Here is a 72,089-nt window from a genome sequence, read left to right as displayed (position 1 = left end):
CAAAACTTTACCCTCCATTAGCAATTTCATTGTATGGACTGCAAGAACGATTGGACACTTATGTAGAGAGCCTTCATATTTACATAATTGGGAGTTATTCAAATTTGTCAAATTGGTTAATAAACTTCATAAGGATGCTTCCACAATTTATATAAAAACCATATGATGTTTATTTAAATACATCATGTTGTCAAATGTAAATTCCAATTGAGACATTTTGTCAAACATCTTGATGGTATCTTAGAAAATCAAAGGGAAAGAGTGTCATTCTAGAGCTAATCCAAAATATAATGCAATTTTTTTAATGCTTTAAACACAAACTTTATTATAAAAAAATTGATTAAACTTTTGAGATGCAAAGATTGCCAAACTTTTTAATTAGTTTCTGTAACTTATTGTTGTCATTGTTGAATATGAGACAAAATAGTTTGCAGATACCATGAATGTCATTGTTTGCTTAAATTTGAAGGCCCCCTTTGAAAATCAGTGATAACTTTCCATAAGATCAACAAGGGTAATCTTTCGACAGTTGCCAGTATCCAACCGATCAAAGTATTTACTAATATGTAAGATTTTTTTCTCCGAAACAATACCCATCTCAATGAGCTTTTAAATAACATAGTTTGACTTACTGCCATGTACCCAGTTGAAGGAAAACCAAATCAAAAAAGACAAAAAGCAAAATTTAATGCAATTCTTTTGAAGAAATTACAATATATTCATCATCTCAACAAATTCATAATACATTTGAGGTTTTACTCTATCAGAACATTTGAGTCGAAGTCTGAGATGGAGTCGGATTAAAGGTTTTTCGAAAGTTATGTGATTCAGCAATTTTTCCTTCTGATTTGGATTTTGGTGTAGGTGTTAAGGTTATGAACATAATTAATACGGTAATAGTAGTTTTGATTAGTTTTAAGGTATTAATCAAATACTTAGTTTTTTTGGGGTATTGTACCTAATTTTCCCAACATTGAATAACTACTATTTCACAATGGGCCGAAGGCCAAAATGGCTAGTGATAAAAATGGATTATTCCATTTTCACAAGTTTTTGAATTGGCTAGTTGGGAAAGAGGTAAAAAAGATATGGCGATGATATGGCTTGAGGTAGTGCTGCCTCTGGGAATCATAGCTGGTGTTACATCTCGCCACTGAGGCTCCAATTGAAGACCATGTTACAGACTACATGGAGCGTAAAGCCAACAATCAGTCAGAAAATACGTCAAAAGAAGAGCTGATGCTCTCTGCTCCGAAGTTCATCACACTGTCGACGGAAGCTCTCTCTGAATTTGTCGAAGCTGTCCCTATATCCGAAGCTCCCTTGAGTTGAAGCCCTTATTGTTTTTTAAATTATATGTGGGCAGTATTTTAGAATGATTGATGTAACATTTGTAATAATAAACGTCAGAACTATTAGCCTAGGACATAGGACAGCTGACCCGTTGCCAATTTATTAAATGCGTAGCAGACTGAGTGATGTGCCTTCGACGTGGGAGATGTCGCCATGTGGTTCCAATCCAATGGCAACCACTTCGGCTGGAACCCTATAAATGAGAAATTCTTGTAATATTTGTTTTTAACACAACTCTTGACATTAAAAGCTATCATTTATCTTTTATCCTGCTTATTTCACACTCTTGTTTGTTAGAGTTTAGATTATCTTGCTTTAGTTGAGTTGTTAGTGATTGATTACTGTTATACAATCTCTCTAAATATATTGTTTGTTGTCTTAACATTTTGTTATAGGGCATCTTCCACATCCATATGTGGTAACCTCATCCAACCAAGTCTTCGGTCAAACGTGTTGAAATTTCCTTGTGTGGACACCATGGACGCGAGTGGACCCTACATCTATCTTCCACGTAATCATCACGGAAAACAAGTTCAACAGATTGACGCATGGGAAAGCCCTTGAAAAAAGCTGACAAGAAAAGTTCATTTTGGGAGCCTGTCAAATTTGAAGAAGAGAGATTTTTCTTGAAAAACGTATCGTCAAATATCCCAAGAAGAGCTACTTGCTAGATTCCTATATATTCTTTGAACAAAGGAAAAACTTGATTGCTCTGGAAGAAAATGCTACCATAAGTTCTGACAATAAAGAGTCAGCACCTCGGAGAGCTAGGGAATACCTTGAAGAAGGGGAATCTTCTCACGCTACTCCAGTGATATGGTACTGATTCCATTAGTAGCATTGATGCGATGCATTAAGAGATAGGTCCAGAATAGTCGCTAGACTCACAAAGGAGGTGGCTACCATGGCCACAAACATGAGGAACATCACCCTACAAAATATTGCCATACATGAACTACTAAGGAATATGCAAAATCATGGAGGATATCCAGTCCTCCATATGCAGCCCAGGGAAGTACTTTCTTTCATGACCCCTCCACAAGTGAACTATCATCATGGGAAAAATGAGGTTCAACGCCATATGGCTAGTTACCAACATTACACAAGGGAAGAAGCTTCTCATGAGTGGAAAGTTGAGGTTGATACTTCATCACTAACCGACCCAATAAAGTCCCATTCAACTTCCCTCCAAATTGTAAACCAAAAAAGCTTGCCTTAGATGTCCGTGAGTGTCTTCATAGGTTGAGCCCAAGGTAGCCTACAAATGGGCAGGCTCAACCTTTCCTTACACCTAGAAATAGGCAGCAGCGATCACCTCATATCGATAGACAAAATGAAGTTGAGTTATAATCCTCCACTTTGGAATAGGTAGCCGAGGAGGGCAGAACAAGCTAGGAATCAAGCGGGGCCATCTCAACCACCTCTAGAAACCCAAGTCGGGAAAGATAAAGATTTTGACGAACCACAGAGGACTTGTGACCTTGATGAAGATGATGACAACTTGTTATTCTTCCAGGGGATTAGAGATGTTCTAGTCCCAAGTCATTTCATGCTTCCAAAAATTTCTAAGTATGATGGAAGAGGTGGTCGTACGAAGCACCTTAGCAGCTTAATCCTAATGGATTCTGCTCTAGCTGTGAAATGCAGAGCTTAAGGGGTTTCGCTCTAGTTGTGAAATGTAGAGCCTTTAAATTAACCCTAAGTAGGGGTGGTTGAAGTATTGTGTACTAGACTCTCAAAGACAGCATCAAAAGTTGGCCAGATTTCAAGAAGGCTTTCCTCAAGCACTTTGCGACTACCAATGAGGGTGAATGGTCGATACAACACCTCTAGTACATGAGTTAACAATAAAAAAAAATCGTTGAAAAGTTTCTTATCCCATTTTACCGATGAGATGACCTATTACATGTAATTCATCGATGAAGAACTGCTATCAGTCCTAAAGGGTTGGCTTGCCCCTAAACAAGGACAGGCCCCAGAATAAGGGAAAGATGTCAAGATAGTGAACACTTCTAAAGAAGAGATAGTCTATGAAGTAACGAAAGTCCCTGAAGAAGAAAGAACCGCTGAAGACGTGGCAAACTTTGATTAACCAAATCCTCACATTATTGATTGCAAACCTCAAACAAGCCCAGTAGAAGAGTTAGAAAGTTTTCTAATGGAACCTCAGGACCCCTCCAAATCCTTGCAAGTTAGGAAAGATATGTCAAATGAGGCTAAGGAAAAGTTCAAAAGCTTTTTGAGCAAAAATTCAGATTTCTTTACTTTGAGGCACGAGGACATGATTGGCATTGACTCGAGTGTTAGTTTCCATTACTTGAAGATTGATCCTAAAGCTACACCTCGTGGCTTTCAACCCAAACAATTATGAGGCCCTGAGAGATGAAGTGAAAAAGTTTATTGAAAATTGCTTCATTCGGGAATCAACTTATCCGAAGTGGTTGTCCAATCCTGTCCTGGTTAAGAAGCACAATGGAAAATTGAGAGTATTCATAGATTTTATTCAACCTTAACCAAGCATGTCCTGAGGATAGCTTTCCACTTCCATGAGTAGATCAGCCTGTTGTTCTGCTGCTGGGCACGAAGTACTGAGTTTCTTGGACGCTTATTCAAAATTAATCAGATCCCAATGTATCTGGCTGATGAAGAGCATACGTCCTTCATAACGGACAAAGGTCCCTATTACCATAAGTTGATGCTTTTTGGATTGAAAATGCAAGGGACACATATTAGAGACTGGTCAATAGGATGTTTGCAGATCTCATTGGAAAGACAATGAAAGTGTACGTAGATGATATGTAGGTGAAGAGTTTGAAAGAAAAAGATCACATAAAGCACCTCGACGAAGCCTTTCGAATAATATGAAAGTACAGGTTGAGGCTGAACCAATCAAATGTGCATTCGAAGTTATCTCAGGAAAATTCTTGGGTTACATGGCTAACCAAAGGGGATATAAAGGCCAATCCTGAGAAAATCAAAGTCTTGATCGAAATAAGGTCACCCCAGAAGTCTAAAGGGGTATAAAACTTCATTGGACGTATAGGCCCTTGAGTCGCTTTGTCTCAAAGGCAACAAATAAATGCTTTGATTTTTTCAGAATCTCAAAGGAAGGAAAGAAGTTTCAGAGAATAGAGGAGTGTAAAGAGGCCTTGTGAGAGTTGAAGAAAGCACTTAGGACAGGCTTCCTTCCTCTCCAAGCCAAAAAATGGCAAACTCTACAACTGTACTTGGTAGTCACAAAAGATGTTATAATTTCGGTACTTGTAAGGATGGAAGGTAATCACCAACTACCAATCTACTAGGTGAGTGAAGCACTTTTAGTAGTAGAAACCTGCTATCCAAACATGGAGAACCTGGCCTTATCTTTGGTTACTACCTCCCCAAAATTGAGGCTGTACTTTCAGGCCCATACCATACAAGTGTTAACCAATTTTCTACTCGACAAGTGTTCCAGAAACCTAAAGCTTCAGGAGGAATGATAAAGTGGGCCGTCGAGCTTAGTAAGTTCAACATGGTGTTTAAAACAAGAACTACTGTTAAAGGCCAAGCTTTGATAGATTTTGTAGTAGTGTTCGTCCATATTCCAGAAATAGAAAAGGAGATAGAACCTATCAAACCTCCTACCTGGAACCTTTTTGTTGATGGTTCCACTGGAAAAAGAGGTTCTAGGGCAGTAGTGGTCTTATCAGACCAAAAGTACGTATGCTTAATTGTGCTATGAGTTTTGAATTCAAAGCTACCAAAAATGAGCAAAGTATGAAGCCCTTTTAGCTGCCCTCAGATTGGCTAAGGAGATGCAAGTGAAGAGGCTAATTATCAATAGTGATTCATAGTTGGTAGTAAGCCAGGTTTATAGCAATTTCTCAGCTAAAGACTAAAGTATGGCTGAGTATTTAAAGTTGGTAACGGAATTTATCCCATCCTTTAAAAAGTTTGAAATAGCACAGGTCCTATGTATCGAAAATGCCCATGTAGACGCTTTCTCAAACTTAGCAAGCAACAAGGATTCTGAATTACTTATTGTTGTACATATAGAGCACCTCCCTCGACCCTCCACCTTTAAGGGTAAAGATGTAATGTGGATCGAAGACACTCTCCTATGGATGCAGCCTATCATAGTATTTCTCAAAGATAATTTATTATTCTAAAAAATAGGAGGCCTAAAAGCTTAGAAGATGACCTGAACATCTTGCTTTTTAGGATGATGTGCTATATAAACAATGTTTCTCCCTATCCCTCCTCCAATGCATAGGTTGAAAGCAAGTCACCTATATGCTCCAAGAAATTCATGAAGGGATTTGTGGGAATCATAAAGGAGGATAAGCTTTGGCACAAAAGGTGCTGAGGCAAGGACACTATTGGCCTACATTGAAAAAAGGATGCATAAAGTTTGCAAGAAGGTGTGATAAATGTCAGAAGTTTCGCAACAATACAAAGATAACTTTCCTGGGAACCAAGTATTGTCTCCAGCACTTGGCCTTTTGCCAAGTGGAGAATTGATCTTGTAAGGCCTCTACCTAAAGGAATGAGCAGTGCTAGCTTTGCTATTGTCGCCATTGATTATTTTACCAATTGGGTGGAAGTCGAACCCATGGCCAAAATTACAGAAGCTAACACTTCCAAATTTTTATGGAATAACATTATCCGTAGGTTTGGAATTCCCCATTCAATCGTTTTCGATAATGGACGACAGTTTGATAACGAAAAGATCAGGGAATTATGTAAAGAAGTAGGAATCAAGAAGGATTTCTTTACCTATACCATCATAAGCCAATGGACAAGTGGAAGTAGTCAATAAGACCATCAAGTACACCCTCAAACGGAATCTAGATGCTTCCAAAGGGGCTTAGGTGAACGAGTTACTTCAACTCGTATGGGCTATATGAACCACTAGCAGGACAACCACAAGAGAAATTCATTTCTCTATGGCTTATGGATCAAAGGCTACGAGCTAGGTCAAAATGGGTCTACTAGCCTACCAGCAAAAGATGATCCGGTACTACAATTCTAAGATCAAGAAAAAATCCTTTTCGTATCAATAACCTTGTATTACGAAGAGTATTCCTGTCTTCTAAAGAATCAGGGATAGGAATTCTTGGTCCCAACTGGGAAGGTCTCTATTGCATTAGAGAAGAGATTAGGCTTGGAACCTATATGATCGAAAATTTAGATGGTAAGGCACAGCTACATCCTTAGAATGCAGAACACTTGAAGAGGTAGTACTAGTGAAAAATTTTGAAAATATAATAAAGTTTGTTTAACCCAATGAAAATGGCCTAGTGAGTCATTCACTAATTAGCGAAGTGTAGGCATTTCAATGAAGAGCTGGATCCTAAAAAGGACCACCTCTACTTCCCCCGAAGTGGATAGTACATGCTCCCCATTGACAAAAATTGTGGAAAAAGCCTCTACATAGACAAACCATTCAAACCCATGCTGAGGATAGACAAAGTTAAAACATGGGTAAAATCCTAACACTTAGAGAAACTTCAATCATCTAAATTAAAAATTAAAAATGCATAGGAATCATTTATATGAAAGCAATAATAGTAAACAAAAATCAATAAAAATACATAAATATAAGAAAAGAATTTGCCATTCATTAGACAACTCATATTTACACTAGAGGAGAAGATGGAGGGAGAGAAGCACCAATGAAATGAATAATGGCTTGGGGACCAATTGCTTCAAAAGTTAAATTGTTGTCCCCTGCTTCATCATCTTTGAGCTCAATTATATGTGTTACGCCCTGACTGAACCACTTCGAAAAGTCCACCACCACATCAGGCGAAGTGTGGAATGCTCATCTGAAGTGGTTACCCTCAGTGGTTCCGATGTGACTTCACCAATGGAGATGATCTGCTATTACACTACGAGGCATAGGTAATTCTGCAGGGCTGATCGAAGCGCCCTAGCCCCTTGAAATTCGAGGCAAAATGAACCCCGTGGACCTCTGCCTGAGGATCCGCTGTCGATTTCAGAATGACATCTTTGTCAAGATCTTTTCTGCCCCTAAGGTTTAAAGTGATTTGACGTCTCCATGAGGTTAGTTGATGTGATCTATCAACTTTATGTCAACTCAACTCGGGAGAAGTAACTACCCATCCACTCTACAGATGCGGCTAATTGACGCCTATGAGCAGACGTCTCATACCGTTCAGATGTATACACGTGTCTCACATCCGATGGCTCTCCTCACCTATAAATACCCAAGGCCTGCCAAGAAGCAAAGGTAATGAAACTCTTCCTATGTAGCACTCCATAACAAGCAAATATATATTCTCTTTCCCACTATTTTGCACAACCTTGGCACTACTCCGATCACCTGAGCCTAACTTGACCGTCGGAGTGTATACGGCTGTCGCCACTCCCGTTGGTCCCGATCGTGTGCATTTGACTGTACGTTGATTGTGCGCAGGGAGGAATGTGTGGAGTGGCTATCGGTTGGCCACGTGGAGGGTCTAATTTACGAAGTCAACAGATTGGTGCCGTCTGTGGAAGATTTTCCCGCCTAAAGTTCTACATTCTCCACCGGATAAAACACCGGAAAACTAGCGACTTACCCTGAAAATGGTACGCTCTTGAAAAATAACAAAGTCGAGTTATATCCCAAATTCTCATCATCCTTGAAAAAGGAGATAGAATGAGTTCCAGCCATGAAGACGACAACCCCATGAGAGAGGCCTCTGAAGAAGAGGTGCTTCATAACAATGTCACTCACCAGAGACCCATCACCGGAGTCGCTGAGGTGCAAGAACAGCCATGCTCACTGAAGGAATGGCTCAAATAGCGGTGAGCATGAGAGATATTGCAGCTCAGAATATGGCAATGCATGAACTTCTCATGCAAGCCCAACGTCAGCAAGGCTATCAAATGCCCTCAATGATCTTACCCAGTGTAGGAAGCCCCTGTATCTCGTTCCCAAGGCCATATGAGCTGGTACAGAGAATGTCCCTTCGAAAGAGAAGTGGGTGCGGAAGCCACATCCTATGCACAAGGAAGCTAGCCAGCAGGACCACAGCTAGGGGACAATTTTCCTCAAGAATATCAGGAACAAAGGTCAGTAAGTGTCTTTGACCGAATAGGGCAGGACCCTAGTAATAGGGCACGCTCAGTGCAAAGATCAATTCGGAAAGATCAGGAACAAGAACAGGAACCTCCTCCTAGAAATAGGAGGGATAGAAGGAACTTAGTCGATTGGGGAAGTCGAGGAGAAGTACCTCCACCTTCCCAGGATATACAAGATGATGAAGGGTCAGATGGGCCCTGTTAATCTTATGAGATAGATGACAATGATGATAGCCACAATTTTTCAAGAGAGATCCGAAGCTTTTCGATGCTGACGAACTTCATGACTCCTAAGATCCCCAAGTATGAAAGAAAGGGGGACCCGGAGAAGCACCTCACCAAGTACATGACACAGATGAGCCTCAGGGGAGCCTCGCCTGCTTTGAAATGCAGAGCCTTCTACATGACCCTGGGCAGAGCTGATGAAGTGTGGTATAACAGACTTCCTCCCCGGAGCATTAGGAGTTGGCGAGATTTGAAGAAGGCATTCTTAAACCAATACCTCTCACGTAGGGAATGAGAGGTCCCAGTGCAACACCTGCAAGATATGAGGTAGGCCCCTGGAAAGACGCTGAAAAGCTATCTCGCCCGATTTACAGACGAAATCACATACTGCGAATAGGTTACTGACAGGGAAGCCCTTTCAGCTGTGAAAAGCAGCCTCAACATAAACACTTTGTTCTGGAGAGATGTGCGTAGCAAAAATCCTGCCACCTATGACAAACTGGTGGAAATGATGAGAGTGGAAATCGTTAGTGAGGAAATGATTGATTATCGAAATCGTGTCGTGCAGGGACTCCTTCCGCCTTAGAGGCAGGTACGTCGAGGACCCGCAGCGCACCTCGTCACTCAGCAGTGGACTCTAGCAGGTCATACAGTAGCTCCTACCTCCAGACAGGCATTGGCTTCCGCAACATTGAATGCAGTGCCGGTATTGGCATACGAGAATGCTCCTGGCGAAGTAGGGCCACCCGAAAGAGCTGATAGTAAGAAAAAAAAAGAAGAAACAGTCAAACAGGCCCTTGGAAGGGGCAAGGTTTTGCACTTTCCACCAACTCTATGGGCATGACACTAGTGAATGACGAGACGCTAATCGACGCCCTGATCAAAGCAACCCACATCCTTCCAGTAGGAGCGAATATCCTCGTAGATCCACCTTCCCAAACAGGGGAGAGAGAGGGCATAGAGAACAATCACCTCGGAGAAGAGAATTAAGGGACCGAGGTCAGTCCAGACAGAGAGATCAGGCCCCATTCTCTGGGAGCCAAGTCATCAGGGAGATCGACACAATCATTGGGGGACCTCACATCGGTGGCAACACCAGGAACGCCCAAAGGAATTACACAAGGGAAGAAAAGGACCCACCAATGATTACCTATATTGTCAACGAGTCACAAGCGGCCGATAAGATGACCCCAATCACCTTCTCCTAGGAAGATGCAAATGGAGTTCACCACCCCCATTGTAACGCATTGGTTGTAAGAGCCGTAGTGGCTAGAAACGGACTCAAACGCATGCTCGTTGACAATGGAAGTTCGGTAAACATACTGTTCGGCTCCACCTTCGACAAAATGCAAATTGAACATGGGTTGATCCCCATGACCGACCCACTATTCGAATTTACTGGAGACAGCATCATCCTACGAGGGCAGATCACTTTACCCGTCGAGATGGGTTCAACACCCCTAATGGCCCAACACTTCATGAAGTTGTTAGTGGTAGACCATAGATCGGCTTATCATGGAGTGTTGGGCAAACCTGCTTTGAAAGATCTTTGGGCCGTCACTTCCATCCACTACTTGTGTATGAAATTCCCAACTGAGCATGGGATTGCTACGATCCGAGGCAACCAGATGGGCTCCAGGGCATGTTACTTGAACTTTATGAGAAAGTTGGAGCCCCGAACTATTAACGTGATCATAACTGAAGTTGCCAATGAAGCCAGTATAGACGTGGAAATGCTCGACACCCCTGAACAAAGACATACCTCCGAACAGGAGGAAGAAGTCAACATGGAAGAGGCCTCTGTACAAGGGCACCCTCTTGATGAGTTAGATCCTCAGATAATTGACTCTGAACCAAATGCAACCCCAATGGAAGAACTAGAGACTTTCTCCGCCAACCCAGAGGACCCTAGTCAGGTCTTGCGAATAGGGAAGGCACTGCCCCCTGAAACGAAAGAGGAGATGGTAAGCTTCCTGAAAAGGAACTTAGATGTCTTCGCTTGAAAGCACGAGGACCTGGTGGGGATAGATCCAATGATTAGCTGCAACCGTCTTAACATCAACTCCTCCTGTGCCCCTCATCGGCAGAAAAGACATGCCCTCAACCTGAAAAGGTACGAGGCTCTCAAAGACAAAGTAGGCAAGCTTAGCCACAATGGTTTCATAAGGGAAGTCATTTACCCGAAGTGGATATCCAACCCGGTCTTGGTGAAAAAGCCCAGCGAAAAGTGGAGGGTGTGCATAGACTTCACCAACTTGAATAAGGCATGCCCTAAAAACAGCTTCCCACTTCCAAGAATAGACCAACTTGTGGATTCCACTGCTGGACATGGACTGTTGAGCTTCATGGATGCATATTCGGGATACAATCAGATACCCATGTTCTGACCTGACGAGGAAGCTACGTCATTCATCACAGACAGAGGACTCTACAGCTACAAAGTCATGCCCTTTGGATTGAAAAATGTTGGAGCCACATATCAGAGACTGGTCAACATGATGTTTGCCAAACTCATTGGCGGAACCATGGAGGTCTACGTGGACGACATGCTAGTCAAAAGCCTCTAGGCAAGTGAACATGTAAGTCACCTCGATCAAACCTTCCAGATACTTAGAAAATATAAGATGAAGTTGAATCCCCTCAAGTGCACCTTTGGGGTGGCTTCGAGTCAGTTCTTGAGGTATATTGTTAACCAAAGAGGAATTGAAGTCAATCCAGTAAAGATAACGGCCTTACTGGAAATGAGATCACCTTAGAAATCGAAGGAGGTCCAAAGCCTCAATGGTCGAATAGCCGCACTCAGTCGCTTCATCTTCAGGGCCACTGACAATAGCTTACTCTTCTTCAAGGTGCTTAAGTAAGGAAAGAAATTCCAATGGACTTCTGAGTGCGAAGAAGCCTTCTAGGCGCTAAAAAAGCACCTCGGAGAGGTGTCCCCTTTTGTCGAAACCTCAACCAGAGGAGTCTCTGCTGCTGTATTTGGCAGTATCGGACGTGGCAGTCAGCGCTGTTCTAGTTAGAGAAGAAAATGAACGATAGTTGCTAGTATACTATGTCAGCAAAGCACTCCTCCCAGCTGAAACACGGTACCCAGACATGGAGAAATTTGCACTTGCCCTCATCACAGCCTCAAGGAAACTGAGGTCATACTTCCAGGCCCACTCGATCGATGTTCTTACCAGCTTTCCATCGAAGTAGGTGTTGTAGAGAACAGATGCATCAGGACGCCTACTAAAATGGGCAATCGAGCTCAGGGAGTTCGACATATTGTTCCGACCTCGACATGCCATAAAGGGCCAAACCCTTGCAGATTTTGTGGTTGAGTTTGCCTAAGCCTCGAAAATGGAGGCAATAATGGAACCAGCCGAACCCCCAACCTGGAAACTGTTCGTAGATGGATCCTCAGGAGAGGTAAGCTCCAAGGCAGGAATAGTCTTGGAAAGCCTAGAGGGTCACAAGCTAAATTGCGCAGTAAGGTTCGGCTTCAAAGCCTCGAACCATGCTGCTGAATATGAAGCCCTTCTAATGGGCCTTAGACTAGCAAGAGAAATGCAGGTCAGAAGGCTCGTGGTCAGCAGTAATTCTCAGCTGATAGTGAATCAGGTCAGTGGAAGCTATGCGGCCAAAGACAACAGCATGGTCGAATACTTGAAATTGGTTCTGGACCTAGTCCCCCAGTTTGAAAGGTTCGAACTGATTCAAGTCCCACGCCTAGAGAATACACATGCAGATGCCCTCTCAAAATTGGCCAGCAGCAAGGATTCTGAGTTATTAAAAGTTGTCCCTATTGAACACTTGGCGAAGCCCTCCATTTCCGGAGGAGAAGAGGTACTTTGGATAGAAGACACCCCATTATGGATGCAGCCTATCATCGCCTATCTAAAGGATCAGACACTACCTGCTAACAGAAGCGAGGGAGGAAGTTGAGGAGAAGGGCTGCGCACTTCGTCCTGAAAGAGGATATGCTCTAAAAAAGAGGCTTCGCCTCACCACTTCTCAGATGTGTGGGAGGCGAAGAGGCCACATATATACTTAGGAAAATCCATGAGAGAATTTGCGAAAATCACTCTGGAGGAGTGGCCCTGGCACACAAGGTTCTCCATCAAGGCTACTTCTGGCCGACTTTGAAAAGGGATGCTTGCCAGTTTGTCCAGAAATGTGACAAGTGCCAGCGCTTCTCGAATATTCAAAGGCAGCCTTCTCAGAACCTCTCTGTGGTAACCAGCCCCTGGCCATTTGCCAAGTGGGGCATCGACTTCATTGGTCCACTCTTTAAATGATGAGGAAGCTCGACCTTCGTCGTTGTCGCCATTGACTACTTTACCAAGTGGGTCGAGGCTGAACCTCTTGCGAAGATTATCGAGGCAAATACTACAAAATTCATCTGGAAGAATATCATTTGCAGGTTCGGTATTCCTCATTGCTTAGTGTTCGACAATAGAAAAATGTGAGAATTGTGCGACGAACTGGGGATAAAAAAAGGATTTCTCAACGCCCCATCACCTGCAAGCAAATGGAAAAGTTGAGGTAGTAAATAAAACCATCAAGCATACCCTGAAAATGATGCTTGACACATCAAAAGGGGCTTGCGTCGATGAACTTCCCCACGTCCTCTGGGCAATCCGAACCACAAGCCGAACTGCAACTGGGGAAACACCATTCTAAATGACCTACGTGGCCGAGGCCAGAGCCTAGTCGAGGTCGGGGTCCTATCACACCACCGAATACACTTCAACGAGAACATTAATGACGAGGCTCGGGTGAACGAACTCCACCTCCTTGAAGAAAGGAGGGATACCTTCCAGGTGAATTTGGCAAAGTATCATAGGAAGATGACCCGCCATTATAACTCCAAGGTCAGGAACCGAACTCTTCGCCTGGGAGACCTCGTCCTCAGGAGGGTCTTCGAATCATCAAAGCCAACCAGGTCAGGAGTGTTTGGACCGAACTGGAAAGGTCCTTACCGCATCTGCAGGGAATCTCGACCTGGCACTTTCGAAATTGAAGACATGGTAGGGAAAACACTACCTCATCAATGGAATATTGAACACTTAAGGAAATATTATCAGTGATGAGTTTTTGTTTCGATCCGATCTCGATGTTGTCTCATAAGTGTGTGTCCCGATCTGACCTCATTTGTAATTTTCCTATCTTATTGGGCACTGAAAATGCCTTGGTAATGGATAATGTAACTTTTTAAAGTATTGGTACTTCAGTTCTTTGTCACATTGGTTATCAAATTGTTACCTCAGTCCCTCAGTATTATAACATAAGTTATCCGATCTGATTATTGTTAAGAGATGCTTGATGATTACTTAAGTGATCCGATCTTCTGATTGTTAAGAGGCGCTTAGTCTTAAATAGTTTGTCATTCATATATGCGTAAACAGATCAATACGATAAGAAAGTAGAAGCAATAACACTTGGTAAATTTTTTTTTCATTTCATTCACTTCAAATTTACAAGAGGCCGAAGCCGTTACAAAATAAGCTTTACTCTATGGGAGGCTCCTCCCTCCAGCCTCTACCTCTTCAGCCTCGGGAGCTGTTGGACCGTCCTCTGCCAGTCTATCAAGCTTGTCTCCAGTAGGTCCCCCGAACTCTACCTCTAAAGAGGAGATGTCCAAAGTAGGGCGGGCCTCTTTCAGCCTACCCAATATGCCTTGAGCACTCCAGGAGGCCTAGAAATTAGCAAAGTTATTGTACAGGGGATGTTCCTCGAAGTGGTCAATGAAATTCTGAACAGCCACTTTCCCTGCCGACTTCAACTCCTCCTTCAAGGAGGCAATTTCCTCAGACTGGGCCTCCGTCCTCTGCCTCAGCTCAGCTTTCTCTTTATTGGAGGCCTCCAGAGCCTCCGTGGTGAGCCGGTGGTGCTCGTTGGCATGATCCACTCTTCGAGTCATGGTAGCCACCTGACACTCCATTTCATAGAGCTCCTTCTTCAGCCGCTCTATTTCTCCAGCAGGAGCCGCCAGCTGGGCCTCAGCCTCCGTCCTCCTTTTCTCTTCCACCGCAGCCTTGGCTCGGGCCTTCCTCACCTTATCCCCATATTGCATCGCCTCCTTGAGATGCTTGGTGAGGTCCTCCCTCTTGGCGTTGAGGTCCTTCACCAAGCCCTCGAGCTAGATGCTGGTGCTCAGAGCCCGGGCCACACATGTACTATTGGCCACCACCAGGTCCTTGACTGTTCAAGAGGCGGTGTGGTCCCTCCATTCTTCAATCCAATACTTATCATAGACCATCGCCACTGAAGCCGTTTCTGGGAGGAGAGCCTCCAGTACTTCTTTAACGGGCTCCTCGGAGTTTGAGCCCAGGAAGTCCACCTCCTTTGAGGGACAGGCTCTTTTCTTCTTAGGCTGCCACGGCACCTAGGTGAGAGGGACGGCAGCAACTGGCACCTTGGCCGGGACAGGTAAAGCCTCTAATGGTGCGGATGTTCTCTCCGAAATGGCCCCCGGATAGGAATTATGGTTTACCTCAAAATGGGGGGTGGCCTCGCCACCATTGGCCGCTTGGAAAGGGCAGCAAGTTTTTTACCCTTTCGAAGCAGATTCGCCTTTGGATCCTTAGGCACCTCCTTCTCCATCGGAGGCGGGAGCCTCTTGCTGGCATCCACTAAGTCCTTCATCTGCTTCTTGTAAGAAGAGGAGGAGGTCTTCAAGGCCCTCGCCTCGGCCACCATCTTCTGTATTGTTTTGAAGTCGAGCCGGAGAGGTATCTTCTTATTGAAGTTATCTGCAAGAAATAAGTAAATTAGTACAAGTGTAAACGACTCGGAAATGTTCAAAGGTATTCGCTTCGAGATATTATCTTGTGAGGCCATCAGGTCATGCGTCACAAAATGGAGGTTCTTTCTGATCAGCCGATGGAACGACCTCTTCTTTGGAGATAGCTGATAGATCACATAGATGATCTCGAAATCGTCGGAGGACAGCTCGCACCGAGGGAGAGTGCCTTCAAAAAATGAATACGAGTGTTAGTTATAATACGAATCGAAGGGAAATAAAAAAGAAATACAGCTACAATACTCACTAAGTGTCGAGTACTTCGTGGGGATAGTAAGAGGTGCCAGGGGATCCCCTTCCATCGTGTCCCATCTCCCGACAGCCCAGCACCACGAGCTCTTCCACTCCTTGATGAAGCTCAGCAGATCAAGCACGAATGGAGTGTGGAAATCCCAAGAGGTCAGGTAATACCAGCCCCTGGTCTTATCCCCCTCGGCCTTTACTTTTGGAATATAGAGGGTTTGAAAAACTGAGAAAGACATCTCCACTCCTAGCGACGCCTCTTTCGATAACATCCAGGAGCCCACCATCTGGCTCCAGGAGTTCAAATTCAGTCGGGTCGGTGCTAAGCCGTAAGACCTAAGCACCATATGGAAAAATGGGTGAATTGGAAGCCTAAGGCCAACCTTAAGGATCGCCTCGCTTATCGCCACACACCCTGGTCTCGTCAGGCTCGGATAAGATCAGGTCTATGCTATTAGGTACCCTATATTCGGTCTTAAGTCTCTTCAGGTCGGCCTCCTTTAGCTTGGAGGGGTAATCTGACGCCCCCAATGCACAGAGGTGTCTACTGGGCTATCCGGCCTCTTCCAAATATTCTCCTCCCAAGTATCGCCTCGGCTACTTCAGAGGAGGTCGCCACAATGGGCTCGTCCATCCATACTAACTCTAGCCCCCTCCCCGAACTAGCACTACCTTCTGAGGCCATTTTTAGAAAGGAAAAATCTCAAAATAGTTACTAAAACTTACGAGTTTGAGCGTTCCCCAGCTGAAAATGGTCAAAAAGGGGTGTGTGGTCGTCGAAAAATCAAAGTTTTCGTCGAAAATGCTTGAAGAACGCTGGAAATCACAAAGAGATTTGAGAGCAATGGAGTTTTTTGTTTACTCAAGAGTAAAAAACTCCAAAAGTGCTCAAGTCTGCTTTTTATAGAGCTCCCCAACTAATCTCCACCGTCAAATTCAAATGCAATCAATCTAGGCCGTCCGTTGCACTATCAATCTAGGCCGTTGAAATGAAACGTCAGATTTGATCTACGCCTAAGACCTACCTGTGATCCTCACGCTCGCATATAACACGTCACCTCGATCACCATCAGCCGTTAACAATAAGTAGCCGTAGTAGCCTTTTAGGGGAATGGGCGTTGCATCCAACTATCACCTAGGAAATACGCAGCAGCTATCAAATCATTTAACGTTAGAAACTCCCGCCTCGGATCTCCTTACTCAACTTTACAAAGTTTAGGCGCACTTGACGCGGAGTCCCCTGTGGATCATCTCCTCGGTCACTGTGTTCCCTCCTAAGCTTTACAAAGTTTTAGCCATCTCCCAACACGTCGTCCCCTGTGGGTCAGCGCACCGGTGGCAGATGAGCTCCTCACTTTACAAAGCGTAGGCACACCTAACGTGGAGTCCCCTGTGGGTCATCGCCTCGGTCACTGCATTCTCTCCTAAGCTTTACAAAGTTTTAGCCATCTCCCAACGCGTCGTCCCCTGTGGGTCAGCACATCGGTGGCAGATGAACTCCTCACTCAACTTTACAAAGCTTAGGCACACCTGACGCAAAGTCCCCTGTGGGTCATTGCCTCAATCGTTGCGCTCCTTCCTAGGCTTTACAAAGTTTTAGCCATCTCCCAACGCGTCATCCCCTGTAGGTCAGTACACCGGTGGCAAATGAGCTCCTCACTCAACTTTACAAAGCTTAGGCGCACTTGACACGGAGTCCCCTGTCGGTCATCGCCTCGGTTGATGCGTTCCCTCATAAGCTTTACAAAGTTTTAGCCATCTCCCAATGCGTCGTACCCTGTGGGTTAGCGCACCAGTGGCAGATAAGCTCCTCGCTCAACTTTACAAAGCTTAGGTGCACCTGACGCAGAGTCCCTTGTTGGTCATTGCCTCGATCGCTGCGTTGACCATCTCCCCACATATCGTCCAGCTCGTTAGCTCCTCGACCTCACGTAAATTCTCCCTCACAGTGGTGAAGATTTAGCACATCTACCTATAATCAACGCTTCGATGAACATAGAAAATCGACCCTCAAGTTCTCACAAATCACAGTTCCCATCCCGAGGTGCACATACCCGATCGGGAAGACAAGTTCACCCATGATAAATATTCATATGTAGACATGGGGGACCACTATTATGCCCTGACTTAACCACTTCGGAAAGTCCACCACCACATTAGGCGAAGTGTGGAATGCTCATCTGAAGTGGCTACCCTAAGTGGTTTCGATGTGACTTCACCAATGGAGACGATTTGCTATCACACTACGAGGCATAGGTAATTCTACAGGGCTGACCGAAGTACCCTAGCCCCCTGAAATCTGAGGCGAAATGAACTCCTTGGACCTCGGCCTGAGGATCCACCGTCGATTTCAGAATGAGATCTTTGTCAAGATCTTTTCTGCCCCTAAGGTTTAAAGTGATTTGACGTCTCCATGAGGCTAGTTGATGTGACCTATCAACTTTATGTCAACTCAACTCGGAAGAAGTAACTACCCGCCCACTCTACAGACGTGGCTGATTGACGCCTATGAGCAGATGCCTCATACCGTTCAGATGTATACACGTGTCTCACATCCGACGACTCTCCTCACCTATAAATACCCAAGGCCTGGTAAGAGGCAAAGGTAATGAAACTCTTCCTATGTAGAAATCCATAACAAGCAAATATATATTCTCCTCCCCACTATTTTGCACAACCTTGGCACTATTCCGATCACCTGAGCCTAACTTGACCATCGGAGTGTATACGGCTGTCGCCACCCCCGCTGGTCCCGACCGTGTGCATCTGACCGTGCATTGATTGTGCGCAGGGAAGAATACGTGGAGTGGCTGTCGGTTGGCCACATGGAGGGTCCAATTTACGAGTTCAACAATATGGTTGTTCCTCGTCGAAGACTCAGGTTATACTTGCTCCCTTTCTCTAGAAATTTTTATCTTAGCTCGATGGTGTCAAAAGTTGAGTGTACCACAATCCATTTCACCACCTCAATGTATGCAAACTTTCTCCAACTCTTGGAGAAATGTTGATACTCCTCGGTTAAGTGGAAGTTTGCTATTTATTACTTCACAGTATCACTGTCAGCAGATCGGGCTTCCCCGAACACACTAGACCTCTTCAGTGAGGCCAATAACCCTGGAGTCGAGCTCTTTCACTTACTACTTCAACATCGTGTTTTCTTTATTCAACCTGTCCAAGGCCTCAGTAGCCATTTGGTGAGCATTCAAAGTCTCCACTCACTTAGCCGGGAAAGCCACTTTACTCTGAGATAAGTGGACTTCCTTCCTTAGATTTTCAATCTCTAATAAGGCAGAATTGAGCTTCATGAACTCCTCAGTCTACTATTTCCTTCCAGCATCAGTATTGGCCTTAGCCTTTTTTACTACTTCCTCGGCCTGAGGTCCTACTCGACAACTCCATATTTTTATTTCGAAGCTTTTTAGAGAGGACTTCAGCCTCTATGGCAATCTAAAGGCTCTCCCAGACAGACTCATCATGGTGGTAAATTGCTACTGGTTACTATTCTCCACAAGGGTCTACCACCTATCCGTCCAATACATGTGAAATATAGAAGTTACAGTCTAAACATCTGGAGAAAGCATGGGCAGAACCTCCAGAACCAGTTTATTGTTCCCTTCGGAATGTAGAGCTTGAGATCAGGAGCTACGTCAAAATCAGTTGACTCGCTTGAACTCCTCACCTTCTTCGATGGTTTCTGCCTTGGGGACTCCACGATAGTTGACCTCTTCTTCCCCCTTGGCTCCAACAATAGAAACTACCATAAGTTTTTCCCTGCTGGGGCTTCAGATCAAGGCGGTGGGCCGGCCATCGACCCCTTTCTCCGGTAGAAGAGAACTTGTATATAAGTGTAACATAAGGGGGAAGGACACAATTAGAAGCTTATGTCGTGAAGGGAGATTTTTGAAATTTAAGAGGGAATTGTCTCATAACCTCGAGAGTTTCTGAAATTTGCTCAAAATAAAATATACTTCTATAGTTAAAGCAGAAGACAGTCTGAGAAATAATCTATTTTGTTGGCAACTAAAGAGGTGATAGACCGAAAAGAAATTAGATTCCCTTAAGTTATCTATTTCTCTCCATATATAGGGGTGAATCCAGCACGTACTTTCAGCTAGGGCGGAGGTTGACTTTGACTGTTGACCGTCGACAATCAACGATCGTAAAAGTTCGATCCCGCTATGGCCGATCATTTATTGATTCAATGAAAATGATTTATTCAACCATATGTCAACAGTTTTATTCAATAACAACCAAATGAAAAAACCAACAAAGAGTTTTATGCGACATAAGAACAAAATTAAAATATAAACACGAACCTAAAATAATAGTATTAAATGGAACATTAAATATTCAGATTAGAAAATACAATAGAAACAGTGAGATAATCCAAAATTAGCATCATCCATTGGAGTTGGTATTTGTGGGGTCAATAAAAAAAAAACTTTGCAGAATTTCAAAACCAATTTGCTGGCACAAATTGCGAAAACCCAAAAAATGCTTGCGTGAAGCCAAGGATAAGACCAAAATCAAGATTCAAGATTGAAACTTCATGCATTTAATCACTGTGTCCATTGGTCTGTTGATAGGTCCCAGTCAGAACAAAGATAAAATGGTAGAAGATAGTTCTTTCTTCGGGTGAAAGAAAACCACAAACAATTCTCTTCGGGTGAGAATCGAACCACAATTAGAACCTTTTTTGGATAAAATATTTCACTGCCTTTCTCCTTCATTTTGTGCCATTTAAATAGGCAAAGTTACAACCCACTAATCAAGTGAAATATACAGAAACTTCCGTGACTGGTGCTACAATATAGGAGGAAGAAACAAACGTGCCAAAACAAACTAACGGAAATGCAAACACTACTCGGTCTAACAGATTCCTATAAACAAATGAAAAAAACAAATCCTAATGCATGGACTTGGTCATGGGCTTCCATGTGTGGTTTGGAATTGGACTCACTTCCACGTAGATGCTGCATCTATGCCCATTATTCTCTACTTGATCTCCAGCCATGCACGTATCATCTGTGTATGCAAATTTCAAACAAAAGTCAAAGCCTAGCTACTATTGATCTTTACCAAACACGCCACGGCCTCATCTTTCTCTTCATCTTCTCTGTGTAAATTCTCTCTTACACAGTCACATAGTGAATTGGCTTTCCTGGGCGATCACTTGCAGGTAAAAAAAAAATTAAAATCCACATGGATGATCCTCTCTTCTTTCTTCCCATGCTTCTTTGTTTCTCTTTCTCTGGCGGCTCCAGAGAATCCAGCTAGGGCAGCTCCTCTTCTTCTTTCTTCCCATGCGTCTCTATCTCTCTTCCTCCGGCGGCTCTGGCGAATCCAGCTAGGGCGGCCGCCCTAGCTGGCGGACCCCTGGATCCGCCCCTGTCCATATATGTTAGCCCAGTCTGGTTGCGCTTTCATTTTTTTAATTTTATGCATGCACGTGTACGAGAAAATAAGAGGTGCATTTGTTTGTCCCTTCCCATACTACATTATCTGAAAACAGAAACATGAACAATGCATTTTGATTTTTTGTTTCTTTTATATCCATAGTTTTCAGAAAAGGGCAAACGCGATTTCCATCTGCTTTTGATCATATCGACGTAAGGGCGACGAATGTTCAAAACAATCTCTAATAATTTTGCTTTAAACATAGTTCGGATCCATCTTTAAAACACTTCAAAATTTTGGACTTTCTTGCAACCATGTGCGTTTAATTAGTCCTCCTTGTGGTTTCAGAAATGGAAAAGGTAAAAAAAAATAAAAATAGTGGTCATACATTCATTTCGCCTATGAATTGAAAAATAGTGAATGGCAATAGCTTGTAGACTTTCATAAATTTTTTTTTTTTTTTTAACGAGGTGTCCCAGCTTGTGCCAGACTATATCCTCGTCCCTGAACCTCCGGCCCCTCAGCTGCTCAGGGAGGTAAATCGCAGGATGTGCCCTTGTTGGTTCCCAGGTTCCCACGTGGCTTTTACTCCTTCCCCAAAGAGAGCCTCCTCCATGGTGATTAATCCACCAATAATTCCTCCTTTATTGGATCAAAGGTTCCCACCAGGAATCGAACTCCCCACACTTGGTTTCAGAGCCCCCCAATGTGATTGTTCCGCCAACTTGAATGTGCCCTGGGGGGCAAATTTTCTTTTATTTGGTCAGCATTGTGATCCTCGTAATACCAGTTTACATTTATGTCAAATTGTGAAGTTGTTCTTGAATAAAAATTCAATGGGCTTTGCAGTTGATTGGTTCCGGGTTAAGAAGATGTCGACTTCCATGTTGCTTTAGAAATCATAAGGCGCCTGTTTAGTTTTGAATTTTGAGTTCATTTTCAGTTTTTCGACCTGAGGATTTGTTTTAAGATTGTTAAAAGAATGTTTGGTTTGTTATTTAGAAAATTATTTCCCAAAACAGAAATCTTGAAAACACTTTTAATTTGAAATTTTTTAAAAATTGTCATATGATATTTTATTTCATTAAATTTGAATATTCATTAAAATTGAAGAATTTTATATTAATATACTATTAAGTGATATATACATTCGAAGTTAGTGAATCTTATAACAATAAAGATAAAACTCAATGATGTCGACTGAGATCGTTTTTATACATGTTCTTTTCAAATTTTTTTTTCAGAATTTTATATAAATAATCATTGAGAATTTTATTTATTTTTGTTTTTCTATAATTTATTTTTTCAAAATTTTTTTATTCTTTAGTTTTTAGATTTTTATTTTTATTTTTTGAATTTTAGATTCTATATATATTTTTTTAAATTTAGTTTTTTTTTTTTGGAATTTAGAATTTAGAATTTAGAATTTTTTTTTTTGAATTTTTTTGAGATTTTTATTAAAATAAAATTTTGTTTAAAGGCTTGTTTTCTATGTTTTGAGCATTTTCGGAATTTTAACTTAAACAACTCAAAACTTCAAAAATATTTTTTGAGTTTTATGTTATAAGGTTAACCTTATTTTCAAAAATGCATTTTTAGAAATCTAAGATCAAACCAGTTTCAGATATTTTACAAAACTGAAAATAGCAAACCAAATGCACCCTTATTTTTTGTTTTCTTATTTATTTTTCAAGCTTCATTAGTTTTTGTGTACATTCCCACAAAATCAAATATTTCCTCAATATCAAATATTTGAGAAGATGCTCTATATCACCCTCCTATCTTTTAATTTTCCCATTTTCGTTTCTCGCATAAATTTCACTCTAAATATGCCTATTATTTATTTCTTGATTTTATACTTGAGTCTCCATTTTTAACATAAATTTCTATTATAATCTGCTTTTTCTTGTGCTGATGCAGGAAAATATATTTTAGGGCTTCTTAAAATGAAATGATCACATTGGTTTCCAGTTAGTGGACTCACATTGGTTTCCAGTTAGTGGACTTCTGTATGAACTCCTAATTTTTTTTAAATTTTTTTCCGCGTGTGTAACTGTGTATGATTTGCACAAACTCTTGAATATTGTTGTGGATATTTTAGTTATTAATGTTGAAGGGTAAAATTAAGGATTGGAAAATGAGTCCCTCGGCTCAGGGGGCCTATGGCTGAATCCCAAAAAAGTTTGAGTTGGCTCAGTTCGAGGCTCTGTAGAATTGAGCCGAGGTTGGGCGGAGCCCAAATTTTGAGACAAGGCTTGAGCTTGGGCTGATGAGCCACATGGGCTGGCTAGTGCAAAAATCTCATGTAACAGGCTCGGCCAAACTCGTTGACAACTTTCAATTTTTTTTGTTTTATTAATATTTAATTTAAGATTTAAAATCAACAAAGTATAATTTATATATAAATATGCTTACATAATTAATATTCATAATTATGCTATAACTATCTATTTAAATTTATTATCGTATTAATTAACGTTCTCATTATGTTTTATTGAGATAAATTTTATTGTATGGGAGTTAATATAATATTATTTGTTATCTTGTGGTGTTGAAGCTTAAAAAGACATTTTTCTATTCCAATATTTTTAATTCTACAAGTGAATATAAATATATTTATACACTTGAAAATTGTATTCTACATCATATATTCTCGTATCTATATGAATGTTTTTTTTATTGTATTTTAGTAGAGAAGAACTTGTTCGATTTCTTTATATGAATGGTTCCTGAATATAAAAATAAAAAATAAAAAAGAAAAAAAAACTTAAAAAATTTGTGAGCCAACTTAGCTCGGCCCAGCTCGACTCAAGCTTCAAAATTTTGGTCGGGCTTTGACCTAGCCACTCATGAGCCGTGAGCTTCGGATCGGAAGCTGGCTTGATCCGACTCGTTTACCACCCTTGGTAAAATTAGTCTTATGTATTCAAGAATTTCTCCATTATGTCATGGCTCCAGAATTTAACGTTTTCTTTATTGATCTATTAAGAAATGTGCCGTTAAAAATTGTTCTCGTGGATTAGGTGAACAAGCGACATTGCTAAGCGAAATTAGTTATAATGCCAAGATATAAAAGAAATATAAGGTTTAAAAAAATGAGGTTTGTCCAAAGAAGTGAAAGAAGAGACTACAGGTAATTTTATAATATAATAGGTTTGGGTAATGAAATGGGGTTACTGCGAAAAAAATTGTGCATAGATATTAAATGATGAATGGAAGAATCCACATTTTTTCTCGAGAATTCCATTCATTTTTGAGGTCTCAATGTTCTACCTGTCCCATTGTGTTTCTATTTACGTGAAACGTTAATCATTTTGGCATTAGTAATGTAACAATTAGCTCCATTTTGCGTAAACAAAAGTTTTAAAGAATGTGTGATTAAAAATGAAGTAAAAATATTTAGTTTACGTGTAAAATTATTTTATTGAAATAATGTGCGGAATACACGAACTAAGAGTTCATGTGAAAATTATACAAGACACATTTTATCAAAAGTCTACCATTTTTACCTTTTAACTTTCATATTCTACAATTACATAAAAAAAATTATAAATGATAAATCATTTATCCTCTCTCTCCAACACCGGCCTCTTATATAATTAATAAAAACACAACACTCATGCATAAAATCACACAATCTTGTCCCCAAATCTCTTTTCCTCTTTCAAATCCTGAAATATGTATCGTTTCCATAATGTCTCCATTCAAGTTCATAATTACACCTCCATATCATACAATCTCACACAAATTCTTCTTTTCAAAATTGTAGTGTCTCAGAAACGAAGACGAAAAAAGAGATATGAGATACCATGACAAAATTGTATGATGTCAAGTTACTTCACATTAAAATTTTCTTAGAGATGAGACTACACACTTCAAATGGCAGAATCGGCATTTGTGACGGATCCCACCACCACCCTTAATACCTTGTTTTTTCAACTTTTGAAATCGAGGACGTTGAACGTGTTGAGGTCCTACTTCAAGGTTTGTCTGAATCGTATGATCAACTCATTATAAATTTTATAATATAATAGGTTTGGGTAATGAAATGGGGTTACTGAGAAAAAAAAATTGTGGATAGATATTAAATGATGAATGGGAGAATCCATATTTTTTCTCGAGAATTTGATCCATTTTTGAGGTCTTAATGTTGTACCTGTCCCATTGTGTTTCTATTTACGTGAAACGTTAATTATTTATATATATATATATATATGTATATGTATGTATGTACACACACGCATACATACATACATACATACATATACAGAGTTTTGTAATAATGTTTTTTTAAGAATGTATGATTAAAAATCAAGTAATGCTATGAAAAGAGAGAAAATAGAAAAAAAAAATCAATAGACTTGTGTGTATTTTATTAAGAACAAAAGCCCTATATTTATGGAACAGAATCAGGGATATAACAGTAATAATTTCTAGGGATGCAGGGATACAATTGTCATTCACTAATAAACCTTAATGAACTTATTATTTACAGCACTCCCCTTAAATGACACATTACAAAATATCTGTTTCTTTAAAATCCTGTTTGATAAAAATCCAATGGGATAAAAAAATCAAACGAAGGAACAGGAGTACAGTTAATTTGGAGTATTAGAAATAAATCTTGCTTCATTAAAACCATGTTAGGAAAACCCAGTGGGATAAAACCTAAGCGAAGGAAAAATAGTACAGCTATTTCCCTGAATGTTGATCACTGAAAATCTTTGAGACGACGCATTTCAATCTCATGAACTAATTTCTTAATTGTAAATATTGACAGTGCTTTTATGAATAGATCGGCCATATTGTCACTTGAGAGAATTTGTTGGACATCGATATCGTGATTTTTCTGAAACTCATGTGTACGAAATTTTTTTGGAGAAATATGTTTCATTGTGCCACCTTTGATAAAAACTCATTTGAGTTGTGCAATACAAACTGTATTGTCTTTATACAAAACTGTTAAACTATTTTTTATTGAAGTTAACTTGCATGATACTTGGATATGATGAGTCATATTCCTCAACCATACATATTCTCAGTCTGTTTCATGGATTGCAATAATTTCAAAATGATTTGACGATGTTGCTATCAAGGATTGTTTTACAAATTTCCATGAATAGCTATTCCTCCACTTGTAAACACATACGCTTTTTTTTATATAACTTTATATGGGTCAGAGAGAACCTGTATCTGCATATCCCATTAAAACGAATCCCGACTTTTGAGAATAAAATAATCTCAAATCAATAGTATCATTTAGGTAACGAAAAATATGTTTAACACCATTCCAATATTTTTGAATTTTTGTAGAGCTATATCTTGCAATAAAATTTAGAGAAAAAAATATGTTAGGTCGAATGCAATTTGCAAGATAGTTTAATGCTTCAATTGCATTAAAATATGATATTTCAGGATCAAGAACCTTTTCTCCATTTTCAAGTGGACGAAATGGATTTTTTTTTTTATTTTTTTATTGTTGCATTAAGTGATCAAACAACCATAGGTAATGTTAATGAATGTGCATTATCCATATAAAAACGTTTTAAAACTTTTTTGTATATATAAATTGATGAACAAATAGTCCTTCTGGGAAATGTTTAATCTGCAATCCAACACAAATTTTTTTTCCAAATCTTTCATCTCAAATTCCTTTTTAAAAAAAAAAAAATAATATGCAGTTTTGTTAAGCTCTTCAAGAGTTTCAATTAAATTTAAATCATTAACATAAACCATCAAAATTACAAATTCAATATTTGTTTTCTTTATGAAAACACGTTGGCAGACATTGTTATTTTTTAACTCTATTTCAACAAATATTCCGTGAGGTGATTATACTACATGCATCCGAATTGTTTCAATCCATATAATGATATTTACAATTTAATTAAGAACATAGTTCTCGAGCATATATCATTTCAGCTATGATTCAGGTATATTAAATCTTCCAGAGATAACATTATAGTCATGCTAAATGAGTTGACTATCACGTATTTAAAATTTCATGTATCAAGATAACATGATATAGGCTCGTGATATCATCCACGACGATCCTTGCAAAATTCAGTACGTTGAGAGTCGTGCATTACACATTATGACTTCATTTTTCTCATTTCATTTTCGCATAATTAAATATACCTTTAGATTTTCGGACTACAAGTGTAAAACTTTCATGTTTTTCTAGTAAATTTAACTTAAGATTGCGTCCCTTTTATTTGGCCAAACATTATTTTGATCGATATATTTTGATGCATTTATTTCAATTCCTCGCGATTCACATATGATATTGTACATCATATACAAAATTGTTGTCGACAACTTTTTCTTTTTTCAATTCTATTTCTTACTCCTTACCAACATAATTTATTTAGATATCTCAATTTTCAACATATCATATACCGAAACCTATTCTGGAGTTTTATAATTTGTTATTTCTAAATATTCATCAAGAGTATATGTCTCCTTAATGAGACTATTTTTACTAATTGCTCATTTTTGTTTGAAGATTTTTTGTATTAGAACCGAACATCATCATGCTTCGGGCGTGTCGTAGATATATCAAATATAGTGCTAACAAATTATCCTAACAAGACATTAATTCGCATTAGAGCATTTAAAATTGGTTAGTGAGATATTGTTTATCTCTTTGATCTATAAATGGATCTAAATAAATTATCGTTTAAACTTCTGACTCAAATGATATTTTACGAGGATTTACATGACGATTCATTTATACATTATTGTCAACTTTTTAATTCATCCCTTTAATGCTGAGAGAATTTTCTAATCAAATTGACAATTATTTTTTCAGTGTTATAAAATATAACTCATTTGGGTAAGAGTTCAAACTTTATATTTATTCCCAACATTCTTTATTTTTTATTTTGGTGCAATGTGTTTCCATCTTGAAAGGTCAACCTTGTTAAGAGGAGTAGCCCAAGACTTTATAAGTTGGTATGTGTTTCCATCTTTATTCGATGTGGGATTATATCCCTTAACATACACCCATAAGATGGTGGCTCGTTTGAGTAGACCAATCTTGAAATTTGAAAGCTTATTTATTGAGTCTTAATCGGATCGAATTGCTTGTTGGATTTTAACGATTTCTGATACCATAAGTCAATTATAATGGGAGAACTATGATATTGGCATGTGCGTAAACATGATTCCCTAAACAAAAGTGGGAAGTACGTTGTTCTTAATTAAATTAATTGGAGGTATTTAACAGATAATAGTGTTAAATTAGTTATCGACATCTCAACTAAAATGTTGAGTTTTATACCCGCTAGCATTAATAGGACACAGTTTTGATTATATAATTTGAAAATTATGCCCATAACTTGAGCAATAATTTTGCAAATTTCAAGTTGCAAATATCATGCAATCATATAGTATTTTTATCAAATATATTGATACAAATAATATATAAATGGTCAAGGTGGTAGGTGATGGGGCCCCACATATAACCATAATTGGTTTTCAGAAATTTAAGGAATTCAATCCCTATTTTAGTTAGCGATGTTTAATGATAAATTGTTAATAAAAGAGAACAAATAATATATAGAAATTCATTGGATTGAAGAATTTTTTGACTCTTCGTTGAATATCCATTTTGAATTTTTTAATTTCGCATCATTATTGATCCAGTAATGATCCAACTGGTCATGTCAAATAATTGAACTTCTAGTTCAATACAACCTTTTTAAAATTTAAATAACTATTTAATCAAATAAAATGCATAGTTAATTCTCAAAAGCATGATTAACTATGATATATCATATAATAATCAAAGTTCACATGACATAAATTGTATATTTTTCTTAAAGGGTAAAACAAGTAATTTTTATTTATTTTTAGTAACACAATGAAGTATAATTCTTTGAGATGTGAGCTACTTCGAGAGCAGCTATATTTTATTATTGCTTTTTCAATATCAATATGTCAACATTTTTCTGAAATGTTGAAAATTATAATTCAAACTCTTCAGGAACAATCAGATATTATTATAATAAATTATACAAGAATTCACTCTTTAAGAGTAAAAATATAATTTATATTAGACCGTATGTAATTATGCTCTTCAAGAGCAAGATAAAATCTAACTAAAATATTAATGAAAATTATAGTGTACTATTTCGAGATCACATTATATTTTACTGTTACTTTTTTAAGAACAATAAATCAATATTCTTCTGAAATATGAAAAATTTTAATGTCATACTCTTCAGGAGCAATAAAATATTATTGTTTATGGTGATAAATTATGTAAGGATTTACTATTCAGGAGTAAAAGCATAATTTTATGCTAGATTTTATATCATTATACTCTTTGAGATCAATAAAATTTAACCAGAACATCAATATTTAAATACATATGCAGAAGAATGGACATATAAATAAATAGAGTAATTTAATTCGTGATTTTACATAGAACCAATCAATATATTTCAAGAATATTGAAATTATAATATCACGTTCTTTTAGAGCAATTAATATTTTTTTTAAATGTTAAAAATGTTGTGTTTTTTCAAGAGTATTAACACAATTTTTCGTATTAAACTGTGCTGCCTTCGGGAGCACAACAAGATATATAATTTTCAAGAGTATAAATATAATGTCCATTTGAAAAATTGATATTAACGGTTTGTTCTACCTTTCGAGCTAAACAGTATAATATTAAAATTTGTGTTTCTATATGAATAACAATGAAATATTTTTCTAGAATATTTATATAACATGGGTTGTGTTTCTTCGAGAACAACAACACCAAATTCATTAAATATAAATATAATTTAAATTATGTTTGTTCAGGAGTATTGAGTCATTATTCTTTTGGAATATTGAAATTTTAATATGATGCTCTTTATAAGTAAGTAATATTCTTCTAAAATATTAATAATGTTATGCTACATCAGGAGCACAACGAACTATTTATAATAGATAAATATAAAATTAGAATATTAATTATAATGTTGTGCAACTTTTGAAACAACAACATGATAAATTACTAATTTAAAGTTTATAGAATAATATCTAAAAAAATTTAATTATAGTATGACATGATATGAAATTATATAGAAAAATTAATTTTCAAACATGCATTAGGAAAAAAATCTCCATACATACAAGTTAACAAAATTGGCTAAATCTTTTATTGACAAAATCTTTTACTAACGTGCAAAAGATACTAAACATACACATGAATTCCACATATAAAAAAAACAAAAGGTAGAACTATTATGTGGCAGATTCAAAAGACAGAATTAATACGTGAATAATATGTGACAAAATTGATTATGTATAAATCAAAAGACATGAAATAATATGTGTGCAAATTATACATACAAACGTGAATTAAAATTAATATGTATACAAACGGAAAGCAGAGGAGAATAAACAATCTGATTATGATATATATGTACATCGAAAAAATTCACATGCCACCAAATTAAATTTGGTACATGTGATAAATATTTAGACTTATAAAAAAATTATTACATTTATTAAATTTGAAAAAATTAAGCTATCGTACTGATAACGTATTATGAAAAGAGAAGAAAATAAGAAGATGTCAATAGATTTGTATGTATTTTATTAAGAACCAGAGCCCCTATATTTATAGGACAGAATCAGTGATATAAAGATCATAATTTCTCATATTGCAAGGGTACAATTGTTATTCACTAATAAACCATAATAAACTTACCATTTATAACAAGTAAAATTTTTTAGTTTTCGTGGAAAATTTTTTTATTGGAAGAATGTATAGGATGCAAGAACAAATAGTGCATGTGGAAATTATACAACACACATTTTAACAAAAGTTTACCATTTTCACCTTTTAACTTTTATATTCTACAAATACTGGGAAAAAAATTGTATAAATGATAAATCATTTATTACCTCTCTCCAACACTTGCCTCTTATATAATTAATAAAATCACAACATTAGTGCAAAAAATCACACAATCTCCCACCAGATCTCTTTTCCTCTTTCAAATCCTGAAATTTATATCATTTCCATAATCTCTCCATTCAAGTTCATAATTACTCCTTCATATCATACAATCTCACCCAAATTCTTCTTTTCATATAATGAAACCTTAAGATTTCACTAGTTTTCATACTGTTTCTTAATCAATATCCCCCCCCCCCCCCCCCCAAATAATAAATAATTACAATAAATTATAACCTTAAATTGAAATAAAATCTGTTATTTTGCACTTCGCAAAATCCAAATAGGTGACTTTTGTACAACCATTTGAAGTGGAAGACAAAAATCCTTATTATAAACAACCAAACCACTATCTCTCGATTTTTCATAAAGAATCGGCCATCATCAATTTGTAATAATACTCGATTCGAGATCAAAGAAGAAAAATTATTACAGCACAATGAGGTGATTTGCAATAATACTCGATTTGAGCTCGATAAGAATAAAATGTTACAACCTGAGCGCCTTCTTCCCAGTGACAGGTTTCTTGTAAAATCTGATCAGGCTGACCTTGACTATGAAGAGTGATAAGTGTGTTTTTGCACACTTATTTTGATCACAAACATGACTTAATTACGAGCAAAATATTTGAATTGTGAATTAATCTCGTTGAATTGTGGAATTTAGGAGAAAAGAGCCGAAAAAGGACTAAAATGAAGCAAAGTGATAGTTCAGGGACTAAGGATGCAAATATTCAACAGTTGAACTAAAAGGTAACCCAGGAATGCAAATATGCTAAGTATGAACTCAAAAGCGATACAAGATGATTGGAAGAAGAAGGAATTGCAAAGGGACTAAAATGAAAAAAAAATGAAAGTTCAAGAACCAAAAAAGACATTTTGTGTAGTTGGCAGCACTATGCGACCGCATAGTGCTACCCTCTATGCGGTCGCATAGAGGCCTCCTGAGAATTTTTTCTCAAATTTTTTTTACTCTATGCGATTGCATAGAAATGTACTATGCGGTCCCATAGAACAAGTTCTGGGGCCGATTCTGCAGTTTTCTTATACGGTTGAAACTCTTTTGGTAACCTAATTTTCATGTGATATAAATACTAAAAGACATCCAGAAAGACGCAGAACGTATTGGAGGCAGAAAAACACTCATTGGAGAGGATTTTGAGCGCAAGAACGAAGATTTACACGAAGAGCTTCAAGATTTCTCAAGATTTCATAACCCGGTGATGCATTTATTCAAGATCTGATGCATTCTTTTATTTTAATCATGTTAGGCTAAATTTTTCATGTGCTAGGAGATCGATGTACCATGTAATTTGATCTTTAATTTTCTAGTTTTGCAATTTGACATTAAGACATATTTATATTGTTTTGAATGATTTATATGCATTTATTGTTTCCGCAATTAAGGGCACGTAATTGTGTGAATTTGGGTGATTTATTCTGGCATTCGAGAGAATTGGAATATGTTCAACATAATATAAATCATCATAGGGTTCGATAGGGGATAGAAATATACCGCTATGCCCTACGTGAATCTTTAAGTGTTTATAAAACCTCATGCATTTTTACATATGCACTTGTCATAGAAATATAGGCCGGTGTTATGTAGAAATAGGTTCGATACATCTCGAGAGAGAGTATTGGATAGACTTAGGAACATTGATTCGTCACAATTGAAGTGTGTTGTCACATTGTGAAACTAGGGTTTTAAAGTGATAATTGTATGGGAAATCGTGATCCTAGTGTGTTTAATTTCTATTGATTAAAACAAATGTGTGTTCTCAACATTTGATTTCATTTTAGAGTGTTGAAAATATTATTTTGTATATTTAATTTAATTCAATCATAAAAATTGCATAATTAGGGTTTTCTTTCCAAAATTAGGGTTTTAATTAGGTTCACATTCGCTTTAGTAATTTAGTTTCAGTTAAGGAGAAGATAGGTGAAATTGAACTAATCAATCTTTGTGGAATGATATTTAGACTCATTTAATCTACTTTATTACTTGTTAAGGAACCATACACTTGCGATAGTTTTAAATCGAAGAAAATAATTTCGTGAACAAATTTTTGACGTCGCTGCTGGGGATTGAGTTTAGTTTAATTTTATTTCTCGAGGCACTAATTCGAACTTCAATTTTTATTTTGCTAGTATAATTTTATTTTTATTTTTATTTTAGGTTAATATCCTTTATTTGTGTTTTAGTTATTTAAATTGTTTGAGTCTTAGTGCTCATACTGGTTTTATTTCTCAGATTTGCATGCCACGATGGACTGAAGGAGGATTGATTCCAGTTGATCCTGAAATCGAGTGCACCTTTCATCGACTACAAAGAGATCACCGAGAAGCACAAGTACAAATGACTAACGAACTAAACAATCCCATTATTCAAGCTAATAAAGGAGAGGCAATGGACGAAGGAAATGAGATTCTGGGAGATTTCTTGACTCCTCAAGTAATTCAAAGTCAATCCAGCATAGTGTATCCACCGTTTGGGCAGCCAAATTTCTAGTTGAAGACCAATGTGATATAGTTATTTCAAAATGGACACCAATTTTATGGCAAAATCGAGGAGAATCCACATACACACATATCTCGATTTTTAGATACGTGTCAACATTTCAGATACCAAGGGATTTCGGACGACGTTATTAGGCTACGACTGTTTCCACATACGCTACGAAACAGAGCACTTGAATGGTTGGATTCACATCCGATTGCAAGTATCACTACATGGAACAAGTTGGCACACAAATTCTGCACAAAGTTTTTCTCCTCAACCAAGATAGCGAAGCTGAGACATGACATATCAGTATTCAGTCAAGGAAAAATCGAATCATTTGACGAAGGTTGGAACAGATTCAAAAACTTGCTCCGGAAGTGCCCGCAACATGGGTTTGATAAAAAGACCCAAATCCGATTCTTCTACATAGGGTTACTTCCATACCACAAGAGTATGGTGGATTCAACGTCAGATGACTCAATATCCACACGAATAGTTGATGGGGCATTGGAATTATTTGAGAGAATGGCTACCACATTAGCCATGTGGTCTTTTGAGAGTGCGATTCCAAGGAAAACTCTAGGAGTCTACGATGTGGATACTTATTCAGCAATATCTGCAAAAATCGACTCTCTGTATCACAAGGTGGAAAGCATATCACAAGCAACACAAGCTAAGAAGGGCAATTGTGAGAAATGTGGAGCTGAGCATAAAACATCAGAATACCCAATACTCATGCAAGGAATTGAGCAAGCAGACTATGCACAGTGGGGACAATGCCAACAACACAATCAATATGGAGAAACTTTCAATACCAGTTGGAAGAAGCATCCAAACTTCTTTTGGAGCAACTAGAATCAAAATAGGCCACATGAACAATTTCAACAATAAGAGAAGAGGCCTCAATTGGAAGATATGATGGGAAAATTCATAGAGAAAGCCGAAGCTATACTTCAAAATCAAAACGCAGCCATAAAAAATTTGGAAACTCAGGTGGGGCAGTTGGCCATCGCATTGACTGGTAGAACGCCCGGTAACTTGTCGAGTAACCTAGAAATCAATCCCAAAGAGCAAGCCAAGGCCATTACAACTTGAAGTGGAGTACAATTGCCCGAAATCTATGTCAAGAGACCGGGTGTGATTGGATAGACATCTTCCCCTCCTGAAGAAGAGACTGTTGTAAAGGAATCAACTCCAAAGGAAAATTCAGAAAAGTCACAGGATAAGGCCAAAGTCACAGTCAACCCATACGAGCCTCCGATTTCCTTTCCATAGCGGTTGAAGAAGTAAAAATTGGAGCAACAGTACAAAAAAATTCGTAAAAGTCTTCAAAAAGCTCCATATCAACATCCCACTAGCCGATGCACTATTCCAGATACCTAGCTACATGAAGTTTCTCAAAGATATTATATCAAACAAATGCAAGCTAGAGGACCATGAGACAGTAATGCTTACGGAGGAATGCAGTGCCAGAATCCAGAAAAAGTTCCCACCAAAACTGAAAGATCCAGGGAGTTTACTGTTCCTTGCACTATTGGTGAAATTTATTTCGATAAAGCATTATGTGACCTCGGTGCAAGTATTAATTTAATGCCTCTGTCTGTTTTTAGGAAACTCGGCTTGGGAAAAGCTAAAGCGACTACTGTGACACTTCAACTGGCGGACAGGTCACTGACACATCCCAGAGGGATAATTGAAGATGTGCTTATCAAGGTTGAAAAGTTCATATTCCCAGCGGATTTTCTTATCTTAGGCATGGAAGAAGATAAGGTTATTCCATTGATACTTGGCAGACCATTTTTGGCAACAGGGAGAGCGTTAATTGATGTTCAAAGGGGACAGTTGATCTTAAGATTGGGAGAGGAGAAGATATCGTTCAATATATTCAAGGCCATGAAACCGCCAGCAGAATCAGATAGCGGTTACCAAGTTGACATCATTGACAAAGCAGTACAAGAAATATTCTTACTTCACGGCCCATCTAACGCCTATGAGACATGCATTGCACAATCCCAATCAGTTCAGTCAAATTCTCTTGAAGTTGAAACATGTGCGAGGTTTTTGGAGACCAACCCACCATACACCCGAAAGAGGCACTTCGAGGAATTGGGGACGAGAAATACAAAGCCACTGCCTTCCATTCAGCAACCGCCAATTTTAGAACTCAAGCAACTACCACCACATCTCAGATATGCATATTTGGGGGAGTCAGATACACTTTCAGTAATCATCTCGAGCACAGTCAGTGAGGTAGAGGAAGAAAAATTGCTCAGGTACTCAGAGAGAATAAGATGGCGATTGGGTGGATAATAGCTGACATTAAAGGGATCAGACTTTCTCTGTGTATGTATAAAATTCTAATGGAAGAAAACTGCAAGCCAAGTATAGAGGGTCAAAGAAAATTGAATCCGAATATGAAGGAAGTAGTCAGGGCAGAGATACTAAAACTACTGGATGCAGGAATTATCTACCCAATTTCAGATAGTGCATGGATCAGTCCAGTTCAAGTGGTGCCGAAAAAAGGGAGAATTACAGTGGCGAAAAATGAGAAGAATGAATTAATTCCTACCAGAACAATTACAGGATGGAGAGTTTCCATCGATTATCGCAAACTCAATGCAGCTACACGAAAGGATCATTTTCCACTCCCATTCATTGATTAGGTCTTATAGAGATGCAAGGAGACTAACCTGGTTTTAATTGGGAGAAATGTCACTTTATGGTGCAGGAAGGCATTGTACTCGGGCATCGGATCTCGGCAAAAGGAATTGAGGTGGACAAGGCAAAAATTCAACTTATTGAGAAGTTACCACTGCCAACATTAGTTAAAGAAGTTCGCAGCTTCTTGAGGCATGTGGGGTTCTACATGAGATTTATAAAAAAATTCTCGAAGATCACAAAGCCGTTATGCAATCTGCTAATGAAAGACGTAACCTTTGAGTTTAATGAGGAATGTCTCACATCATTTAACACTTTAAAGGAGAAGCTGATGACAACAACAGTAATTGTGGCACCAGGTTGAGAACTACCTTTTGAATTGAGATGTGATGCCAGTTATCACGCCGTGGGTGCAGTATTATGACAGTGGAGGAACAAGATTTTTCATGTGATCTACTATGCAAGCAGAACTCTAAATGATGTGCAAATTAATTATGCCACCACTGAAAAAGAGCTGTTGACTGTGGTATATGCATTCGACAAATTCAGATCATACCTTGTCGGGTCTAAAGTCATTGTGTACACAGATCATGCTGCATTGAAGTATCTGCTCACAAAGAAGGATACAAAGCCAAGATTAATTCGCTGGGTGCTGTTGCAGTAAGAATTTGATATCGAGATACGAGACAAGAAGGGCAGTGAGAATGTAGTAGCGGACCACCTATCCCGATTAGAGTTTGGGGAGACAGAAGAATTAGTGGACATCAATGAGATCTTCCCAGATGAGCAGATGTTGAGAGTAGATGAAGCACCTGGTTACGCAGATATCATCAATTACTTGGCCAGTTCCATCCCACCCTCGGACTACTCAAGTCACCAGAGGAAAAAGTTTTTCGCCGAATTGAAGTATTATTTGTAGGAGGATCCAATTCTCTATAGGCGAGGGGCTGATCAGATAGTAAGGAGATGCATACCTGAGGAAGAAGTACATGAGATTCTCGAGAACTGCCACTCATTTGCATATGGAGGGTACTTTGGGGCTTCGAAAATAGCTGCAAAGATTCTACAATCAGGGTTCTATTGGCCTACACTGTTTAGAGATGCCTTTGTGTTTGTCAAAAGGTGTGACAGATGTCAACGCACTGGAAATATCTTGAGGAGGAATGAAATGCCACTGAATAACATTTTGGAAGTGGAGATATTCGATATTTGGGAAATTGACTTCATGGGACCTTTTCCCCCTTCATTCTCAATTCAGTACATCGTAGTAGCAGTGAACTATGTATCAAAATGGGTGGAAGCAGTTGCACTGCCAACAAATGACTTAAAGACGGTAATTGGGTTCTTGAAGAAATATTTTTTCACCCGATATGGTACACCGCGAGCTATAATCAGTGACGCGGCAAACACTTTTGTAATTGCCAGTTTGAGTAGCTGTGGAATAAATATGGCATTAAACATCGTATTGCTACCCTATATCATCTACAAACTAGCGAGCAAGTTGAAGTATCTAATCGGCAGCTAAAGAGAATACCCGAGGTCACAGTGAACTCATCTAGAAAGGACTAGTCTAAAAAGATGGACGATGCATTGTGGGCTTACATGATAGCATTCAAGACACCGATAGGTATGTCTCCATACCGCCTAGTTTTTGGAAAAACGTGCCATCTGCTACCAGAAATGGAACACCGGACATCTTGGGCTATAAAACAGTTAAATATGGACTTGAGTGCTGCCGGTGAAAAGCGCCATCTGTAACTTAATGAGTTAGAGGAATTTAGAATTGAAGCTTATGAAAATTCAAAACTCTACAAGGAACGAACCAAGAAGTGGCTTGACATGCATATTCAGGGGCGAGAATTCGAAGTGGGGCAGCAAGTGCTATTGTATAATTCGAGACTCAAGCTGGTCCCAGGAAAACTACGATCACGGTGGTCGGGTCCTTACATTGTCACGAAAGTCCTACCATATGGGACTATACAAGTCAGCCATGAGACAAAGGGTACCTTCACTGTTAATGGGCAAAGGCTGAAACACTACTGGGACGGTGACTTTTCTAACCAAAAGTCCACCGTTCAACTCGGGACGCCAGAATAAAGTAGCTGCAGAAAAGTCGAGCTATCGACTATAACCTAGCGCTAGGTGGGAGGCAACCCACTGTATCCTTCGATTTATTTTAAGTTTCACATTATTTTAAGAGTTTTTTAATTCTCGCATTTGCATTTTTTTGTTAGGTCATCGATCTTTCATGCATACTAGTCTAAGCATTACACACATAAGGTGGCATAGTCAAGTTGATTGAGGTTGTTTTGGGGGATTGAGTGTGAAGTCATGCATTTCGATGCACAAAGTCGTTCTTCATAAAAATTTTCGGAATGCGTTTCAAGTTTATTCCATAAATTGGTTTTGGTACTAAGTCCTTCGGCAAGTACATATCCCATTAAATTGGAAGTTTCTAAATTTTTCAGAAATGATATTAGCTGAGACCAACTTCAGGGGAAAATTTTATTTAAGTTGTGTTTTAGGGGTTAAAATTGTAATTTTGATTTTGTTTTGTTTTTCATAATTCAGATTTGAAAAAAAAAAAAATGTTTGTCTATGCGGTCGCATAGTGACCCAGTTACAGCTCTTAAACTCGTAACCCACCTATTACACACTACTTCCTCCCACCACTCCCAAAATTCCCTCCCCCTCACGCTCACACACAAGACGAGTTCTAGGGTACGAGTTCTCCCCAATTTCATGCACACCACCAATCAGTCGAAGTACTTAACCTAGCACTCCATGTAATACCTTAAAATAAAAAAAAATAAAAAAGAAAAAAGAAAATGATCAAAGTCAAAGTCAAATAATGACTTAAATGAAGTAAATCATTTTAGTGGGACTTGGGTTCACCAAATTATTTTTGGGAGTTTATTTTACAAATTGACAACATTAGAAGGTTTAAGATGGATAAAATTTAAATTTGGGGAAATACTTATTAATTATTAAAAGTTAGATGACTTAATAAGATATCATATGAATCTTGGAGGACTTGATAGCAAAATGGTTGAGTGGTGGATTACCAGTGGCACTTTGCATGCCATTTCTTCATTATTCATATTATATACATACACAAAAGCAAGCTAATTGGGGCAGAAACAGTGAAAAATCCGTAGAAAGAAAGGAAGAAAAGAGGAAGAGAAAGGAGAAAGGAAAAAAGGAAAAAAAAAAAAAAAAAAAGGGAAAAAAAAGAAAAAAAAAGAAAAAAAAAGAGAAAAAAAAAAAAAAAAAAAAAAAAAAAAAAAAAAGGGAAGAAGAGGAAGAAAAAAATAGAAATTTATTTCCAATGTGTTAGAAATTAAGTGGTCTACATTATTAGGCTTGAATTCCTCAATTTTGAAAGGTAAGTAAAAAGTTATTTATTGTTAAGTTATATTTGATTTTATAGTTTTTATATTGTTAGACTAAATTTAATTTTATTGAAGGGGTTAAGTGTTATAAACTATGAAATTGAGTAAGATGAAAGAAAAACTAGTTTTAGTTATTAAAGAGACTGTAGAAATCACCCAAACGTGAAATGATTAAGTTTGGGTATCGCCTATTTAATTATTGAATTTAATTAAAATAATTAATTGTTTATTTAAAAATTATATCGTATTTCAAGCGACGATACTGACATCAGAACAGCTTACCAACCGGGCTGATTTTGCGAACATAGTACTGTGAGTGGAAAAATATAAATATTTTTAAAGTATTTATAAATTAAATTTATTGTTAAAATATGTGCAATTATGTGTTCGAATTACATGGTTATTATGGAAATATTTTTTATTATGATACATATGGGATTTCAAAGATTGTATACGGTACATTGTGAATTGGAATATAAGATATGATTTTGAGATCGACCAGAAAAGTACCCGTGATGATATATTTCTTCTAGTTCACTGAGGGGTCTTGACCGTGTTCTATACTAAATTGAGGGGTCTTGGACCGGGGATGTAGGGGTCTCGACCGTGTACATATAGTTTACTGGGGGCCTTGGCTGTATTCTAGAATTGATTATGAGAGGTCTTTGAAACCAACTTTCGTTCACGGAAGGGCCAAAGGCCCATGGCGAAAGTTCTTAGCTCGAGAGGCGGATTATATATTTCAGTCAGAGGGTACATTTTTGGTGGATTTTTCAGCACATTTGATTTGATGAGATTATAGCATGATTATCCGCTGATATTATATCATAATTTTGAGATGATATTTTACGACCTTATGTGAATATATCACTTTTGGTTATAATTACATGATGTTATCTTGTAAATTATCAAATGATAAGAACTCGATTTTCGATAGAAATGTAAAATTGAAAAAGTATAATTATTTTCGAACTTCTCCACTCACTGAGTTATCAACTCATATATTTTTCCACGATTTTTCCTACAGGTAGCAATTAATTCTTTTTAACTGGAAGAGCCTAATAATTTCCAAATGAGAGCCACACGACATGTTGAATATTATAACTCATATTAATGAAGCACGAAGTTAATATTTTGGGCCCATCACATTATATTTTACATAAGCATTTGATTTTGTTGCATTTTTAAAATAACTCATAGTTAGCCTTGGTGATAAATTTGACATCTAGTCAGCATCTATCATCAGTGCTCGTCACGTTTCGAGTTTACTAGGGTGATTCGGGACAGGTCATGTCACTCCACGCATTTATCACAACTTCATCAATTCTAAGGTATGAATTTGTTCTATTCTTCTCAATTGAAATTTTGGTTCGATTTTTGAATCTGAATGTGTGCTAGATTCATACATATATACTGAGGAGATTGGGCAATAGGTAGATATGGATTGATGTTATTGGATAATGATTGTGCTGTGGGATGATTCACTTTTCAATTTATGAGATTCCTAGGGCTCAAATATAATGCACGTGATGTGTTTGATGAAATGCCTAAACGACATGTTTGAGGCATTTTTGTAAACTGTACATGTATAGTTAATGAGATGTGAATTGTCTTGTATTTTACTATAGAACTACATGGAAATTAACTTGGAAAACACCGAATCCCAATTTGACCACACGAAGGCATATGGCTAGGTCACATCACGGCACCTCACGTCACCCATTTCGGCACGTAATTTGACAACCCAAATGAAGCCCAAATGATTTGAAATTTAGATATGAGCTAGAATAATATGGATACTTTCATGTGCCCAGAGGTCGGTCGGGAAAAAATTGATATTTCTCGGTGGTGCCCGGGGCTAAAAGTCCCCACTTGGTCTTGGGTCAAAATTTCAAAAAAAAAAAAAGTGCATGTTTGGGCCACAGTTTATGAGTTTCTCATATTTATGCAATGGTGATACTATATTGAACTCATTCATTGAACACTACACTCTTACATGTTATATATGCACTTTGAAGTAAGTTTGGGGGATTTTGCACTTCACAGCCATCCTTACTCGTTTTCTTAATTATCATAAGTCAAGAGCCTGATACACCTCTTTTCTTACCTTTGCAAAATGCCGCCAAAGAGAACATTGAAAGGAAAAGAGAAGGTTGGTTCCGCATCTGGCACAGCCCGGACTAGAGAGCCCGAAGAGGGTGTTAGGAGATTTCTATCCTCAGACACATCGGCCCGTTACGTCAATGTTGTCCGCGAGTGGCCACTCATCCCCGAAAGGCCAGTTAAGTTGGAAGATTTTCCCGATTTTGAATTAGTTTACTTAATCCATAACTATGGTTGGGAGAAAGTGATTGAAAGACCGCATCTAGTGTATGAAAATCTAGTGAAGGAGTTCTATGCCAACTTCAATATAGAAATCGACACTCCTGGATCAGATCATCTACATCAAACATGGGTTCGGGGTAAATGGATTATGTTCACACCAGAAGTGATTCATGACTATTATCAACTAACCCGGAATAATGTGGTCCCAGTCCCACATAATTTCAGTTGTATTGAGGTTGCAGATGTATTATTGGGACGTAAGAATGCTTGGCCTCTACCGACTGCAGATTGGTATCAGATTGATCTCACCCTATTTATAGCTATCCTATGGTTATTCATATGCCACAAAATCGAGCCCATATCCCATAGGACGACATTCACAAATCAAAAGGCGGGGTTTATCTATCATTTGGTTCGGGGAAACAAGATTGATTTGGCCACATACATCTACAACCAAATATAGAATATAGGCATATAGGGAGACAGGCACACCTCGTTGATTTTCCCAAGTTTGATAAGTGGGATATGTAGAGCTGTAGGCATACAAGTCTAGCCGAGGGAAGCACCAGAAAAACCAAGTCCCTATATCAAGTGCCTCACACTAGAGGCCCAGGACTGAGCCAAAGTTAAACATCAACAAAAGTTAGAAAACGAGCGACACTGACAACAACAGGCTAAGGAAGGACAAGCAGCTGAGAACTTCGAGATGCCACAAGTTCCTCCACCACCGGTTGACATTGATACCCAGTTATTGAGGCAGATGTTTACTACTATGATAGGACACAGCCGAGACATGCAGAGTCTTCAGCAATCATTTGGAGCAATGAGAACCACCATCCAGCAGGTGCAGAATGATATAGCAATCACAATAAACTTCACATCCAATGCCAGCAGTGTGTCCCTTGCAGCAAGAAGAGAGATGAGTACCTTTAATGGGAGATTGAAAATGTACGTTGGTAGGATGGACGGTATACAATGGCAAGTGAATGAGACATGGGACCGTTTAGGAAGCTTGGAGACCAGGGTTCAGGCCATGCAGGTGGAGTAGACCTAGCAGTCTGACCTATTGAGAGAGATTTTATCCCGCCTTCCTCCTCTTCCGGAGATGATGCTGCAGGACCCAGCCTCCCATCACAGCCACCGTATTGATCAAGGGAGTCTTGTTCACCTCATTTTGCTATTTTGTGTTCATGTTTTTTTTTTAAATTATGCCATTTCAACTTTAATTTTTACATTGAGGACAATGTACTGTATAAGTTTGGGGAATGGTGGAATAATTTAAAACAAATAGTCGACATGTAATTATTTTGCATTTTCACAGTCCATCGTTATTGTTGACTAATTGTTGCATGATGCATACTTGATGAGTGAGTGTTGATTATACTTTTGTATGCTTGTGTGGGCTTGATAGCCTTGCCCGCTATGATGTGATTATTGGATTGGTAAAATTCATAAACTTTCATAAACTTTAGGTATAGTGCTGAATAGATTAACCAATACATGTGATGCAATACTTAACATTATCTATGCATGCTATTCATGCTTGACATGTTAGGTAAATGACTGGATTTTGAGCATAAAGTAGGAAAAGAATGATAACCTTCTATTGAATTAACACGTAAATCACCTTAAGACAGTTTGGAATTGGTTGAGCTATTATAGGGAGCATTGAGATAAGCGGGGGCTCCGTGCATAAAATTTTATTGTGTGGATTGCCTAAACCAGTGAGGTGAAGATTATGTGAAAATCTTAAATTGGGGATTGATTTTGGAAACTAAATGTCTAGAACAATAAGGACATAAAATTAATTTGTGAGAATAAGACACTTCTTTTCATGCATTTATGACTCGAGCAAGTAAGCCTGCAAGGATATTTCAAAATTTGGTGCCCTAAGGTTAACTAGCCTGGGAGTCACCAGCTTAAAGCTCGCTAAAGGGGTCATATAGAAAGCAAGAGGGAAAGATGTTAATAAAAAGTCATCTGATCAAACCTTTATAACTCGAGCGAATAAGCCTGCAATGGTTTAAAACTCAGTGCCTAAAGCCAACTGGTTTGGGAATTACCGGCCTAAAACTCGTTACATGGGTTATATAGAAATCAAATGAGAAGATGATAAAAAAAAATGGAAAGTGAGAAAAACAAAAGAGAGACAATAATATGAAGAAAAACCTTTAGACATTTGGTTGAGGAAACTATACCTTTGAAGCGAGGCAAGTAACCTATTTTAATCTTGAGTGTCGAAGCAATCAAACTTGGAAGAGCCTTCACTTGTTGAAATGTAAACTTGTGATAGTGAGATTAATCCAAACTATGAGAGGGTGAGAACTACAGCTATGTAAACTCCTAATTTTAAAACACAACCCCGGGATAATTGAGTGAAAAGAATAAATTTGGGAAGTTGTGTATCTCTCGAGCGAGTAAGGATACGTTGGCATGAATTCACACACACACGTCAAGTATGCATTTAACAGGTAAAGTTTGATGTCATTTTTGCACTGATAAATTTTCATAAATTCAAATACTTAGTCCAATCCTAAGCCACGGAAGGGTATTAAGCCATGTTTGTTCATAATTAAATCACTATCTTGTTTGAGGACAAACAATAGTTCAAGTTTGGGGGGTTTGATAAGTGTGTTTTTGCACACTTATTTAGATCACAAACATAACTTAATTATGAGCAAAATGTTTGAATCATGACTTAATCTCGTTGAATTCATGCAATGTAGGTGTTTCTATGGAAATGGTGAAATTCAGGAGAAAAGAGCCGAAAAAGGACTAAAATGGAACAAAGTGATAGTTCAGGGACTAAGGATGCAAATATTCAAAAGTTGAATTAAAAGGCAACCCGGGAATGCAAATGTGCTAAGTATGACTTGAAAGCGATACAAGATGATTGGAAGAAGAAGGAATTGCAAAGAGACTAAAATGAAGAAAAATGAAAGTTCAAGGATCAAAATAGACATTTTACATAGTTGGTAGCACTATGTGACTGCATAGTGCTACCCTCTATGCGGTCACATAGAGGCCTCCCGAGAATTTTTTGTCAAATTTTTTTACTCTATGTGACCACATAGAAATGTACTATACGGTCGCATAAAACAAGTTCTGGGCCCGATTCTACAGTTTTCTTATAGGATTGAAACTTTTTTGGTAACTTAATTTTCACTTGATATAAATACTAAAAGACGTCCAGAAAGAAGCAGAACGTATTGGAGGCAGAAAAACACTCCTTGGAGAGGATTTTGAGCGCAAGAACGAAGATTTACACGAAGAGTTTCAAGATTTCTCAAGATTTCATAACTCGGTGATGCCTTTTATCCAAAATATGATGTATTATTTTATTTAACCATGTTAGCCTAGATTTTCATGTGCTAGGAGATCGATGTATCATATAATTTGATTTTTAATTTTCTAGTTTTGCAATTTGACATTAAGACATATTTCCATTATTTTAAATGATTTATATGCAATTATTGTTTCCTCAATTAAAAGCCCATAATTGTGTGAGTTTGGGTTATTTATTCTCGCATTCGAGAGAATTGGAATATATACGACATAATATAAATTATCGTAGGGTCCGATAAGGTATAGAAATATACCGATATGCTCTACGGGAATCTTTAAGTGTTTATATAAAACCCCATGCATTTTTACATATGCACTTGCCATAGAAATATAAGTCGGTGGTATGTAGAAATAGATTCGATACATCTCGAGAGAGAGTATTAGATAGACTTAGGAACATTGATTCGTCACAATTGAAGTGTGTTGTCACACTGTGAAACTAGGGTTTTAAAATGATAATTGCATGGGAAATCGTGATCCTAATGTATTTAAGGCGAGGTTTTGGCTTCACAAGATGGGAAGCTTATATGTGAGACACAATGAATGCTCGACTTGATGTTGTATTTCGGCAGGAACTTCCTGAGGTATGAATTTATGCTTCTACAATGTATTTAAACAATCAAAATCAGAGAACAAAGTAATTTAGTTCAATGTTCTCTAGGACGCCTTGTTATCCAGTTTCCTTTCTTTACTCTGGGATGAGTTTACTTCTTCCCTCCATTCTGCCCTATCCCCCTAATCCGACCACCACAACACATTAAAAGGAACATGCCCCACAAATAGAAATAGAAATAGAAATAGAAACTTTAAGCATAGTTTTTTTTATCCTTGGCAGTTTTGATAGATCTTTGTGCTCCATGAAGATTCGCAAGAAGCTGGTGAAGTGAGTTGTTGACGAAATTTATTTGCAATAAATAAGCATAGTTTTCTGTATTAGGATGAGGTCGAGATGACTCGTTCTCTCTCCTCCAACGGCAGTTACATTAACATAGGTGTTATACATAACCTTATGGTTTTTTATAACATGAGATCTCAGGATTTTGGAATAAATGAATGTAAAACATTTAATTTTGTTAATTGAACTCACTTTCAGAATACCCCGTATGAAATTTCTAGCATTTTTTTTGTCTGATTTCTGCAGATATGATTTCAACGTAATTACTATAATTTAAATTGCGATGAATATGAGTTAAAAGAATGATCAACATTATGTCCGACTCGTGGCAAGGACCAAAAAAGTGAAATTTAGTGCAAGATCTCCCAAATTACTTTAAGATGTTGACAATAGACTCCACATGGTTAAAAAATAAATAAAGATGAAAGGTTACGAAATATTCATCCGTTGTATGATTTTCTCTTAGCTATTAGACAAAAAAAAGTCCGGTCATGAATTGATATTATTTTTATATTATTCAAACTAAGGTCAGCAGAATCAACATGATATTCGACTTTTTTGAATTTTACAGAATATTTTTGAGTTTCATTTTCATATAAAATAAAATATCACTTTAGCTACTCGCCTATAGCTAGGTTATCTCAAATCTCAGATAGAACTCCTTTCTTCAATATTTTGGGCATTTCTTTATTAAAATATATGTTGTTGACCAAAAAATAAAAAAATCATAATTATCGCCTCGAATTATCCAAAGTGTGATTTTGTAAATAATCATATTGGTACACATATGTACATACAAACATAATATACATGGTTTGTCGACTATGAAATGGAAACAAAATGACCAATGTTATATTGACAATTAATGCTTAAAATCGAAACTTCCACTTCGTCTTGGTCGAGACCTTGGTCATTTCCAACCCTACACCAAAATTTACAATATTTTGTGCCAAATCTTGCACCAAATAGAAAATCATCTCCAATTTATTATACCAAAAGTTGCACCAAATGAATAGTGTTTAATAATTTTCTTCATTTTTTTTTAAATTCTTAACAATTCATTTATCTAAAAAATTATTTTTATTACTACATAAATTATTAAATAATTAATTACGTTTAGTTTATAAAAATATTGAATTCATTAATAAATTTAAAAAATGTAGTACAATTAATAGAAATACAACTAAGAAAATATTTAATCATAATATTAATAAAATGTGTAATATCTTTCGAATCGCAATATCATGATATTACAAAGTCGAAATAATATTCACAATTAATTATTATTTATTACATAATTAAAATTTATTACAAATGCAAATAATAATAATAATAATACTAATACTAATAATAATAATTTAGAATTAAAATTTATTATATAACAAATGGACTAGTATACCCTTAACAAAAATTGGTACAAAGTGGAAGAAAAAAGTAAAAAGATATTTAATAATTTTGGTGTAAAATAGTACAAATGAATAATATTGCACTAAAATGGTGCAATCGAGATGAGATTGGAGATGCTCTAAAAATCCCTCCATTGACAGTTAATGCTGAATTTGTCTTCCCTTCATGTCACCTTCTGTATATAGTCATATTACGTCCTAGTGAAGTCGTTTTCTACTCCCATCTTGTAGGGACCCAATTTTTATTAACACGTTAATAGCAGTCACCACTGTCAAACTTAAAACCCCACTGACAAAGCTATTTAACAAATTATTTTGATCAGTTCAAAGATCTATGACTGCTTCTAAGTTCTTAATTACTTGTCAGCCACCTTTCTAAAAACTTAGTGGAAAGATTACATTTGTTTATTTAAACTTTATCTTCAACACAACTCTCGCTTATGTATCAAGTCTAGGCTGGACTCATTTTTTCTCATGTGTAAGGGCTTTTGTTCAATGGATAAAAGTGACTCTAGACATAACAGACTTATCTTCTCCTAGCCCAAATTTTTTCGCATGTTTATTTTTCATTTGAAAGCAGGGGCGAATACAGCACGTACTTTTAGCTAGGGCGGAGGTTGACTTTGACCGTTGACCGTCGACAATCAATGATCGTAAAAGTTCGATCCCGCTATGGCCGATCATTTATTGATTCAATGAAAATGATTTATTCAACCATATGTCAACAGTTTTATTCAATAACAACCAAATGAAAAAAACCAACAAAGAGTTTTATGCGACATAAGAACAAAATCAAAATATAAACACGAACCTAAAATAATAGTATTAAATGGAACATTAAATATTCAGATTAGAAAATACAATAGAAACAGTGAGATAATCCAAAATTAGCATCATCCATTGGAGTTGGTATTTGTGGGGTCAATAAAAAAAAAAAAAAACTTTGCAGAATTTCAAAACCAATTTGCTGGCACAAATTGCAAAAACCCAAAAAATGCTTGCGTGAAGTCAAGGATAAGACCAAAATCAAGATTCAATATTGAAACTTCATGCATTTAATCACTGTGTCCATTAGTCTGTTGATAGGTCCCAGTCAGAACAAAGATAAAATGTTAGAAGATAGTTCTTTCTTCGGGTGAAAGAAAACCACAAACAATTCTCTTCGGGTGAGAATCGAACCACAATTAGAACCTTTTTTGGATAAAATATTTCACTGCCTTTCTCCTTCATTTTGTGCCATTTAAATAGGCAAAGTTACAACCCACTAATCAAGTGAAATATACAGAAACTTCCGTGACTGGTGCTACAATATAGGAGGAAGAAACAAACGTGCCAAAACAAACTAACGGAAATGCAAACACTACTCGGTCTAACATATTCCTATAAACAAATGAAAAAAACAAATCCTAATGCATGGACTTGGTCATGGGCTTCCACGTGTGGTTTGGAATTGGACTCACTTCCACGTAGCTGCTGCATCTATGCCCATTATTCTCTACTTCAGGGGCGAATCCAGCACGTACTTTCAGCTAGGGCGGGGTTGACTTTGACCGTTGATCGTCGACAATCAACGATCGTAAAAGTTCGATCCCGCTATGGCCGATCATTTATTGATTCAATGAAAATGATTTATTCAACCATATGTCAACAGTTTTATTCAATAACAACCAAATGAAAAAACCAACAAAGAGTTTTATGCGACATAAGAACAAAATTAAAATATAAACATGAACCTAAAATAATAGTATTAAATGGAACATTAAATATTCAGATTAGAAAATACAATAGAAACAGTGAGATAATCCAAAATTAGCATCATCCATTGGAGTTGGTATTTGTGGGGTCAATAAAAAAAAAACTTTGTAGAATTTCAAAACCAATTTGCTGGCACAAATTGCAAAAACCCAAAAAATGCTTGCGTGAAGTCAAGGATAAGACCAAAATCAAGATTCAAGATTGAAACTTCATGCATTTAACCACTGTGACCATTAGTCTGTTGATAGGTCCCAGTCAGAACAAAGATAAAATGGTAGAAGATAGTTCTTTCTTCGGGTGAAAGAAAACCACAAACAATTCTCTTCGGGTGAGAATCGAACCACAATTAGAACCTTTTTTGGATAAAATATTTCACTGCCTTTCTCCTTTATTTTGTGCCATTTAAATAGGCAAAGTTACAACCCACTAATCAAGTGAAATATACAGAAACTTCCGTGACTGGTGCTACAATATAGGAGGAAGAAACAAACGTGCCAAAACAAACTAACGGAAATGCAAACACTACTCGGTCTAACAGATTCCTATAAACAAATGAAAAAAACAAATCCTAATGCATGGACTTGGTCATGGGCTTCCACATGTGGTTTGGAATTGGACTCACTTCCACGTAGCTGCTGCATCTATGCCCATTATTCTCTACTTGATCTCCAGCCATGCACGTATCATTTGTGTATGCAAATTTCAAACAAAAGTCAAAGCCTAGCTACTATTGATCTTTACCAAACACGCCACGACCTCATCTTTCTCTTCATCTTCTCTGTGTAAATTCTCTCTTACACAGTCACATAGTGAATTGGCTTTCCTGGGCGATCACTTGGAGGTAAAAAAAAAAAATTAAAATCCACATGGATGATCCTCTCTTCCTCTTCTTCTTTCTTCCCATGCTTCTTTGTTTCTCTTTCTCTGGCGGCTCCAGAGAATCCAGCTAGGGCGGCTCCTCTTCTTCTTTCTTCCCATGCGTCTCTGTCTCTCTTCCTCCGGAGGCTCCGGCGAATCCAGCTAGGGCGGCCGCCCTAGCTGGCGGACCCCTGGATCCGCCCCTGCTCTACTTGATCTCCAGCCATGCACGTATCATCTGTGTATGCAAATTTCAAACAAAAGTCAAAGCCTAGCTACTATTGATCTTTACCAAACACGCCACGGCCTCATCTTTCCCTTCATCTTCTCTGTGTAAATTCTCTCTTACACAGTCACATAGTGAATTGGCTTTCCTGGGCGATCACTTGCAGGTAAAAAAAAAAATTAAAATCCACATGGATGATCCTCTCTTCCTCTTCTTCTTTCTTCCCATGCTTCTTTGTTTCTCTTTCTCTGGCGGCTCCAGAGAATCCAGCTAGGGCGGATCTTCTTCTTCTTTCTTCCCATGCGTCTCTGTCTCTCTTCCTCCGGCAGCTCCGGCGAATCCAGCTAGGGCGGCCGCCCTAGCTGGCGGACCCCTGGATCCGCCCCTGTTTGAAAGTTTAAGCTGTTTAACACCAAACACATTCTTATCTAAAGTTTGCCTTTAACATTCTTTTAAGTCCCTGGGTTTAATTTAATCGAAGGAATAACGATAATAAAAATTCATCCCACTAGCCATCCATTACCAGTTTATACATTCGCAAATCGTCCATTAGACAAGCTGTTGAACCTCCTTTCATTAGCCTCGCTTAGTTGTTTCTTCTAGTCTGTAAACCGCTTTGGACCAAATTCTTCCTCAGTTTATGTATTTATGTTTTTGTTGGAAGTTGGAATAGACATTTTAGCGTCTTCTTCTTGTTGTTTAACCTGCAGATGGCTCAGAGAACATTATATTTCATAGCAATATTTCTCGCGTGTTTTTCTGCGCGACTTGCTTATGCACAACAAATCACAGATCCCCGGGAAGGTTTTCTGTTTGCTATTCTTGTCTTCACTAATCAATTCTCTTTTTCTGCAGGCTTTTAGAATCTTGCCTGCATACATATATATTGTATTAACTATGTAACAAGCGTGTTTCAATCTATCATTGTGACTACTGCAGTTTCCGCTTTACTAGCAGTTCGTAGCCACCTAACTGACCCATTGAAAAATCTCGGCAACTGGGATAAGAAAAAAGACCCGGGTACCTCGAATTGGAAGGGTGTGATATGCTACCCAAACTCAAGTGATGGATATATGCACATTCAAGAATTGTACGTACTTCACTATTTAATGCTTCTTTCCGATGTTAGACCTTCCTTTTACCTAGAACATTATGACAGTAGTACACCAATTTGAATACGATGGAAAACAGTTTCCTTGGATTATTTGGTTGTCTACCTTCTTATCGTCCACTTAAGTTGCATAATATCAACTAGGACTTGGAAGCTTACGGTGCTTTTGAAAAAGAACTTATTCCCTTCACCTGGTTATGCAGGCGTTTGATGCATACTAACCTCTCTGGTATATTAGCTCCTGAGCTGGGTCGGCTAGTTCATATGAAAAGATTGTGAGTCTTCACAGATTTTTATATCTTATATTTGTGTTATGTATTGGGGGTTTTCGATATCAGTTCCTCACTTTGATGTCAGGAACTTTATGTGGAACAATATCAGTGGCAGCATTCCGAAGGAGATTGGCAACATTACTGCTCTTGAGCTCCTGTATGTAGATTGTCAAGATTTTTTTATACCTTTGACTCTGCTAAATGAATTTCTTGTTTACTGAATGGTTTTCAAAATTTTAAATGATGAATCATGATATTTTTTATTCAATCAACAGGTAAGAGAAACTGGTATATGGCATGGTGTTCTATGAAGTCTTTTAGATGAGAAATAAAATAAACTAGGCCTTTTGTTCAATAAGTTTGGGGTTGGCATCTTGAGTCATTTTTCAACATTTAATTCAATTCGTTGCTATGTCTTTTATAATAAATGCTATCACACAAATCTCAAGATGAAAACTTCCATTTCAAATGGATAGTCACAGCTTTTAGATGCAATTATTAGTCTAGCCAACCAACTCCTCCAGTCCTCCCAGCTGAGATGTACACTGAGACAACTCTTGTTCTATATTGCAGGCTTTTGAGTGGAAATCAACTATCGGGGCCATTACCTGATGAACTTGGTCATCTTCCAAACTTGAATATATTTCAGTTGGACCGGAACCAGTTCTCTGGATCAATCCCAAAATCATTTGTAAACTTGCTCAAAGTTCAACATTTGTGAGTTTCCCAAGTGTATTTATAGTTATAGAATATTTAAGCATATTTTAATATCAATATGAAAATACAGCCACATGAACAACAATTCACTTGGTGGCCAGCTTCCTCCTGAGCTTTCGGCCCTTCCTCTTCTTCAACACTTGTAAGTTCCATGTTTTAAATTGTAATGTTGCATTAATTTTGGCTGTAAGGAACGAATGCTCTGAATAGGTGCAGTGCACCATAGTTGTTATGTTCTACGCATTAATACGTGAACTATGACAGCCTTTTGGATAACAACAAGTTAGCAGGACATCTCCCACCAGAGTATTCACAAATGCCGAACTTGACAATTCTGTATGTTCCGATTTTAGGACTTCAGTTTTTTCCAGTCCAAGGACTGGTTGCTCTATCCGATAAATCATTTTTGCCTTTAATGATTTGTTGCCCTCGTCTACGTATTGCAGTCAGCTTAACAATAATAACTTTGAGGGGAGTGTGATTCCCGATTCCTATGGAAACATGTCCAAGCTCATAAAGTTGTAAGTCCTTTATCTTCATTTATTTTTTTCTCATCAAATTGCCACGTGTCATAAAATTTGACTCTATTTTAGACCCTAAACTTTGATGATCACGTATTTACTTGTATATGGTAGGAAGAGAAGACAATATATTTGCATCCTTAAAATGGTAAATCATTTTTATTCAAGCAGGAGTCTAAGGAATTGCAATTTGCGAGGGAAAGTACCAGATCTCAGTGGCATACGAAGCCTTCTTTACTTGTACGTCTATAAGATCCATTTAGAAAATCTGTCCCAAAGTGACATGATATAAAGAGCAAGTCTTGCATTGATGGGAAAAAATAAAACCAGCCTGGTTTGTTCTTGAATATAATTGTTCTCTTCCTGTTACAGAGATCTTAGCAAGAATCAACTTACTGGAAATATACCGGTAAACAGACTCTCTAACAATATCACAACCATGTAAGTAACAATCAAGGTGCTGCTATAATGAGATATTATAGCACTTGCTAATACATCGCTTCATTGTACGACAATTTTCCAGTAATCTGTCGAAGAATCAGCTTAATGGATCTATTCCCTCCAATTTCTCTGGACTTCCTCGTCTCCAGAAACTGTAAAGAATTGCCGCTTTTTAGACTTTTTTTCAGTTCTCATGATTGTAGATTTTTCTCATTAGTCTTGTGCTTTAGAATAATGGGGTTTTTTTTTTATTTTTTTATTTTTTATTTTTTTTATAGGAGGTTGAATAATAATTTGCTGAGCGGATCTGTTCCATCTACCATTTGGAAGGACAAAACTTTTACTTCTGACTCAAAACTTGAAATGTAAGGTTTGAAACATCAATTTTTCTGTCTGCATAAAACATGTCTTCTCAATTGTCAAATTTTATATGCTTTGCAAATTATGAACTTATCTAAAAAAGCGCATTATATCTCTCTTTCGGCACCCCATATTTGAATAATCAATCTCATCACGGCATGCAATTCTTCCATTGTCGAAAAATGTCGTAATCTATGCTTTTCTGATGAAAATGTCTAATTTTTTTTTATTTTTTTTTGTCTTGTACATATTATCGAAGTTTACTTCATCTGGAATATTACTTTGCAGAAATTTTCAAGACAATCTACTTTCGGATATTTCTGGTGTCCTGGAAGTCCCTCCAAATGTGACACTAAAGTGAGTCTCTATTTGTATATTATCAGTCAGTTATTACCTATATTAGTTCCTCTTATTCCTCAAGCAACTAAAATTGGAAATAGGATCAAATCTATTAGTAGCAGAAGCAAAATGGTTGCATAATCCTATTACATTCTGATGAATCCCAAATATTAAAATTTCGGGCTTCATGGAAATCCTGTTTGTGAAAATGCAAATCAAAGGAACATCGGTCTTCTTTGTGGGTCTGATTACGAAGATGAAGACACAGCCACCATCGTGAACAAACAAGAGTTAAATTGTCCATCTTCTTGTCCTACTTATTACGAACATATCCCAGGATTACAAGCTAATTGCATTTGTGCAAATCCTTTTGGGGTAGGACTCCGGCTGAGAAGTCCTAGCATGTCCGACTTTCCTCCATACCGAGATCAATTCAATGAGTACATAACAGGAAATATTAAGTTGTATCCTTATCAGCTTTTCATTGACACACTAGCTTGGGAAGAGGGTCCTAGGCTAAGAATGTTCTTGAAGTTCTTCCCTAAGAATGATTCTAATGAATTTAACAAAAGTGAGATTCCACGGATTGCAGACGTATTTGCAACCTTCACTCTACCTGGGAATGATAAATTTGGCCCTTATGAACTGCTTAATTTTACTGCCAATGGATCTTCTATTATTTATTTTAATGGTAAGCCAATTTTTACTGATACTTCTCAGTAAAAGCAATCTATGCTCTAAAATTGGATTGAGTTGAATTGAAATTTCTATTGCTGTAGTGCAATTCCCATCTTTAAAGGGTAAAGGAATGAGCAAAGGCGCCTTGGCTGGAATCGTCTTGGGGTCCATCTTGTGTGCCAGCATGGTATTTTTAGGTGTCGTACTTTTATTCTTAAAGAAGAATCAGCAGCTTCCACCCAATGCTGTGAAAGATAAATCACGTGAGTCGCACTTTATTATTCTCATTAACAAGTTTTTTATTTATTTACATTATACATGACTTCTATCCATATTTCTTATTGCTTTATTAGTCGGAAAAGTTACAATAATAATGGATGGAGTGAAGGCATTCAGCTTTAAAGAGTTGCAAGCAGCAACAAGCAGATTTAGCATTGCTACTCAAGTTGGCGAAGGAGGATACGGAAAGGTCTTTAAAGGTACTTTAGCAGATGGCACAGTTGTAGCTATAAAGCGAGCACACCAAGGTTCTTTGCAGGGTGACAAAGAGTTCTACACCGAGATAGAAATCTTGTCTCGTTTACATCACAGAAATCTGGTTTCATTGGTCGGATATTGTGATGAGGACGACGAACAGGTACAATTCAATCTCAAATATATCTCTTGTATATCAGTACTTGGAGTGAACTTACCTTGATCAGTTCATGAATGAACTTCATCTAATAGTAGTTTATTCTTTCTTTGTCTTGTTTGTGCATACAGATGTTGGTATATGAGTTCATGCCAAATGGCTCATTACATGACCTCCTATCTGGTAATGATCCATTCTTCTTATTGCTTGTGTTTGTATTTCTACTAAATCTTGTTTATTCAGTTACTCAATGTCCCTAAATTTATGTTTTCAAGTAAAAATTTCGCTCGTGTTAATAGCTAGAGATAGATCACCTCTAAGTTTTGCGACAAGATTGCATATTGCACTAGGTTCGGCAAGAGGAATTCTTTACCTCCATAGAGAAGCTGATCCTCCTATCATTCATCGTGATATCAAGGCAAACAACATATTGTTGGACTCCAAGTGGACTGCCAAAGTATCTGATTTTGGAATCTCAAGGCTTGCACCAGTATCAGATGTAAAAGAAGCTACAGAAGCACACATCTCCACCAATGTGAAAGGAACACCGGTAAGATGAACTCTATTTATGGATTTGGGGACTTCATAAAAAATATTGAAATGAACAGACCGAAAGGCTTGTTCCCAGTAAATTTTGGGCTGTCTACAATAATTTTATTTTTGCCACTGTACTAGGTTTCATGTCATAAGTTTGTCAAAAAGTTTATTCTAGATGTAAACTACTAACCCTCATTTGCCTGGCTTCGGACTGGCTAAAAAACAATTTATTCTAAGTCAATGAGATCCCTTGAGAGAGCAACTCAAGAAGATCACTACGAGATTGATGGAATGATGTTCGAGCGTTACATTGTTTAGACAGTTTAAATATTCTTCACAGACATCATTCTCTTAAAAATTCTACCCAAGCATTGAACTTAACAACCAATAGTAGTACAAAATAAGAAGTGATGTTAAGATGACCAACTTACTAGAGAGTGTCAAGCTTAGATATTTGAGAAAGTGTATCATAGAAATTTACTCGATCAAACTTTCATGTGGCATATTTAGGTTGATTAGTTTCTCTTATTGTCCTGGTAACAATAATTATTTTCGCGTTCTCTTTTCATATCCCTTTGGTATTAAAACAGTGTTTTTACCTATATACAGGGTTATCTTGATCCAGAATACTTTTTGACCCACAAGTTGACAGAGAAAAGCGATGTTTATAGCCTTGGTGTAGTATTTCTAGAACTCTTAACAGGGATGCAGCCTATATCTCATGGAAGGAACCTTGTGAGAGAGGTATCACAAGATTTCACTATGCTACACCTTATTGAGGATTTAATATAAAGTTCTGCCTTTTTTTAATTTTTTACTTTTAAGATCATATGCTTGCTTGATGGGATGAATGAGAAGGATCATACAGTAGATTTATGAATTTCTAACTTGTGTGAACAAGCATTACAATTATTCAAGTTCTTGCTTTGTCTATTATCACATCATCTCTTTAATTTCCACAATATGTGCTTACAGGTTAACATGGCATGTCAATCTGGAACGATGTTTTCCATCATAGACGAGAGTATGGGGCCATATCCTTTAGAGTGTATAAAGAAATTTATGCAATTGGCCATCAGGTGTTCTCAAGATGAAACAAAGGGTAGACCTTCTATGTTGGAAGTGGTAAGAGAGCTCGAAAACATATCTTCAGTGCTTCCAGAATGTGACAACACTGCATTGGAGTTACACTTAAATACTGTGACTTCTGAATCCTCAGCCTCAGCCCCATCTTCTTCAGTCTACTCTACTTATGTCTCTAAGAATCTCCCTGGAAGTAATCTTGATAGTGACGTCTTCCCTACCATCAAGCCTCGTTGATCAGTTCAATAATGATCATAGATCAGTTGCACTCTGTCAAACAGTGATTGTTTAAAAGAGACGATATTTCTTTTCATTTAATTCAAACTTGTACATATGGATCTTAGCTTGTGAACTTTAACAATGCCTTCGGGATAAAGAAAATGCTTTCTATAATTTTACTTTTATTATGTCCAGTCTATTTTCATTTGAAGAAACTTGAATGGCACTACCCTTCAAGAGTCATATCCAATGTTTTTAACATCATATAGCTGTTTAAGGATGGTATTGCTTGTACTATATTAGCTCAATAAAATTTCCATTTGTGTTTTATATTTAGAATAATAGTTCATCAATTTAGATCGTGTTTTCATATATTAACCTTAATGGAGTATTTCATTTATACACTAGCATTCTCACACTTACATTTCCCATAACATTTTAGGTTATTGAACCCGTTGCTTGTCCTCCAACACTAATTGTAAGCTTCTATACTCTTGGCTTTTCTATAAGAATTCCGTATATAATGTGTTAGAAATATCATCAAAATACTTCTTAATGTAAGTCTTTCACATTAACTAAAAATCTCGTGGTGACTGATGAGACCAGATTATCGTCATATCTTATCAACGCAAGAATTTAAACCCAACTATGAATTGATAGATTAACAACATATACCGTCTATTCTTATTAAAAAAAAAGAGCAAATATTCTTTTTATTAATGATTAATTGATAGATTAAAGGGAAAGTACATGGAAGTTACCTCGGTAGTTTGCAATTCACTAGCTTTTCTCTCTCTTCGGCTGATCCTTCATCAATAGTACTTGCCTCATTTTGATCAATGCTCTGTTATCCTATCAACCTCACCAATATCACAAATGACATTCCTCCAAGAATATTGTTCAAGCATCTTAAAACCACGATCGATGACTTAAATACCATTGGTGAAACTCCCTTAAAAACTCGATCCCATTCAAAGTCTGGTATCTAAAATTACTGCCGAGACCCACGTTAATCGACCAAATAACAGCATTAAAAATCGTTGGTGGAGGCTTATGATAAGCTACCCATACGTTTTACGTATGAGAGGCATCACAAGAGAGGAGCTGACTAGGAATTGTTATTTGTATTTAATTGGATCTGTTGGGTCGGTTGGGGAGGAAGTTAGTTATGTACATGTCATGTTGGTTAGGAAAGAATAAAGAGGAGAAAATAGAAGGCATTCAAGTGATGGGAAAATCTATAAATCATTGGAGAGAGAGGTAGCTCTTTAAACCTGCCATTTTCATTATCAATTGCTACTATTCATTCCTGTAATTGCTTAGTTGATGAAATACATATCCACTTCTTTTAATACTCGACATTTTCTTTTGAAACTCCATGCTTCATTTCACTTTTTACTATTTTGCTAAGGATAAAGACAGATTATATTTGACCAGGTTCTATCATTTGGTATCAGAACAGTAATGAGAATGGACAATAAAATGAAACACTAGAAGCTTCTATAGCCTAGATCCCGATATTGGGTATATCAATAATGGATTTGCAGGGAAATGTTGAACAATTGAATGCGAAATTAGGGATGGAACTGGAGAAAATGAATGAGAAAATAGAAGTTAGTTTGGCGATAGGTCGAAGGGAGCTGAATGATGGTCTGCAAACAATAGCGAAGATGATAAAATCTTTATCATTAGATCTGTAGCCCATGGTAGGAGAAGAGAGCGAGATGAAATCTTCAGCAATCGTCGATGAGTCAGTTGAGTTGTAAAACATGGGGATGGAGAAGAAAAACCTGAAAAGTGGGAAAGGTCACTATCGCCAGCTGGAATTACCACTGTTCAATAGGATTGATCTAGATTTGTGGATTTTTAGAGTCGAGAGATATTTTAACATGAATGTTGGATTTTAATACCTAACAAATCCCAAGCTATGATGTTAATGTGAAAATCTATATTTCATAGGTTTAGACCAATGAATGAAATAAGTACCAACAACTAAGTCCATATGCTCTACCCGGTCTAATTGTATTCCCTCTTAAATGACCTTGAATCTTGGCCCATTTAGCTTTCTTATTGGTCCAACTTAAAGCCTAAACTAGCCTACTTATAAGGTATAAAACTTAGCCATTTTCTAGCGTGATTTTTATGTGAAAAAGAGGAGAACCCAGCTACCTTGAAGAGAGTGGCTGGTCTTTGTGTGTCCAAAACTAGTAGATTTCTTTCTAGATTTTGGTCTCTTTATTGCCTTCCTTTATGGTGTTTTCACCTCACCTTTGTGGCTACAAATCATCATTGTTATCTTGTCTTTTGTAGGTGAGATTGAGAAGCAACCAAGGTAAATATATTGGTTATGGATCAGAGCGAGTTGGGTTGGTGGTTGGTAGAAAAAGGTAGCGTTGAACTGAGCCCAAAAAAACACCGATTTGAAGATCTTTGAAGCAAGCTTCCACGACAAATGGTATCAGGGCTTCAAGATGGTGGTTTTAGCATATGAAACTTACCAAAAAAATGTCCAGAAAACCAGTAGAAATTAGATCGAAAAACTGTCCAGAAAATTGCCTAAAATTAGCCTATGCTTTCGTATCTTCTAGCAAATCTAGAAAGAGTTTGGTGAAATGGAGATCACTATTATGACGTACAGGTGGAGATGGTTTCAGAAGCATGTGAAGCTCAGACCCAGAGAGTTTTGATAGCGTGTAAGGGCGCGTGCAACGTTTCAGGCGACGGTTTCTTCAGGCAGTTTGTTCCCAAAATCATTTTTGACATTTTCGTGTTGTTAGTTTTCTGTTTCAGGTTGTACAATGGGATTTGGACAGAGTTGCTTTTAGCACGATCGAGATTCGATCATGGTTTGTTGGTTATTGTAATTGCTAGAGATTTTAGGACAAATAGTGGTGATCCTAAAGTAATAAATTCCCATCTCTCATAATTTACGGACTCATATTGGTCCGCTCTGGTATATTGGCTTATCCCAATTTAAATTTTAGTATTAGCGCCTTATCATATGGGATGACGTTAGGATTGAGGTTACCGTGAAGGGATAACCATTGCTTGTCCTAGAAATTGAAGAGTTATTTGCCATATTTGAAGTGTTGAATTTTGATTACAAATTGGTAATTGATTTTGTGCTTTAACTATCATATAGTCACTGTGTGAGACTGCATTGCGTGAAAAATTTAAATTTTTGTTAATATACCTTTGTGCTATATTGATTATCCTATTAGAACATCTGGACTTGACTCGTTTTTAAAATTACATTGATCTATGATCGTGATCTTATGAAACCTTGAAAATTTTAGAACGGTGTATATTTCGACCTTAGGATTTCTTTGTGTGACTATAAGTGCATTTGGTTGTCTTGTTTTCTTAAAAATGTCTTCACATTTCAAAGTAGAACTTTTAATGGGAAATGAGATTTTTCAGTTTGACAACAAAAGATGAAGGAGATTTTGGTTCAACAAAAAGTTTCAAAAGTCATAGATAGTAAATTTCCTGTAAAATCTGATAGAGGGACAAAAAGAAGAATGTGATGAACTTGCTTACACTTCAATTATTTTACACTTATCTTGTACTGTTTTTAGAAAAGTTGGAAAAATTAATTTTAAAAAAGAACTTTGGCAAAAGGTGGAGGACTTATATTTGCTTAAGTCTATTCCTAACAAATTATACTTGCTTGAAAGGTTTTTAAGTTTTAAAATGGATTTTTCAAAAGATCTTGATAACAATTTAGATATCTTTAACAAATTAGTTCAAGATATTGTTAATTGTGATGAAAAAGTGTCTGAAACGTACAAGGCCATTATTTTGCTTAGTTCCATACCTGATTCATATAGAGAGGTTAGGAATGCAGTTAAGTATGGTAGGGACACCTTAACACATGAGATTGTCATAGATTCTCTTGAGAGTAAGGAGATGGAGATTAAGGCTGAAAAAAAGATAAAATGAGTGGTGAGTTACATATGATAAGGAGTAGAATGAAGTTTAAGCAAATAAATTTGGGAAGAGCTCAAGACAATAGTGACTCGAGTGATGAGGGTGGTAAGAAAAAGGACAAGGGACGGGACAAGTCCAGTGGTAGACAGTGTTACAGCTGTGGTAAGTCTGGACATTTTATTAGAAACTGTTCCCAGAAAAAGGATAAGCAGAAGGATAAGATGAGAGGTGAGTCAAATTTGGCTATAGGGTCGATGATGACCCTAGTGAAATTTATTGAGAGTAAATCGAGCTACTGCATGTGCATCTGGGTGTTATCCTTTCAGTACGTATGTGATTACCTAATTCTTGTTGCATGATTATATGCTGCATTTTAATGTGTTTGATATGTGCGTTTGCATAAATTTGAGGCAATATGATTACTTGGTGTAGTTGTTTGCATGCTTAGTGAGGTAGAATGTATTAGCAGTGTGTTATATGTTTTTTGATGAGGTGTAATATAGATGCCTAGGGGTACATTGTAACTTGCATCGGGGATTTGGAGTGTGACATTTGGATCACGAGTGGTGAGGTGATTAAATGTCGAGAATTTTTTATCTATGAAGAGACCATGACAAGATGGAGTGTGAGAGAGGCACTTCTATCACTTCTGTTATGTGGAGACCCATTATTCACTAAGTTGGGAGAAGTGATGTGGTGATAGAGGATTATCCCATGAACTTAGGATCTATTGTGACTTACCAGTTAGACATGAGTTGAGTGATCGGTCCAGTGAGCATGGTAAACTATGAGAGGAGATATGTGTTCTCCAGGTGTGAACAACACAGAATGGGATGAGATAAGTGTGATGAGATCATTTTGCAGGGTCATTCATGCATTTGTTGCATTTGTGTTTGACCGCCTGTTTGATTAACTTGGTGTTAATCTATGATTCTGTGTGAAAGTGTTTCTAAAAAGTTCTGTGTGTGTTATCTAATATTATATCTTCATTGCATGATTATTTCCTCTTGATTGATTACTGTGAATACTTGTTTCTTTTTGGGTGTTCTTGACCTTAGCCCTAGTGAGTAAATGGAGCAAGTATGGTATGTGTTTCAGGTAAAAAACACAAGGTAAGGTCTGTGATCCAACTTTATTGGTTACCTTATTTATGTAAGTACTAACTATGTGTTTTAATTACTTGCAGGTTTATTGGGCATCAAGGTGGAGATTTGTTGGGTTTTGATACCCAATAAATCGCAGGCTATGATGTTAACGTGGGAATGTATATCTCATAAGCTTAGGCCGATAAATGAAATAAATACCAACAACCAAGTCCATAGGCTCTACCTGGTCCAGTTGTATTGCCTCTTGAATGATTTCAAATGTTTGCCCTTTTAGTTTTCTTGTTGGCCCAACTTAGAGCCTAACCTAGCTTACTTATAAGGTATAAATCCTAGTCATTTTCTAGTGTGATTTTTGTGTGAAAAAGAGGAGAACTCGCCATTGTGTGTCCAAAATCGATGGATTCCTTTGTGGATTTTTGGTCTCTTCTTTGCCTTCCTTTATGGTGTTTTCTCCTTACCTTTGTGACTACATATCATCACCGTTATCTTGTCCTTTGTGAGTGAGATTGAAAAATAATTGAGATAAATATATTGGTTGTAGATCGGAGCCGGTTGGATTGGTGGTTGGTAGAGAAATGTAACGTTGAACTGAGCCCAGAAAAACACTAATTTGAAGATCGTTGGAGTAAGCGTCCGTAACAATAAATAAGCTAAATGATGTCAAGTGAGCCTTGGCTGTTAGGGTGTGTGTAGAGGGTAGTGCTCTCTCATGGTTTCAATGAAAGGATGGGAGATGACCTACGTAAAGCTGGATGGACCTGAAACAACGTTTGTTGGAGAGGTCTGGGGACACTCAATATGGTACTCTACATCATTGATTTTTGGCATTCAGACAAATTGAGACTGTAGCAGAATGTAGAGAAAAATTTGAGGTTATGGCTACACTGCTCAGGAACGTGAATGAGGAGACCTTAGAAGGGGTTTTCATAAATTGGTTGGAGAAAGAGTTACGAGCAGAAATGTTGATGGCAAATCTAAAATGGCTGTCCCAACTCATGGATATGGCGCAAAGGGTTAAGGATAAAAATTTGCGAGTCAGTAGAGCTCGAGGAGAAAGAGCGCCCACGCCACAAAAACTCATCCTGCACTCCTCCTGCTAGGACTGAAAGTAGAACAATTCCATGTAATCCTCCTCAATGGAATGCTCCGGTGGAGAGGACCTGAACAATCTCTACAAATTTAACTTCTGGATTTAAGAAACTAACACAGGCGAAATAACAGGCAAAAAAGGATAAGGGATTGTGTTTTAGATGTGATGACAAATACATCATTCGGTACAAGTATCGTAACAAAGAATTACATGTGCTGTCAGTTGATGATGACATTGAGGTGGGTGATGGGAGGAAGAAATAAAAGAGGAAAAATAGGGAGAATAGAATTAGAGGGAGTTGAGTTGTCCATGAATTCTATTGTCTACTTGACATCACCTAAAACCATGAAGATGAAGGGTACAGTTAATGGACAGGAAGTGGTAGTGCTATGATTCCAAGGTAACATATAATTTCATATCCTTGGAATTGATTCGAAAATTGAAAATACCCATCATTGAAACAGATGGTTATGGAGTACATGTGGGATCTGGGATGGCAGTTAAGCGAAAAGGAATATGTAAAGGAGCGGTCCTTTGCAAGCAAACTGTGGTAGTTATCAATTAGTATTTACCTTTAGACTTGAGCAGTTTGGACATATTTTTGGGGATGCAATGGCTGAGTACATTGGGCACTGTTCAAGTGAATTGTAAGCTGCTGGTGATGAAAATATCTATGGAGATAGAACAGTTACTTTGAAAGGGGAAGATGGGTTAAGTAAATCCTTGGTATCCTTGAAATCGATGTTAAAAATCATCTAAAAAGATGGCGAGGATCTGATGGTGTAACTCTGTTCCATTCAGGTAGAAGAGCCTAAGCATCTAATATACAATAACCTATTCAAAAAAAATTAACAACTTATAATATTTTGTTTGAGATGTCGGGTGGATTGCCTCCTCTACGAGGTCATGAACATGCCATCACATTGAAGCTAGAAACTAAACCTATTAATGTCAGACCATACCGCTATCCTCATGTACTGAAGGCAGAAATTAAGCAATTAGTTTCAGAAGCAGGGATAATCTAATCCAGCACCAACCCATTTTCAAGTCCAGTATTGTTAGTGAAGAAAAAAGATGGGGAATGGAAGTTCGGGGTGGATTACAGAGCCCTGAGCGGAGCTACAGTACTTGATCGTTTTCCTATACTGGCCATTGATGTTGCAGGATGCAACTATCTTCTCCAAGCTAGATCTGAAGTCAGGGTATCGTCAGATACATTTGAGGGCAAGGGATGAACACAAAACAACATTCCGAACATATGGACGGCATTATGAGATTTCAGTAATGCCTTTTAGGCTTACTAATGCCCTAACCATCTTTCAGTCATTAATGAATCGTGTTTTCAAGAACTTGCTATGAATGTGTGTGTTGGTTTTCTTTGATGATATTTTGGTATATAGTCGTTCATTGGAGGAGCATTGTGTGAATTTAGAAGGTGTGTTAAGGCTCCTATAAAAGCAGCAATTATATGCGAACAGAAAAAAATGCAAATTTGGATGTGCTACTTTAGAGTATTTGGGGCGCGTAATCAGTGCAAAGGACATAGCAGCGAATCCTTAAAAATAGACACGATGCAATCTTAGCCTGTTCTTTGAAACATCAAGGAGTTTCGAGGTTTCTTGGGATTAATAGGGTATTACTGAAGGTTTGTAGAAGGTTTTGGAACGATGCCTGAACCATTGACGAGACAACTGAAGAAAGACAACTTTAACTAGGATCACGAAGTTGAACTGGCATTTCATAAGTTAAGGTAGGCCATGACCGAATTTTTGGTGTTAGCGGTACCAGACTTCGCTTTGCCATTAGTGGTAGAAATTGATGCATCTGGAGTGGGCTTAGGGGCTATCCTATCCTAGCATCAAAGACCCATATCTTACTTTAGTCAGGCCTTATCTCCTAGGGCTAGACTCAAATTGATTTATGAAAGAGAATTCATGGCCATAGTACATCTATTCAGAAATGGAGAAACTAGTTACTGAGATATTTTATAGTTCGCACGAATAGAAAAAGTTTAAATTTTTTTGCTGGAACAACATTTGGTGTGTGTTGAACATCAAAAGTCGGTTACTAAGTTACTCGGCTATGATTTCGAGATTCAATATAGACCTAGCCTTGAGAACAAGGCCGTTGATACTTTATCTCATCTTCCAGTGGCGGCAGATTTAGCAATCATTTCTATATCAAAGGTAATGGACCTGGGAGAGTTGACAGATAGGGAAGGATGAGAAGTTAGCCAGCATCAGGGAGGCCTTACTCAAGGACCCTTTGTCCATTGGTAGCTAGTCCGTCACTGGTATGCGTTTGCAGTATAAACAGCGACTAGTGATACTATAGGGATCTAATTTGATTTTCAATTTATTTCAAGAATTTCATGGCAGTGCTATTGGCAGCCATTCAGGAGTTTTAAAGACTTACAAAAGGGTAGCCAGAGAGTTGTTTTTGGTGGGGATGAAAAAATATATTCAGTCATTTGTGAAAGCATATTCCATTTTCAACAGAACAAGTATTGAGCACTCTCTCCCACAAGTTAACTTTAACCTTTGCCAATTTCGGAAGCAATATGGGTGGACTTAATGATGGATTTTATAGAAGGGTTACCCAAGTCTAAAGGGTGGGTAATGATCCGAGTGGTGGTGGATTGGTTAAGCAAGTATGCTCATTTTATGACCTTGAAACACCCGTTTTTGGCTAAGACAGTGGTTAAGTCATTTATACAGAAAGTGGTAAGACTTATTGGATTCCCTAGATCCTTGGTATCGGATAGGGACAAAGTTTTCCTCAACTGGTTTTGGACTGAAATTTTTCGGCTACAGGAAATGCAACTTCGACACAGTACTACTTACCACCCACAAACTGATGGGCAATTTGAAGTAATGAATCACTGTTTGGAGACTTATTTGAGATGTTTCATTAATAGTCATCCTCATACCTAGTCGGAGTGGATACCATGGGTAGAATTCTGGTGTAACACTTCATTCCATACGTCTGCTAAGACAACTCGTATATGGTAGGGACCCTCCTCTGGTGATATGTTATGGAACTTAGCAGACATTGGTGGCTAAACTTGATCAACAATTGCAGCTTTGCAAAGAAATGCTGGATGAGTTGAAGTTATAATTGGCAAGGGCACAGTCCAGGATGAAAAAAGTCACGGATGATCAAAGACGGGCAGTACAATTTGAAGAAAAGGACTTGGTTTTTCTCAAACTTCAGTCTTATCCGCAGAAATCCTTGGATAAGTATGTAAATGAGCAGTTATCTCCAAGTTTTTTTGGTCCTTATCCAATTCTCCAGAAGATTGGAACAGTCGCTTATAAGCTTCATTTGTTGGACATGGCTAACACTCATTTAGTGTTTCATGTCTCCCAGTTAAGTAAAGTAGTTGGGCCCATTTAGCCCCTTCCATTTCTGCTCAGTTCAAATTTGGAATGGACTGTACAACCAGCTTGTGTTCTGAGCATCAAGCCAAGTAGTGATCAAAAAGATAAAGGAACAGAAGTACTTGTTCAGTGGTAAAATCTTCCCTTTTTCGAAGATTTGTAGGAGCCGTTTGAATTGATCAACACTCAATTTCCAGATTTATACCTTGGGAACAAGGTGCTTACGTTGGCGGGGTATTGATAAGCCATCCATACATTCTACGTATTAGAGGTGTCAAAGGAGAGGAGCTAACTAGGAATTGTTATTTGTAATTAATTGGATATATTGGATCGTTTAATGAGGGAGTTAGTTATGCACGTGTCATGTTGGTTAGGAAAAAATAGAGAGGCAGAATCAGATAATAAAAAGCATTCATGAGGTGGGAAAATCTATGTATCATTGGAGGGGTAGCTCTCTAAACCATTCATTTTCACTATCAATTAGTTGATGAAATACATATCCATTTCTTTCAATACTAGACATTTTCTCTTGAAACTCCGTGCTTCATTTTGCTCTTTGCTATTGTGCTAAGGTTAGATTATATTTGAGAAAGTTCTATTAGCTTATTCATTGTCTCAAATTTTGGATCCATCTTCTTCCTCATCATTATCAACCTATTGGAAAGAGTAATTCCAAAAAGTCCAACAGTAAACCCAACAGCAGCAAATGAGTCCTTTTGTATACAAATGTACCAAGCATGTTCAATAGACTATAAGCCCCTGGCTCGAATGTGTGGCTCATAGGAGAATTCGAGAAGATTGCAGGAAGACTTTGGCTCAATGTTGACATAGGTGGAGCCAAAAGATACATGAGAACAAAATTCATAATTGAACCAACAACAACAACAAAAAACACAAAATCAAGCTCATTGAGACCAAAGTTGGGACTTGATGCCATATCGCCAAGAACGCAAGAGCTAACACCAACTCTTCCATAAGGACCATAAAAGGGAATTGTGGATCTGCCAAAACCGTCGACCTCCACCCATTCACAAAAGCCCCAATTGGTCTAAAACCATCCCACGAAGACTTGGATTCATTTGGGCTACCACTAAGGTTGTTAATGGATTGAATTTTGATCTGAATCAATGAAATTAATGGGAGATGAATTTAGGATATCAATCCGATAACCCGATTAAGATCTGAATCCTATAATCCTTTAACTAAATGGAGTAAATAAGGATATAGGTCAATCCGATCTAATAACAATCCGATCCAATTTATTATAATGATATAATATATTTTATATATTATCACATAATTTATTACACATAATTTTATTTTATTTTATTTTTTTTAATTTTGAAACTTGTATTATATTAAACATGATTTTCAAATAACTAATATTATTAGATAATAGTATAATGTTGTTAATTGAAATATATGAAGAGATTTAATTTTTTATTAATTAAAATAAGATAAAAATAATAATTAATTTGTTTTATAAATTAAACAACCAAAAGAGTCAACATTGGAATTGTTTTCATTATTTTCAACTTATCACTTCCCACATCGGATACTCATTAGAATATCATAAAATTTACAATCTATAAATAAATGGGTCAAGAATTGGGTAAAAAACCTATCTAGGCCTATTGATTCTAAGGGTAGAAGTTGACTAAAATTTTTTACTTTTCTAAGTTCTTCAATTTCGGATCGGGTTATCGGATCGAATATCCGATAACACGACGGGTCGAATATGGATTTAACCATCAAATATCCGTCGGATTATTGGATTGGATCGGATAAAATAATTTTCTTAACGGATCGAATTGGATTTTGACAGATCTGATCCATATCAGATCCATTTAGAGCCCTAGCTGCCACTATGATCCCAACCTCCATTGCCACTATATCTACTACTTCCACCACCCTGTCCAACACCTATATCACTACACCTACACATGGAATATAATCTTTGGTTGTCAAATCGAGGTTTAATTGTTTACTTTCAGTGCAAAAGAAAAGGCTGCTAGGGAAAGTATTATCGACAAATCTGGAGGTGAAAGAGTAAGTGGAGAGTATCGAAGTTGGATCATAGTCAGCATATTTCTGATGAAGATAATTAAAAGATCTGTGGTGTCTATCAAGCGATTAACCAATGTAATTCTGAAAAAACCAAAAGAAGCTGAATAAATTCCTACAAAATCCAAAAATGATAACAAATATTGAGACATTTTTTTTGGTAAACGGCTATGGTTACTGAAACAAGAAACCAGAATCTTATGATCGAAAATCAAAATAACATGAAACAACATCTTGAAAGTGTACCTGTATTATGTAGGCACGAAGAAATAATAGAGAATTAGTTATGTAATAGACAAAATACACGAGGCCAAATTCTTCAAATGGAATCCAAAACCTTTGTCAATAGTCAGTAAAGTACAATAGAGGGGAGAATGTGTGGGATAGTGATTTTGGTGTTGGGGACATTTGACATTGCGGTCCCTAAACTTTACCCCATATATCAAATTTACCTTTAATCAAACTTTTTTAACCTTCAAATCTCCAAACTACACATGTAAGCCGATAAATACGAAATTCATATACGTAATTGTCAATTTTCTGGCCACATGACAACTTATTTGGAAGTTATTTTTGTCAATTCACTTCATTTCACTCTATTATACCACTACTAGAAGTGGCCAAGTTGACAAAAAACAAAGAGTCATGTCTAGTCCTACAAAATGAGCACGTTGGCCAAACTGAAGTGCAATCGAGTAAAAACATATAGTTCAATCACATGGAACAAAGACACAAGCCAAGTCAGAACAAAGATGTCTTAGAATTATTTTGAAGATAAATAACTACAACATTTTGTCATATCCTATCAGCCTTTGTCAATCATAGAGAATCCTCAAGGCCTCAGCAAATGATCGATGTCTTGAGCCCACAAAAAGGTGCAGTAGGGGAACATTCTCCAAGTCTAGTTTCTTACACTCCTTGCATCAAAGTGTCAACAACCAACAATTCCCATCTATGGAAGGCCGAGAAAAAATTGTCCCTGTTTTACAGAGTCAGCTACTAAATCATTCATCTCCTTATATAGAAACTTCACCAAAATATGGCATCAACAAAAAAGCGCCATATGCAAAAGACCAAAAAAATACCACCTGAAAAAACAAGCAATAACCACCCAGAAAATAGAAATAGAACGACAATTTTATCCACAAATTGCACAAAAGAATGTCACCATGACGACTCACATAACCCAAGCAAAAGGAAACGTGCCTGAAATGAACAAGAGGGGACCACAATCCTTCACTTAGCAAGAACTCACTGGATGAAAGCCAACCACATAATAACTGCATAATCTGATAAAACAGCCGACGGAATTCAAAAACGCAAACTTCAACAAAATCAGCCAACATAAAACATAATATGTCAATTTACAATGGGATCTTTAAATAATAATAATATCATAACAACATAAATATGTACAAGATCAAGCCACTTTCCAGATGCCACGTTGCACCAATAATAACATATCTCACACTAAAATTTACTCACACAAGAATAAATCCAATAATTGGGCATAAATAACCAACATTGACAAAATCAATCTAACAACACCTATAGGCATTATTCGATTCTTTCTTTTTCTTGCCTTCTGTCTTTGGTTAATTAAGAGAAATACCTATAAACTCTCTTCTGTGAAATTTGAATTTAGCAGGGCTAGTTCATGCAATTGCTGCCTCTTTATAGAATTCTCTGACTCATCTTGCACAAAAATGAAAACATAGCAACGGATAATTCTTAATATGCGTGATTTGACATTTTTCAGCTTGTGTAGTTCAGGTCAACAATTCGGCAGATTACCATCTGTGTCTTTACTGGGTAGTGAATGGCTCAAAGAAACGAAATTGTCTGATTTTTCAAAGAAAGATTGGTTTGAGATTAATACCACAGGTTCGGGCTTGCCTCAGTTTGATATCAACAACATTAGCACGTAAATCAGCCTAAAGTTCGTGAGCAAGTTGGGTCAAACAAAATGTTACTGAAAAAATTCATAAAGTAAGCTCTTAAGATTAAAGTTAAGCTTATAATACTTGTGCTAGTTTTTTTGCAAGCTGTCTCCTTTCTGAAGAGTGCTTCCTATAAGGTTGATATTGTTAACCTAGCAACCATTTTTTTTCTGTTGGGGTTGGGGGCGGGGTGTGTTGGGGGACTTGGGGGTGGTGTTATGCGTTAGGCTGTTGGGAATCATTGCAAAAGCATATTGTGAGGATATGGTTCACCTAACCCCACCACCTAATGTTGTGACTTGATGGGAGTGAGGTTGACACAATAAGGTCTTCCCTTCTTTTGGCAGAGGCATGGTCTTTCTTCCTACCCCTTCATTATGTACATTCTACCATTTTCAAATAAAAGGGGTTGAATTTTTCCATTCCCGTTTTTCTTTATTTTGACTTGAATCTTGTTTGTTGATTGTTGTTTTTGGTTGTTTGAACTCCTAGGATCCCCAACAAACTGGTATCAGAGCTAGAAGGAGTGATATTAGTCCAAAAATAGATCAAAAACCAGCAAGAAATCACCATTTCCACATTCTAACCGAATCTGAAAAACTTGATTTCCGGCCAACCGATTGACTTTCCGGCGAAATGGACCATGGAACCATGACCAGCAGGAGGAGGCGCACCCTGTGGTGAGGCGTGTGACCGGCGGCGGCGCGTGGCCGGACCTCCGGCGAGCTTTTTTCGGGCAGTTTACTTATTTTGACGTCCTGAACGCACTGATGTCGTTTGTTTTTTGTTTCAGATTTTACAGAAAAAGTTGGACGATTTTGCCCCTACCTTGACGTCCACGGCAATTTGGTTCAGAAACTTGGTGGTATATTTACTGTTTGTCAACAGTAGTTTGGTAAGATTATTCCAAACTCTCCGTTAGGTTAGGTTTGGTATCCTTACCGGTTTATGCATGGTTATTGCTTGGTTGCTTATTTGTGAATTCTGTTAATTGAATTCTTGTGATTAATTTGTAACCTGGAAGCATATTTACCTGCTTTATATACCTGTGTTTCGTGAACGGATTATTTCACTATTGTGCTTCATTTCTAAAAATTGTTTTTTAAACTCAGTACTCAGTTTTATATTGATCATCTGGAAAAGAATTTTTCAAAACCTTTTTTGTTGTGTCCACGAGTACAGGCCACTCTTTTATAGAATCTATAATGGGTTCGAGGGTCGAATTATCGCAATTCGATGGAAAGGGGGATTACTCGATATGGAAACAGAAAATGAGGGCC

The 72,089-nt window shown here is 37.5% G+C and overlaps 1 protein-coding gene and 1 pseudogene across 4 annotated transcripts; one reads left to right on the top strand and one right to left on the bottom strand.

Moving 5' to 3' along the window:
• The first annotated feature begins 50,052 nt into the window (after positions 1-50,052).
• Positions 50,053-57,484, top strand: LOC111381462 (probable LRR receptor-like serine/threonine-protein kinase At1g06840). Of its 4 annotated transcripts, none has more exons than XM_023005245.1 (21): positions 50,053-50,147; positions 51,101-51,194; positions 51,330-51,480; positions 51,705-51,776; positions 51,859-51,930; positions 52,347-52,490; positions 52,561-52,632; positions 52,755-52,826; positions 52,937-53,011; positions 53,183-53,251; positions 53,384-53,452; positions 53,535-53,606; positions 53,731-53,817; positions 54,101-54,169; positions 54,334-54,842; positions 54,931-55,092; positions 55,183-55,466; positions 55,592-55,643; positions 55,760-56,010; positions 56,607-56,741; positions 56,973-57,484. In XM_023005245.1, the coding sequence occupies exons 2-21, from the start codon at positions 51,101-51,103 to the stop codon at positions 57,315-57,317; spliced, it is 2,856 nt and encodes a 951-aa protein (XP_022861013.1). In that variant the 5' UTR covers positions 50,053-50,147; the 3' UTR covers positions 57,318-57,484. The 4 variants fall into 4 exon arrangements, with proteins under 4 accessions (XP_022861013.1, XP_022861014.1, XP_022861016.1 ...); XM_023005246.1 differs by lacking the exon at positions 50,053-50,147 and adding an exon at positions 50,200-50,556; XM_023005247.1 differs by lacking the exon at positions 50,053-50,147 and adding an exon at positions 50,568-50,992.
• A 258-nt stretch (positions 57,485-57,742) lies between these two features.
• Positions 57,743-70,215, bottom strand: LOC111381475 (annotated as a pseudogene).
• Between the last annotated feature and the right edge of the window lie 1,874 nt (positions 70,216-72,089).

The sequence above is a fragment of the Olea europaea genome, unplaced genomic scaffold, assembly GCF_002742605.1.
Source record: "Olea europaea var. sylvestris unplaced genomic scaffold, O_europaea_v1 scaffold231, whole genome shotgun sequence".
In the NCBI taxonomy this organism is placed as follows: domain Eukaryota; kingdom Viridiplantae; phylum Streptophyta; class Magnoliopsida; order Lamiales; family Oleaceae; genus Olea; species Olea europaea.
This window is presented reverse-complemented; position numbering and strand designations above follow the sequence as displayed.

Coding starts and splice junctions, on each gene's coding strand:
- LOC111381462 (XM_023005245.1), top strand. CDS start 51,101: ATGGCTCAGAGAACATTATATTTCATAGCAATATTTCTCGCGTGTTTT. Junction 51,195..51,329: donor AATCACAGATCCCCGGGAAG/GTTTTCTGTTTG, acceptor TGACTACTGCAG/TTTCCGCTTTACTAGCAGTT. Junction 56,011..56,606: donor CCAATGTGAAAGGAACACCG/GTAAGATGAACT, acceptor ACCTATATACAG/GGTTATCTTGATCCAGAATA.